General features: G+C 38.1%; 7 protein-coding genes across 7 annotated transcripts; 3 read left to right on the forward strand and 4 right to left on the reverse strand.

Moving 5' to 3' along the window:
* Positions 1-9185: 9185 nt before the first annotated feature.
* On the reverse strand, positions 9186-10004 carry BDR25DRAFT_307443 (uncharacterized protein). The gene is made up of 3 exons (XM_033690841.1): positions 9892-10004; positions 9736-9831; positions 9186-9607 (listed from the first exon to the last, which is right to left on the reverse strand). The coding sequence occupies exons 1-3, from the start codon at positions 9966-9968 to the stop codon at positions 9457-9459; spliced, it is 324 nt and encodes a 107-aa protein (XP_033540812.1). The 5' UTR covers positions 9969-10004; the 3' UTR covers positions 9186-9456.
* Positions 10005-10021: 17 nt separating this feature from the next.
* BDR25DRAFT_319567 (uncharacterized protein) lies at positions 10022-10342 on the reverse strand (the record flags this gene model as incomplete). The annotated part of the gene is made up of 1 exon (XM_033691836.1): positions 10022-10342. The coding sequence occupies one exon, from the start codon at positions 10340-10342 to the stop codon at positions 10022-10024; it is 321 nt and encodes a 106-aa protein (XP_033540813.1).
* A 1458-nt stretch (positions 10343-11800) lies between these two features.
* On the forward strand, positions 11801-12214 carry BDR25DRAFT_319568 (uncharacterized protein; the record flags this gene model as incomplete). The annotated part of the gene is made up of 1 exon (XM_033691837.1): positions 11801-12214. One exon carries the CDS (start codon positions 11801-11803, stop codon positions 12212-12214), a length of 414 nt encoding a protein of 137 aa, XP_033540814.1.
* Positions 12215-12358: 144 nt separating this feature from the next.
* On the reverse strand, positions 12359-14721 carry BDR25DRAFT_297253 (putative amino acid permease). The gene is made up of 7 exons (XM_033688990.1): positions 14373-14721; positions 14247-14317; positions 14082-14195; positions 13937-14019; positions 13483-13887; positions 13090-13415; positions 12359-13039 (listed from the first exon to the last, which is right to left on the reverse strand). Exons 1-7 carry the CDS (start codon positions 14523-14525, stop codon positions 12524-12526), a joined length of 1668 nt encoding a protein of 555 aa, XP_033540815.1. The 5' UTR covers positions 14526-14721; the 3' UTR covers positions 12359-12523.
* A 13802-nt stretch (positions 14722-28523) lies between these two features.
* Positions 28524-34605, reverse strand: BDR25DRAFT_243935 (beta subunit of fatty acid synthase; the record flags this gene model as incomplete). The annotated part of the gene is made up of 2 exons (XM_033685833.1): positions 28524-29533; positions 29589-34605. 2 exons carry the CDS (start codon positions 34603-34605, stop codon positions 28524-28526), a joined length of 6027 nt encoding a protein of 2008 aa, XP_033540816.1.
* A 1195-nt stretch (positions 34606-35800) lies between these two features.
* BDR25DRAFT_272325 (amp dependent CoA ligase) lies at positions 35801-38201 on the forward strand. Its single transcript, XM_033687306.1, has 5 exons — positions 35801-36212; positions 36272-36652; positions 36712-36984; positions 37038-37200; positions 37254-38201. Exons 1-5 carry the CDS (start codon positions 35934-35936, stop codon positions 37874-37876), a joined length of 1719 nt encoding a protein of 572 aa, XP_033540817.1. The 5' UTR covers positions 35801-35933; the 3' UTR covers positions 37877-38201.
* Positions 38202-39806: 1605 nt separating this feature from the next.
* BDR25DRAFT_272329 (P-loop containing nucleoside triphosphate hydrolase protein) lies at positions 39807-44465 on the forward strand. Its single transcript, XM_033687307.1, has 4 exons — positions 39807-40343; positions 40520-40631; positions 40681-43764; positions 43815-44465. Exons 1-4 carry the CDS (start codon positions 40089-40091, stop codon positions 44204-44206), a joined length of 3843 nt encoding a protein of 1280 aa, XP_033540818.1. The 5' UTR covers positions 39807-40088; the 3' UTR covers positions 44207-44465.
* The last annotated feature ends 17413 nt before the right edge of the window (positions 44466-61878 follow it).

The raw sequence follows: 61878 nt of genomic DNA on the forward strand, positions 1-61878 counted from the left end.
AATCAATCATCCTATACATCATATCCAAACCCATCATTCATCTCAGGAAGCCTTGAAACAGTGCTTCAATCTAACAACATTATTTTAGGCTACTATATTCCTAAAATCTATGTCTGCACAAGATACCTAGAATGCACTATGTAAATGCTAGATTAACACTTATTAAAAACCCTTAAACTATATTATACATAACTTTAGTATAAACTTTACTTTAAAAGATTTTTAAGCTTCTATAAAGATTATAGAAGCTATATGCAGGTAAATGCCTATAAAAGTATATTAGGTAGTTAGAAAAGTTAAGCGCGCGCATATACCTCTCTAACAAGTGTTTAACATCTTACAGACTAAGCTAGGTAACTGTACAGATAATAAGGCCACCTTATAGATAGTAGTTAAGGCTCTAAACAACACAGCTAGCCTGCACAGTCTAGTACCTACACTGCTAGTCTTTAGAGCATACTTAAGAATTAACTTAGACTTTTTACTATTACTAGACATTATTACATAAGCAAGTGCTATATAAAAGGTAATAAAAATACTTTAAAAAGACTATGTAAAAGTAAACATTAATTATATAATTAATACTTATAATAGCCTTATAATGTATAAAGTTCTTAACCTCCCTCTTAGCTTAAAGATTATAGCATAAAGAGAGAAGAAAGGCTAGACTAGCCTATACAAAATTAAAAGCATTAAAGAAAGAGATATTATTATTAAAAGAAAAAATAGCCTACTAAAGCTCTAATATACGCAGGTTAAACTATACTATAATAAAAAAAAAGAAAGACAACTTACTTACAACAGATAACCTAGATAAACTAATCTCTATATAAAAAGATTTTTTAAAAAAAAGAAAAAAAATAGCCTTATAAGAATTTTATAAAGGCAGAACTAGAGCCTACTATAGACTAAGCCTCTTAGGATAGTAATGCTGCACTAGTGTAAAAGAAAGATATAGATACTAAAAAAAAGTAAAAGGCAAAGAAAACTTGCATAAAGTCTAGACTAGGTATTTCTAACCTAGAAAAAGAAGAATAATTAGGCTTTATTTATTAAGCTTTATATAAACAGTGTAATTACTACACCTAAAAAACTATTTAAAAAATTAGACTATATAAAGATAGACATCTTAATTACTAACAGCACTTTTAAGGTTATAGCATATAACTTAATAAGGCATAAAAGTTAGATTTTTAACCTCTACTTTATATAAAAAGTAAAAGGTAAAATAACTTAACTATATAAAAAATTCTACTTAGTGTTTACTAGCTACTTAGATAAATAAAGAAAATTCTTACTTAGTTACTAACTATCTAAAGGATAAGCTAAAGACTACTCTCAGCTATAAGAGTAAGCTTAAAAGCTATGTATAAAATGCATTTTAAACTATGTAATATTACATAAGCATACATCTAATTAATAAATAAGCTTATGTGCACGCTGTACACAAAGCTACTAAAGAAAATGCGCTAGAGCTTTCTACTAAATATAATACTCTAGGTTGTACAACTCTTATATAAAGCTGCTAAATTAAGACTATATTAGTTTAAAACATACTATAACTACTATAATAAAAAGCTGCGCATGCATATCTCTTTATATAACTCTTACTTTTTAATTACTAATAAAGAAAAGCACACTTTTAGTATTACTAGCTTATAAATAAACAACACTTTAAGCATTATAATAAAGGATTTTACATAAAAAAAAAACTATAAAAAGTAAAGTTTTATATAAAGAGTAAGACTATCTTAGTAGAGAAGCAGCTTATTAAGTTTAATAGTAAAAGAATTAAACTTACACACAACATAGTAGTTTTTACTTTAAAAAAATAAGTAAGCTACTTTTATATAATTAACTTAAAAAATAAGAATACTGTATAATAATATATTAAGTAATATGTAAAAAAAGTATATATTACATTTATATATTAACTAAAAGCAGCATTTAACCTATTTATTACTGCATAAACTATAGACTTTTTATATAATAATATTAACACACTTAACAAATAAATCTAATAGCAGATAGATAATAGTAAGCGCAGTCTTACTTTCCTACTATTATAGCTTAATAGTGTAAAGCTGTTTATCTTTATAAATAAATTATTTACTAATAATAAAAACCTTAGCTTATAGCTAAGATTTTTAATTATATTAGGTAATAAAGACTATATAAAGTAAAGTACCTACTTTAAAATACTAGGTAACATTATACACTAGAATTTTACTAAGTGTAAAAAAGTAACTAGAAGTGTTTTTACTAGTAAACTATATAAAATAGTTAAAAAGTTTAATAATGTAATTACTTTTAGTATAACTTTATAGTAAATTATATAAATACTTAAACTACTACTAATCTTAGTAGTAATCTATATAAATTTAAGGTTTCTATATAATTACCTTATTAAGCTAGGCACTACTAGTAAAAAGTAACTTATAATTAACATTATATTACTTTATAAATTATACAAGAAAAGAGAAATTACTAAAATAAAATAAATTAATAGTAAAAACAACTTAGTAAATGTATGTATAAAAAAACACTAAATTAGGCTTTTTAATTATTAGTCCTAACTAACTGCCTCTTTGTCTAGATAGAAGCATCTATAGACTAGCTAGATCCTGTGCGCAAAGATACTCTAGACTAACTAGACTAATAACACTTTTATATAAAGCTTATCTTTTTTATTTTTTTTATTATACACACTTATTTTTCTTATTATAAGATTAGAAAAGAAGGATATATAAAAAAGACAGTTTATTTGTCTAGTATATAAGAAAAGAAAAAGCTACTACCCCTTACATATAGTAGTTACAATGCAGACCACAGCTTTGCTATACGCATAAGGCGTAGGCATTAGCTTAGAAGTTAGCTAGCATATAACACTTAATAAAAAAAAAGGCACTAGTAGTGCTACTATAATAATAAGTACATAGAGTTGCTAAAACTTAACTACAACTTTAGACTAGAACTGCATAGAAGTACTTCTTATAACACACAACCTTTACTACTTACAGCTGTAGATTAGTGCTAGTAGGTAAGATAACATTAATATTATAAAATAGTAAAGCTGCTATATACTACTTCTTAGCTTATTTATAATTAGCATTTTATATAAAAAGAAAGTAGAAAAGCTAAAAAATCTATATGTTTATACTAAAATACTAAATAAACTACTAATTAGCAGTAAAACTAGTTAAAAGGGTAACGCAAATGCGCCCTAGGCTACTAGACTACATAAGAACGTTAAAGACGCCCGCACTAACAGCGCTAGTAGTAGAGAAGGAAGGCTAGAGAGACATCTCTCTGTATCTGTGTGTGTGTGTGTGTGTGTGTGTGTGCAGGCAGGAGTATCTATTACTGTTAGCACTGTACAAAAAAGAAAAGAGCTAGGGAATTATACAGTAAAGCTTAGAAAGTAAAGGATAAAGAAGAGAAAGTAAAGAAAAAAAAAGACCTTATTATATACACCTCTTTACACACTTGCCTACGCAAAGATTCTACACTATTCTAGCATAAAACTCTACATAAAATAGCGTATACACTACTAAATTACTTATAAAGTAAGTGTATAAAGGCTAGATAATAATAGCTTAAAACACTTTACACTATTTATAAAGCTAATTATATAGCATAACTAGCTTATTTTAATGTACAGCATTACTAAGGCAAGCTCTAATAAATAAAGTAGAGTAAAGGCAGAATGTAATTAGATAGACCTATATAGATAGAAGAAAAGTAACATGTATAAAAGGTAACTTTTTAGACAAAAAGAAAAGTTGCTAGTGTCTGTATATAGTAGTAGTGTTACAGTCTAGATATAAGCAATTATGCATAAGCAGAACTATGTATCTATATTATATAATGCTTATATGTAAACCTCTGTGTGTAAACATCTAAATATCCTTTTTTTTCTTTATATAAAGAAAAGACAAGAGTAATAGAACTAGAAATATATTGCCTTTACTTTACCTACCTTGTACGCTGTGCACACTGTACACTACTCTTACTCTTGCTACTTAAGTGCTTATACTATAAGCAGCTAGCTGTTAGAGCCTATTCAACACATACTTTATATAATAGAATATAATTACTAAAATTATGCTATCTATATTTTTAAATCTTAGTTCTCTTAATTGTAGCAGCTAAGTACTAACATTTATAAACACGCTTAACTATAGCTTGTTTAGCGCTTTTAGTAGATAAAGAAGCTTGTATAGTTTATGTCTTATTAGGTTTCTTTTTACACATATATTATATTACTTAAAAACATTTTTAACTCTTTATATAAGCTTTAATATTATAAATAGTTGTCTAATACTCTTAGCTATAGCCTTAGCCTATTAGAAACTATACTTTATTAAGTAGTAGAGGAATATAATAAGCTTATTCTACTATTTAACTAATAGTCTATAGTTGCTAATTCTATGTTTACGTAACACTAGTAAGTATTAATAGTATTATACTATTTATAAGTTTTATTTATCTATTTATTTTCTATTATTCTAAGGTATACTATAACATAGACTATAGGCAAGTTGCTTACACACTTAAGTTAGTTACTTTTACTAAGACTATACTAAACTACTTTTTTTACACTAATGCATTTCTAACAACACTACTTAAATATATTAAAAAAACATTAAATACAGCTTACACTTTAAGGTTTTAAATAAAATATAACACTTTTTAAGTAACATACTACAGCTATATAATGTACTCTACAGGCGAGTTGCTTACACACCTAAGTTACTTACTTTTACTAAGACTTTACTAAACTACTTTTCTTACACTAATACATTTCTAACAACACTACTTAGACATGCTAAAAAAACATTAGATATAGCTTATAGTTTAGACCTTTAAATAAAACATAACACTTTTAAAGCAACATGCTATAGCTATGTATAGTGTTTTTTAAAAAATAATAAATAACTAACACACTAAAGAACTTTTATAAGCTAATTCTATAGCTAACTTATAAAAGCTAAGTAATAATAAAAAGTAAGTAATTATTAAGCACATACATAAACTATATATGTAAAGATTTTTCTTTTAGCTAGTAGCTATAGCTAATATAGCTAATCCTTTACACGCTAAGCATAATTTAGGCTATATTAGCATAAACTAGCCTAGTATGTTTATAAAGTGTTATTTAAAGCTTAAAGTAAAGTTTAAGTATAATAATAACTATAAAAAAGCTTTTTATAAAAATCTTAAAGTAGTTTAAAGCTAGTTTAGCCTAATAAAAAGTATTAAAGCAAAGTATAGTATCTAGAATAATAACATGTATAACTTTAATAAAATAAGCTTTATAATAAGTAAGATATCTATTTACTAACTATACTTATTTCTAAAACTTTACTTTAAGCTTTAGATAACATTTTATAAATATACTAAGCTAGTTTATGCTAATATAGCCTAGATTATACTTAGCGCGTAAAGAATTAGCTATATTAGCTATAGCTACTAGCTAAAAGAAAAATCTTTACATATATAGCTATAGTATATTACTTTAAAAGTGTTATGTTTTATTTAAAAGCTTAAAGTATAAGCTATATCTAATGTTTTTTTAGCATATTTAAGTAGTCTTATAAGAAATGCATTAGTATAAGAAAAGTAGTTTAGTAAAGTTTTAGCAAAAGTAAGCAACTTAGATGTGTAAGCAACTTGTCTGTAGAGTACATTATAAAGTCTGTTAAAAAATAATAAATAACTAATACACTAGATGTAACAGTGCTGCTTGTCAAGCTCCGCTGCTAGTCACATGATCTCGCTAAGGGTTAAGCGAGCGCGCTAGCGCCTTGGCGCTGCGCAAGCTTCTCTCTCGCGAAAACCCTTCGCCTCCTTCACTCCCCATCCTAGTTTAGCTGAAATAGAGCCGACCTACTCTACCTTGCTTCCCCAGCTCCATGCGGTAGTAGAGACAGTGCTTGTCATCACACTAGATAACCCTTACAAGGTAATTTTATAGCTAGCTTGTAAAGGCTAAATAATAATAAAGAGTAAGTAATTATTAAGCATATACTTAAGCTCGATGTGTAAGAATTTTCCTTTTAGCTAGTAGCTATAGCTTATATAGCTAATTCTTAGCGCGCTAAGTATAATCTAGGCTATATTAGCATAAACTAGCCTAGTATGTTTAGTAAGTGTTTTTTAAAGCCTAAAGTAAAGTTTTAAGATTAAGTATAGTTAGTAGATATTTAGTAATAAGGTAGGTGCCCTGCCTGCTAAGTTAATACTATACAACTTTCTCTACCATTGTCAGATATGCGCACCTACTGTCAAGACAGGAGGAACGCTTGACGAAAGCTGCTACATAGTACGAGCAATAAGCTCGAACAGTATGTTGCTGCAAATTGCTGCATGTTGCAGCATGTTGCAGCATTTTGCAGCAAATTGCAGCATTTTGCAGCATTTTGCAGCATGTTGCAGCAAATTGCATCAAATTGCAGCATTTTGCAGCATGTTGCAGCATTTTGCAGCATTTTGCAAGCTGGTCGCGCATAGGGCAAGTGCGCGAGGGACTCGGATCGGCAAAACAAAAAGCCGAGCAACACAAGTAGAGCAGAAAAAGATCAATAAATCAATACAATGAATCATCATCCCATACATCATATCCAAACCCATCATTCATCTTAGGAAGCTCAGAAACAGTGCTTAAATCTAACAACCATACTAAAAGGTGCATACAAGAATACTTAAGCTAAGTATTCTTGCATAGTATAATATATATATAGATAATTCTAGGGCTAGCACTAGCACTAGCAGTTGTCTCTAGCCTAGCCTAAACCTCTATAAGCAAGAGAAGGCCACGTGGTTAACTGTGCCTATCTTATTACACTATCCCCTCTCTTAATAGTCTTAGTCTCTAAGACATAAAGCTAAGAATATATATCTACTCTACTTTTATTATAGCCTTTGCTATAATTTAAGCTAGAGCAATTACTAGAACTTAAACTCTTAACCTTTAAAAAGCTTAAGTATTCTGTAATAAGGTAGATGCCCTGTCTACTAAGCTAATACTATACACCGTTCTCTACTATACTAAAAGGTACGCACAGAATACTTCAGCTAAGTATTCTTACATAGTAAGTATATGTAGATAATGCTAGGGCTAGCACTAGCACTAGCGGTTGTCTCTAGTCTAGCCGAAACCTCTATAAGCGAGAGAAGGCCATGTAGTTAACTATGCCTACCTTGCTACATATTTAGCCTATTATAAAGATTATTTTATTAAAGTTATATGTGTTATTATTCTAGATGCTATACTTAGCTTTAATATTCTTTATAAGGTTAAACTAGCTTTAAATTACTTTAGAATTTTTATAAAAAGCTTTTTTATAGTTATATTTACACTTAAAGTTTCCTTTAAGCCTTAGATAACACTTAATAAATATACTTAGCTAGTGTATGCTAATAGAGCCTAGATTATACTTAGCGTGTAAAGAATTAGTTATATTAGCTATAGCTACTAGCTAAGAGGAAAATCCTTACAGATTTAGCTTAAGTATATACTTAATAATTACTTACTTTCTATTATTATCTAGCTTTTACAAGTTAGCGATAGAATTAGATTATAAAAGTTATTTAGTATTTTAGTTATTTATTATCTTTTAAAGAATCTGTAGAGAATAAAATAGCTTAGCATAGCTGTTTAGAATATTAGATAAAGTAACTCTGCTATCTAAGAGAGTTAAAGGCTCTCTTTATATTTACTAAGCTTTAGAACATACTATCTCTAGATCCTAAGCCGCGTCCTAGGCTCTAAGCCTTAGCTAAGGCTCTTAGTATAGGCAACAGAATCTTATACATAGCTGCAGCATGTTACTTAAAAAGTGTTATGTATTATTTAAAAGCTAAAAGTATAAGCTATATCTAATATTTCTTTAACATGTTTAAGTAGTGTAGTTAGAAATTTATTAGTGTAAAAAAAGTAGTTTAGTATAGTCTTAGTAAAAGTAAGTAACTTAGGTGTGTAAGCAACTTGCATATAGTAGATGTTATTAATCTTTATCTAAGATTCTTTTTTAAAGATGTGTGTATTCTAGCGTACTATTGCTTATTGTCTAAAGCATTAGGTCTATAACGTGCTTTTTTCTATCTATGAAGTCTAGTCTCTTGCTTAATGTAACAGCACAGGCAAGACAACAGGCCTAAATGCGGTGTGAATCCACTTAGAGGCATATAGGAGTGCGTGGGGACTTAGAAACCTGGGAATTCTATTCACACCTATAGGCCTTGTACAAAGGATATTAGAAAACTACTAAGCTAGCTACAGGGGAGAGGTGCGACTAAATACTTAGGGGAATAGAGGTACAGCAGGGGCCAGGTCAGGGTTGGGGCTAATACAAGGAACCTTTAGATATGGGTTCTAAGCAACCTAAGATGGGACGATTCATGCGAATCCTTACACTTAATACGTTAGCAGCTCTATTAAGAATTTCTTTCTAGTAATAGATTTTAAAATTAAACTAGGCTAACTCTTCTACTTATCTAACTAGTTATAGGTTTAGTTACTTAGCTATAGTAAACTTTATTAGATTTTAGTAGTTTAAGCAAATAGTTATAAAGTATTTTAATGTTAATAGCTGTATCTAAAGCTATCTAAATGCCTTAACACTAGCTAGCATTTCTTTGTTATGTATATTATACTAAGGTTTGCCCTCTATAAGCTTTCTGCTTAAGAAGTACACAAGGTTCTGCTTACCTATGTCTTCTTGTTTCTAGTGTTACCCGCCTGTCTAGACACTCTTAGCAACTACTATTGTTCTTTATGTGGGAACAAGTTCTTTACAGTATAGATCTTAGCGCTGTGGGACTAAATTGTTTGTATAGAATGTTTTTATTTATTTTTACGCTTAGGGTATAAGGCTGAATGCCTATGAAAGGCGAATGCGCTTAGGCGAATAGTCGAACTATTTTGAAGCTGACAACCTCCTACTTCAACCCTCCCCTCACTACCAATCAATCGTACTTTCCCGTCTGAACATTGTAGAGAGCTCTGTTGGTCTATCGAAGGAGATTTCTTAGTGACAGTATTAATGTCACACGCTGACGAGCGCGCGATACTATGGAATTGCCTAAATCCTCATGTCATCTATTAGGTTTAAAAAAAAAAGAGGTGTCTTTCTTGCAGCAACTTTTTATCATCTAGCAATATAATGAGAGATGCATCGTGAAAGGAAACATGTTAGAAAATTCCACTGGATGCAAGAGTTTCTTCAGAGCAACGGGCGTGGAAATTTCGATGAGAATTGAGGATCAGAAGCTTTCAATATTCCTCATATTCCAGAAGCATTGAAGCAGGGGGATCAAAGAATCGAACTTGCTGGAGTGTTTCTGATAATCACCATTGGGTGAGCAGAAGATGTAGCGGGCAGGTAGCGCATGGGTTTTGCTGCGTGGATCTATAAACAACCCTTCCGTTCCGGACCCTGAGAGTAGCCGTGCTTAAGTTTTAGGTTCTCTCGTCAGGAAGCGAAGGGTGGGTTTCCCTCTTCCACTAAATTCTTCGCCAACATCGAAATCCATTTCCTCGATCTCTATGGAAGCCACCCTTCTCATAGCATCGTCGTCCTGATAGAGTGACTCCAACAACTGACTACAAAATAAGCTTATTAGTTCTCGATTAGATGCCACACTGTACCTATTGGGGTTTCTCTTGATGCTTTGCCATGAATATGTCGAAGATATATAATCAAAAGACGGGGAAATAATTGACAGTCTCACCTTGAGTCCTTTTCCATCAGCGGCTTCAGTTCCCCCACGCGACAAGAGCTGTGCCGGCACCCAAACGCTGGTAATCTGGATGCGCTGCTAGCAACTCTAGCATTGCATCGGGATGTGAGAAATCCTGTTCGGATTTTACCAACGGTACTCACTTACCGTAGACTCCTTTCCCAGAGGACTCCCTGATAGTGTGAGTCCGTGCGATCACGAATTTTGCTCCAGACGCGAGTCATGAATTCGCGAATCGTCTTTGTCTGGCTAGAGGTCCTCGACATTCTCCGCCTTCTCAAGCTCTGCAGGTGGAGGCTCTTTCGTCAAGGTCCAGAGAGCGAAGCCCGCGATGAGTTCCTGACTGCCCTGGCCAGGCTTGGTGACTGCTCTGGCCAGGCTTGGTGACTGCTTTCAAGAATGTGGATTGTGGAGAGGATGGCTTCCAAGACGTTAAACGCTTCGAAAGCGACGCCTGTCCCGAAGGTGTATCGTGGTCCGGGAAGTAAATATCCACAAAAGGTGCATCATGGCCAAAGTTTTTCGACAGGAGCTCGGCACACACGGGGATCACCTCGTCAGAAACCAAGGCAATGCCAATTTTGTCTGTAGAGCTCATTGTTACACGCGAGTGTGGGCAACACTAAGGCGCAGTCAACGTGAAGGAAGTAGCATAAACAAAAGAAAGTGAGGGGGTTGGAAGAGAGTCGACGTACTAAGGACTAAGATTCCGCCCCATAAAGAAAGAGCTAGGTCTCTCTTCTACTAAAAGGTATTTACTGCACGTTCGTTCATGCGTGCAGGCGGATTTATCGCAGGGTTAGAGCTGGAGGATGGCGGAGAGCATGGAGCAGTCAATTAGGTAATGAGAGACGATCTAGGTCTATTGAGGTGAGGTGTCGGGTCTCTGGAGCTCGAGAGAGCTCAGAGGTAAATATATAGTAGCTAAAAGAGCGCTAGTCCTAAACAGGAGAGGGGTGAGAGGTGAAGGACCCACATTCACCCTACGCTAGGTCACGTGAACTAGTTTCACGTGCGACAGGATTGACTGTGTGAAAGCGGGGTAGGCAGGTGACAAACTGCCAAAGGTTGTCCTGCACTACCTGGCGCATCTATCTTTATCTGCTGTGCCTCTCGTGACATGGTGATTGACACATGTACCTCCCTAACTCTCTTCTAGTTTCGTCACCCGATCCAAATCCCTGTTAACATCGCTTCAAGGTCCCCCAGATATTCCGACGGCCTCCGACACCGGATGCCTCTCCAATATTTTTCGCGAACAAGTTTGTTTCTAACCCTCATCCTCGCCGTTATTTCCCGCAGCGCTAATGTCGCACCTAAGGATATACGGGTTCGCACGGGTGCGCAATCACGGCGTCGCCCAGCCACTATCAAGGAACTATTTGAATATGTACGCATGAATTTTATTTTGAGATTACATCTTTATACTGCGCTTTTTTCTTCATTATTGTGCTTCACAAAATTCCGATCGGACTAAAATGGTTGCGGCATCGTCGGTTTTTCGATTTTTCGATTTTTCGATCTTCCGCTTCCCGGAAAACTTAACGTCCGCCATCGGGAGATGAAGTCTCAGTAAGGGGTTATTCTCTATAGGCATATGAAAAGACAGCTGTTTAAGATATGATATTCACACTGCCCTAAACGTAAACTCCAGTGCGACTACGGCCAGAGAATCAACATTGCCATTCAGTCCAACACCTTATCAGCAAGTGAGCAATTTGATTTTGCCCCGCTACAAGGCACTCAGGTTCCAACATCTCAGCTGGGCAAAAACTTTCTTCAAGATTCCAACACAGTGACGAGAAAGGGTTATAGGGAAATCGGAGAGACTTGTCGCGTGATGGTCGATGTTATTGAAGAAGGGTAAATATCCCTACAGGATCCATCAGTGGCTATACCTAGGGGGGTGAAGGGGTAGAGTTGGATTTGAAATTTTATCTGGAGATGGAGAAAATTGTCCTCGGAAGGTACTGTGGATACGCGAGCAAGTGAAAGTCGACCCTCCGAGACCAACGAGATCACGACGCGAAGAATCTGGCCGCCCTCTGATTTAGGGATGGTGAGCGCCTTGCTACAGGATAGAATTGGTCCGAGCGGCCTGGAGCTGGAGGTCCGCGAATCTCGAGAAAGTGAGTTCACACCTTTGTTTATCGAGAAAGAAGGAGATGCCGTGCTGCTGGCTTCGGACACGATGGAACGTTGGACAAGCGGGCACTTGCGAGCAGCTGTGCGTCTGGAGGACTTACCACCTGTCATTTCTTTATCAAATGCAGCATCTGTATCTGGAAAGGCCCGTGTTCCTGAGCGAAGATTAGCAACCATGTTCTATCACGCTCCCCCAACTATGACCTTTGGTCTTCTACTGCACTTCGTACAGACTGAGAATCAAGCCAGCTACGAAGATGTGGCTGCCGGGGAGTATCTGAAGCGGCAGAATAAGAGGCTTTACTCAGCAAATGAAGTACCATGAGGAGCAGATGAATCATATCTAGCTTTTACCCTCGAAGCATCGTATGGAGATCCAGGTGGTGGAGCACATGTCCCACCTAAGTGTCGCAGGTGGCAAAAGGTTAACCGCCTACCAAGCACAGAAGAAGAATATATATAGGCGGATAAAATGCATGCGCGACAATAAGCTACCTAGGCTAGAAGATCGAATTTGTCACCGAAGAATAAACAAAGCCAATGTAAATGCTCGCAGCCGCCATGAACACAGGCGTAAGCTACATGACGATGAATCTATTTGTAATCCCACACTTTTCTGCAACCCTAGACTAGCTTAAGCTACCTTATCAGTGTCATGAACCTCACGGTTATGTGCCGGCTCGATTTCGCAGTTCAGAAGCGCCGATCGTACATTTCCGTTCTCCATCACCTCCCTAATAGGTCCTGCGTAGTGCCTTTTTCCTCTCAGAAGCCAAAGGAGACCGCAGATGATCAGTGCTACCCCAAACACGACTCCTGCGTAATTCATATTTACGGCAGTCACGGGGAAATAAGGTGGGAGGACGTTGAATGCAATCGTCAAGAACGAAAAGGCGATGGTGAAAATGTTAATCGGGATGCCCCACTTGCCCAACTCCCATGGACCGAAAGGGATGTTCTTTCCTGGGTGGATACGGCGGGCGAGAATGAAGATAGTCGGAAGCACATAGGTCGAGTATTGTCCGAGCAAGGCAAGAGAAACCATTGCATTAAACGCCGTCGTCGATCCCAAGTTGATCAGACCAAGGAGTGCAATTAAAACTGCGCTCCACAGGATGGCGCGAACCGGGATGCCAAATCGAGCGTCAACCTTAGATATCTATTAGGTCCAAGCCCAAAAGTCTATTCTATAGAACTTACATGAGAGAAGTAATGAGGGAATGGCATCCCATCGTCACGAGCGAATGCCCAAATAAGCCTAGAGCCTGAGGCTAACAGACCTAGGGCAGAGAAGAAAATGGATATAATCAAAGCAGATACCATGGCATTGGTGGCCGCGTAAGATTTGGTGGCATTGAAGAAAATCTCGATAATTGGGAATCCTGTTGGCGTCTCCAAGGCGGCGGTGACATCTCCGATGCTGAAGAGGATGGCAATGCTCATCCCGAAGCAGAGAACTCCGCTAACAATGATACTCCAGATCATAGTTTGGGGGACCACAATTGCTGCGTTATCCACTTCTTCGGCTAAATCGTTGTGTTAGATTTCAGTTCGTTGAATAATAAGAATGTTTTGCTACGAAGGCTTACTTACCCATGTGAGAGGCTCCGTCAACGCCAGAGAAGGCGTAGGTCGATGTCAAGAGACCAATGCACCAAGAAACACCATCGCTTTTCCAACCGCCATTGTTCGCGAATGATTTGAATACGAACTCACTGGAGCTTCGCGGGGCCAAATGCACCAGAGGTACCAGGATACAGAAGAAGAAACTTACGTGCAGTATCAGGGCTAGGGTCTCAATGTGAGGGAGAAATCGAATGCCAAATATGTTGATGAACACGATAACAAGAGTGACGGCCCAGTACATCAGCGTACCATGCCATTGCTCAGGCGTGTACGTATCGGGGTAGTTCAATATAATTAGCCCCTGGATCATCGTTGCTGCTAGGAAGGCCACACTAGCAGTCACTGCAATTCGCATAAATGCTGTAATCCAGCCTAAAGGTTGTCAGGATACTGCAAAAGAAAATGCGAAGAATGAACAAACCGGCAAACCAGCTAAAGGAAATCGCGTATTTGTGAGGAGCCAACAATGCAACCCAGTGATATTGCCCCCCTGAAGTCGGGGAACTACAAGCATTTTAGTTTGTATTGGCATTTTGAGAAAGAGTAGACGAATTGAAGACGCTAACATTGATGCCATCTCAGCAAGTGAGGCCGCAGTTGCCAGAGAGCCGAAGAAAGAGAAAATCAAACCATATACCAGGGTAGAAGGGCCGCCATTGACCAAACCGCCTTGAAAGGTGCTGCATAATTTGTCAGAAAACGTAATTTTACGCCGCTGATATCATACTCACACCGCGAAAGCTTCCCATGAGACAAGCACCGTCGTGGAGAAACTCAACATAGACGTGAAGCCGAAATTTTTCTAGCCAATTGTGAATGCAATGCCGCAGAAAATTGAGGTTCTCAATCGCTCTTACACTAATCTGGTGCCTTTTTCCGAGAATCGCAACTGTTCGCGCATCCAAGTCAAATGCTTTATTCTTGAGGTGTCCATCTTCTCCTGTGTTTGATATGACTCTCTGCTTCAACTCATCTGAGGTAAGTCTCGTTACTCCCGCGCTTGCGCTCATGCTGTTGCTACGGCGAACACAAACTGGGTTGTCGGGTTTCGGGCTCGCACAAGGGTAGACGAAGTCGATTGAGCTAAATCGAATCGATGTCTCGGGGTCAGGTCACATATACACCTAACCTTGCTCGTTGTTCTCTATTGGGGATAGTTGTTGAGAACAGGCGTAAGAAGGGTGTGGCAACAGTGATTGTGACCACAAGGCAACAAGGAGCTACTAATCCTAATTTCTCATCTCATCTTTTGGGTTTTGAAGACTGCTACGCCGGGTATTCCTCGTCTCGTCCGGCTCGTTCAAAACCCTGCTGCCGAAGAAGTCGCCCCCCGCTCCTTAATGTTACAGAGAGCACTTTGCATGCGCATTGGACGGCGATCCCAAGGCTTGATCGAGGCTTGTTAGGCAGGAGGTAATTTGTAGCTTTAGCGTGAGGCGAGGTGAGGTACGAACGGTGGAACGATTGGCTTGATCGCGAGAGTCTTTCTGTAGCGAATACTACTTCGCCTTAGCTCTGCATGTGCAATTCGCATAGATCAGGCGGTCTTAGCTCCTAAAAAGTAGGCCTGTCCTTTTCCTAAGGCATTCGGCGAATGCGACCCAACGAAGTGATATCAGTACCCAAAGAAACGGCAAATGGGCTGATTATCTGCAACCCCGGCAGCTCCGCACCATGTCAAAGTTTTATCACCCTTACGCCCTGTTCTGAAAGTAATGCTGACCGCATCGAGTTCTCCAGTTACCACAGCACCCATATCATCGGACCCACTCTTAAGTTTGCTTAATCGCATGGAATAAAGTCAACTAGTCTCATGGTGGTTCGAGGCCAACTCTCGTGCTTGGCAAGGACCCGGCCAACGTTGGCTCTGAGTGTTGGGATGCTGCTCTCTACCAAACTCCAAGATCGCATCCACACGAACGGCGACAATAACCTCGACGGATAATAAATCGATTCTCTTACAATTTACACCGAAATTAAATCTGTGCGCGATGATGAACCGTTGGTGTTTAGTAATTGCTACATATTTGCCACATGGTGTAATGAGGCAGATAACGTGACGGTCAGACTGCCTGGGCATGGAAGCAGTTGGCCGTTGGCTCCTATGCAAGCCAAAGCAAGTTTCCAATTTTTCAGGCGGCCCTTCTAGTGCTTTACGATCGCCAACCCGAGAGGGATCATACAGGACGGCAGTGTGTTCAACCCGTTAGTAGGCCTAATAGTAGAGCACAGCAGTAGACTGATTTTGGTTACGTACGTGGGTACAATAGGTGCTAAGAAGTCATCATCCTCTCGCTTAACTTACTATATCAGGTCAACCCACACACCTCAAAATTTTCTGCACCACTTGTTCTCCTCCTTCTCCACACTACTACTATGCCTTCCTAACCTAAAACTGCTTGCTGTGAATACAATAAGCCTACTCTTACTAGCATCTAGGCGCTCTCTTATATTAGTTTTAGCCTCTTAAAAATATAGAAGACTTTTTCTATTCTAATCTTATTAATTAAGTTAATACTTAAGTAGTTATAAAAATGTAAGAATAAGCCCTAAAAAAAAGCCTATTACATAAAAAAACCCCTAAAGCTTAATAAGTGCGTAGAGTAATAATTAGTACAACACCTAAAGCAGTTTTTCTTTAAAAAGTATAAAGTACTTGCTACTTCTAGAAAAATAATAACTGTAATCTGTGTTAATATAGTAAAGTAATACTTATAAAAAAACAAGTACTATAAATTTAAACTATGCGCTAAGCTCTACTTTAAGCCTTTCTATAAGCTTAATTATTATTGCTAAGGTGCTTATATAAAAACTTAAAATAATAATAACTTTAAATATGTTTACTTCTTTAATAAATTAACTTTTAAAGTAGGACTTATCTTTACTACTTAATACTATAAGTAGAAGAAAAAGGTATTATATGCATATAAATTTTAATACTTAAAGCCTACTTTTAAGAGTAGGAAAAGCTCTATTAGAGTATAGGCAGCTATATCCTAGGATTTTAAGTTAGAGCTAGTTATACTGCCTTAAGGCAAGTAAATAGACTTAAGAAAATATTATAGTAAGGTCTTAGCTACTTACACATAGCTATTTTATACTAAAGTTTTTAAAAAACATAGTATTACATTATAGTAAAAGAATAAGGCTTTATACTATAAGTTAAAAATAACTATAAGTTTCTAAAAAAAGCTTTACATAGATTATATAGTGTAGCTAGCATAAAGTTCTAATTTAAATTCTATTAAAAACCTTTAGCGCATTATAAAGATTTAAATTTTAAAAAAAAAGACACTAAATAAGTAATATTAAAAAAATAGAGTCTATTCTAAAGGAGAAGTAGGATAAGTTAAAGCTAGAAGATTAGCAGAAGTGTATATTATCTATGCCCTAGCGCGTCGCTGACGTTAGGGCTGCCCAGGGAGGCTCCACCTACTAGTAAATAATTGCTACTCTAAAAGATTCTCTATTATTAATTCTATTATATAAATTAAAAGCTTTAATTTTTAATTGCAATCTATCTCTAAAATCCTTAACGTACTTCATGGGCAAGTTGCTCACACACCTGAGTCGCTTACTTTTGCCAAGACCCCACCCCAACAAACTCTATTATAGCCCATAACAACCCGCTCTGGCACTATATAGTACAGTACAGCCTAGAATATTATTTAGATACTACTTCTACTTCTTACTTATATGTTTGCGTGTTATGCCTAGTCTAATTGCACTATCTGTAGCGCCTTTAGAATAGCTTACCTACTTTAGCTTGCACCTGCTTCTTTGCCTTCTTTCTGTCACTGCGTGCTTTAAACTCCTTTAAAGCTGTTAAGCGCAGGCTTTCTTAAATTATTAAGGTCTCTTCTGCCTTAATTTGCTTTTTTTTATGTAATTTATGTTATATAGCAGCTTTATTAGCTACTTAAAGCTTAGTAATTTCCTATTACACTAACACTAGCTTATGCGTAATTATTACTGCTCTTTTTAAAACCTTTTTAAACACCTTAACTATAGAAGTTAGTAAACTATTTATATGCTTCTAAATTTTTATTTTTATAAGCATTAATTATAACTTAAGTTCTAGAGTATTACTTAAGGTTTACAACTACTAGAGCTTGTTATATATAAGTAGTAGTAGTAATAAAGTGTGTAACTTTACATTAAGGCCTATTATAACTTATTATAGGTTAAAAGGAACTAATCTAGCGCCTTAAAACCCTTCTTAGATATTACTAAAAGTAATTATAGCATAATAAGCTGCTTAAAAGCATAGTAGAAACTTTATTTTTATAATATAAGTAATTTAGTTGCGCATAAGGTTTTTAGCTTAGCGCTTATATGCTTTTTTTAAAAAAGTAAAACAACTTACATTAAGTAGCTATAAAAAGTGTAATAAGTAAAAAAGTATATAAATAGTAATAATTTTATTATCTTTATAGTATTACTAAAAATAAAGTAAGTTATAGCTTTTATAGCTATTAATAACTAGTAGACAGTAGCTGCTAACAGTATACTTCTTTATATGCACATTAAAGTGCTTTAACTAGTCTAGACTAAGCTAATTAGTAGTCTAGCTGCGCTTAGAAATTATAATAACCTAATTTTAGAGTAAATTTTTCTTTTTATACTAGTTTAAAAGGTAGTTGCTACCTTAAAAGATAATAAAAGGTAAAATAGCCTACCTTTTAGCATTAATACCTTAGATAGCTGTTGTCTACTTCTAGTTACCTAGCTAGACTGCTTTTAGCTATCCTTATCTCTCTAAACTTATAATAACTGCTCTAGTAGATATCTAGCTTATTATAAACTTTATTTTATTAAAGTTGTACATGTTATTATCTTAGATACTATACTTAGCTTTAATATTCTTTATAAGGTTAAACTAGCTTTAAATTACTACAGAATTTTTATAGAAAGCTTTTTTATAGTTATACTTACACTTAAACTTTACTTTAAGCTTTAGGTAACACTTAATAAACATATTAAGCTAGTTTATGCTAATATAGCTTATATTATACGTAGCATGTAAAGAATTAGCTATATTAGCTATAGCTACTAGCTAAAGAGGAAATCCTTACGCATTTAGCTTAAGTATGTGCTAAATAATTACCTGCTTTTTATTATTATTTAGCTTTTATAAGTTAGCTATATAATTAGCTTAGAAAAGTTATCTAGTGTGTTAGTTACTTATTATTTTTTAAAAGACTCTGTAGATAGCTGCAGCGTGTTGCTTAAAAAGTATTATGTTTTATTTAAAAGCTTAAAGCATAAGCTGCATTTAACATTCCTTTAACATGTTTAAGTGCTGTTATTAGGAATACATTAGTGTAGAAAAAGTAGTGTAGTAGAGTCTTAGCAAAAGTAAGTAACTTAGGTGTGTAAGCAACTTGCCTATGAAGTACGTTATAGAAAACTGCGTGGGCAGATCGTATTCGCTTGCGCACGGTGCGGAGGATGATCACTTCCTGGCACCTACTGTACAGGGACCCAAGGTAGGCTAGCCCGTCTAAGAGCTTCTGTCTACAAGGCTATATTAAGTAGCAGGAATGCAATAGTCTAAAAGATAGGAGCAGAAGATAACAATTAGTTAAAACTATAAGATTAGATAACTATAAAAACACAAACTATAAAATCTATAGTTCTTATATATTCTTCTATACTTAGCTAAGTTCTAAGCTAAAACTGTTTAGTTACAACTTTAACGTGCATAACTGTATCTAGCTTACTAGTAATTATATAGATAACGTACCTAACGGGTTGGCCGGCCACACGGGTTGGCCGGCCACTTTTGCTAAGCCCCTACTAAACTCTACCTATCTACATAATGCCTTAACAATAACACTAGATTAAATCTTCTAAAGAACATTAGATACAGCTTACTCTTTAGGCTCTTAAATAAGACTTAAAACTCTCCTTGCAACGTGCTGCAGCTATCTATAATGTCTCTTACACAATACTAAGCAATTAACGCGCTAGACAGCCTTTACAAGCAGAATGCTAGCCTAAATTAAGAAATCTAACTAAGCTTAAAAAAAAAGTAGTTATTAAGTACATACTTAAGCTTATTACACACAGATTTCCCTCTAGGCTTGCAGCTGTAGCTAATATAGCTAATTCCTTGCCTATAGAGCGTAATCTAGGCTAGGTTAGCTTAAACTAGACTAGTATGTAGGTTAAGCACTGCCCTAAGTTTATAATAAAGTTTAATTATAAGTATAATTATAAAAGAGCGCTTTATAAGAATCTAGAGGTTATCTAGGGCTAGTTTTGCCTAGTAGCTAACATAAAAGCTAAGTACAGTATTTAGAATAAAGACAGGTATAACTTTAACAAGTTAGGCTTTATAATAGGCTAGATATTAACTAGAGCAGTTATTATAGCTTTAGAGAGACAAGGACAGCTAAAAGTAATATAGTAAGGCAATAAAAAGTAGATAATAGTTATCTAGAGCATTAACACAACAAGGTAGGCTATAAGATTATAAAGCTTTAAGCAGTAAATAAGGCTACTACATAACATAAATTACATAAAAAAAAGTAAATTTAGGTAGAAAAAACTTTAATAGTTAAAAATAAGGCTTATCTAACTGCTTTAAAGGAGTTTAGAGCGCGTAGTAATAGAAAGAAGCTAAAGACGCAAGTGCGCGCTAAAGAAGGTAAGCTAAGTTAAAGGTAATGCAGGTAGTGTAATTAGACTAGGCATAACTTACATACATATAAGTAAGTAGTAAAAGTAGACTCTAAATAATATCTTATGTTGTATTACTCTATACAGGGCTAAAGTAGGCTGTTTTACAAGAGAATGGGGTAGTTTTAGTAGGGGCTTGGCAAAAGTAGCCGGCCAACCTGTGTGGCCGGCTAACCTGTTAGGTACGTTAGCTTTATTACAATTTAAGCTTAAGTGTGTGACGGTGCGTAACGCTACATCCTAGAGGCGAGTTCTCTCTTCAGGCCTAGGGCCTCGCCTAGGCCTTCGCAGGGGTATATGCTTCTTCGAAGCAGCACCTCTGCTCCTCAATTCAATCTATTTAGGTTCCACCGCCTCATGCTTGTAGCTGGAGCATGCTAATTGTAACAAAGTGTTTACTTAATAATATTATTAACTTAGTTTTACTAATAAGTTTTTTACTATACTTTCTAGTAGTTTGTTAACTATATTTTATATCCGCGCTTTTAATAGAAGTATGCTATATAAGATTTAGTTAAAAAGTTATTTTATAATTATTTTCTTTATTAGCTAATTTTTATTTTCTAAGCAAGTAGTCTATATAAACAAATAGTCTACTCTAATAACATTTTATTATCTTATACTTTACTTAAAAATGCATCTACTAATAAACATTTAATATACTAATAAAAAATGTTAAATACTTTTATCTTTTTAAGTATTTAAGTTGCTATTGCTATTTACAAAGTCTTTAAAACTACACTTACTTAAAAATAGAATAACGTACTTTACAGGCAAGTTGCTTACACACCTAAGTTGCTTACTTTTGCTAAGACTCTACTAAACTACTCTTTCTACACTAATGCATTTCTAACAACACTACTTAGACATGCTAAAAGAATGTTAGATATAGCTTACACTCTAAGCTTTTAAATAAGACATAAAACTTTTAAAAAATATGCTGCAGCTATGTATAAGGTCTTTTAAAAGATAATAAATAACTATAGCGCTAAATAACTTTTATAAGCTAATTCTATAGCTACCTTACAAAGGCTAGGTAATAATAAAAAGAAAGTAATTATTAAGACTATACTTAAGCTATATATATAAAGATTTTTCTTTTAAATAGCATTTATAGCTAATATAGCTAATTCTTTACGCGCTAAGTGTAATCTAGGCTATATTAGCATAAACTAGCCTAGTATGTTTATAAAGTGTTATTTAAAGCTTAAAGTAAAGTTTTAAGTGTAAGTATAGTTAATAAATATTTAGCTTATAATAAAGCTTATTTTACTAAAGTTATACATGTTATTATCTTAGATGCTATACTTAGCTTTAATATTCTTTATAAGGCTAAACTTACTTTAAATTACTTTAGAACTTTTATAAAAAGCTTTTTTATAGTTATACTACACTTAAATAGTACTTTAAACTCTAGATAATGCTTCCTAAACATACTAAGCTAGTTTATGCTAATATAGCCTAGATTATACTTAGTGTGTAAAGAATTAGCTATAACGTACCTAACGGGTTGGCCGGCCACACGGGTTGGCCGGCCACTTTTGCCAAGCCCCCACCAAACTCTACCTATCTACATAATGCCTTAAGAACAACACTAGATTAAATCTTCTAAAGAATGTTAAATACAGCTTACTCTTTAGGCTTTTAAATAAGACTTAAAACTCTTCTTATAACGCGCTACAGCTATCTATAATGTCTCTTACACAACACTAAGCAATTAACGCGCTAGACAGCCTTTACAAGCAGAATGCTAGCCTAAATTAAGGAATCTAACTAAGCTTAAAAAAAAGGTAGTTATTAAGTACATACTTAAGCTTATTACGCGCAGATTTCCCTCTAGGCTTGCAGCTGTAGCTAATATAGCTAATTCCTTACCTGTAGAGCGCAATTTAGGCTAGGTTAGCTTAAACTAGACTAGTATGTGGGTTAAGCACTACTCTAAGTTTATAATAAAGTTTAATTATAAGTATAATTATAAAAGAGTGCTTTATAAGGATCTAGAGGTTATCTAGGGCTAGTTTTGCCTAGTAGCTAACATAAAAGCTAAGTACAGTATCTAAGATAAAGACAGGTATAACTTTAATAAGTTAGGCTTTATAATAAGCTAGATATTAACTAGAGCAGTTATTACAGCTTTAGAGAGATAAGAACAGCTAAAGGTAATATAGTAAAGTAATAAAAAGTAGATAATAGTTATCTAGGGCATTAACATAATAGAGTAGGCTATAAGATTATAGAGCTTTAAGCAGTAAATAAAGCTGCTATGTAACATAGATTACATAAAAGAAAGCAGATTTAGGCAGAAGAGACCTTAATAGTTAAGGATAGGGCTTGTCTAACTGCTCTAAAGGAGTTTAAAGCGCGTAGTAATAGAAAGAAGCTAAAGACACAAGTGCGCGCTAAAGAAGGTAAGCTAAGTTAAAAGTAATGTAAGTAGTGTAATTAGACTAGGCATAACTTACATATGTGTAAGCAAGTAGCAGAAGTAGACTCTAAATAATATCTTATGTTGTATTACTTTATATAGGGCTAAAGTGGGCTGTTTTGCGAGAGAATAGGGTGGTTTTAGTAGGGGCTTAGCAAAAGTGGCCGGCTAACCTGTGTGGCCAGCCAACCTGTTAGGTACGTTATTAGCTATAAATACTATCTAAAAGAAAAATCCTTACGCATATAGCTTAAGTATAGTCTTAATAATTACTTTTTTCTTATTATTACCTAGCCTTTGTAAGTTAGCTATAGAATTAGCTTATAAAGGTTATCTAGTGCTATAGTTATTTACTATTTTTTAAAAGACCTTATATATAGCTATAGCACATTTCTTTAAGAGTTTTATGTCTTATTTAAAAGCTTAAAGTATAAGCTATATCTAATGTTCTTTTAGTGCATCTAAGTAGTATTATTAGAAATGCATTAGTGTAAAAAAAGTAGTTTAGTAGGGTCTTAGTAAAAGTAGGCAACTTAGGTGTGTAGGTAACTTGCCTGTGAAGTACGTTAGTAGATTTTCTTTAACACAATTGTATATCTAACTTGTAACAATTAGCTAATATATGTAAGGACGGAGCTCTGTACCACTACGCCAATACAACCAAAAAGGTGCGAATAATCAACCAACGTTAATTATTGCGTACAGAATAGTATATATACCCGTCGCACGTAAGCACCATCTCGGCCTTACACGTAAGCGCCATCCTGGCCTTACATTATCCCCCTTCTTAGCAGACGCATGTCCCAGGCGTCACATGACCTACCCGCAGCTCAGAGGCGCCTATGCGCATGTCTCGGTTACCGGCCAGAGGCTGACCACCTGCGGCCCAGAGGCGCGGGATAAACACGACGCAACGCTCAGTGGCCACGCCAGCTAAGCCATACACACTAGACCTCCCAGCAGCAACAACGTGGCGCCAGAAGAGGCCGCCTCACGTTTTAGTCTAAAAACTGGCTTAAAGCTGACTAAGGTGGGGGTTGAACGCGCGACTGTCCTTGTTGTTAGTTGATTATTATGTAAGGACAGAGCTCTGTACCACTACGCTAATACAACTAAAAAGGTGCGAATAATCAACCAACGTTAATTATTGCGTACAGAATAGTATATATACCCGTCGCACGTAAGCACCATCTCGGCCTTACACGTAAGCGCCATCCTGGCCTTACAATATAAAGATATTAGTTAACGTACCTAACAGGTTGGCCGGCTACACAGGTTAGCCGGCTACTTTTGCTAAGCCCCTACTAAAACCACCCTATTCTAGCGCAAAACAGCCTAATTTAGCCCTATATAAAGTAATACAACACAAGATATTATTTAAAGTCTACTTCTACTACTTTCTTACACATATGCAAGTTATGCCTAGTCTAATTACACTGCCTGTATTGCCTTTAACTTAGCTTACTTTCTTTAGCGCGCACCTATGTCTTTAGCTTCTTCTTATTACTACACGCTTTAAACTTCTTTAAAGCAGTTAAACAAGCTTTACCCTTAACTATTAAGCTTTTTTTTACTTAAATTTACTTTCTTTTATGCAATCTATGTTACGTAGCAGCCTTATTTACTACTTAAAGCTTTATAATATCCTTTTACACTAACACTAGCTTATGCGTAATAATTACTGCCCTCTTTAAAACTTTTTTAAAGGCCTTTACTATAGACATTAGTAAGCTATTTACATGCCTTTAAATTTTTACTTTTATAAGCATTAATTATAACCTAAATTTAAAGGTATTACTTAAGGTTTACAACTGCTAGAGCTTATTATTAATAAGTAGTAGTAGTAATAAAGTATGCAACTAAATGTTAAAAGCTATTTTAACCTATTCTAGGTTAAATAGAACTAAACTAGCGCCTTAAAACTCTTCTTAGATATTACTAAAAGTAATTACTGTATTATAGGCGCGTATAAAGTATAGTAGGAACTTAAGTTTTATAATATAAGTAATTTAGTTACGCATAAGATCTTTAGCTTAGCGCTTATACACCTTTTTTAAAGAAGTAAAACAACCTACATTAAAAGGCTATAAAAGGTGCAATAAGTGTAGAAGCATATAAATAGTAATAATTTTATTTTTTTATAGTACTACTAGAAATTAAGTAAGTTATAACGTACTTCACAGGCGAGTTGCTTACACACCTAAGTTGCTTACTTTTGCTAAGACCCTACTAAACCACTCTTTCTACACTAATGCATTCCCTACAACACTACTTAGACGCGCTAAAAGAATGTTAGATACAGCTTACACTCTAAGCTTTTAAACAAGACAGAAAACTCTTAAAAAAATGTGCTATAGCTATGTGCAAAGTTTTATAAAAAATAATAAATAACTATAGTACTAGATAACGTTTATAAGCTAATTCTATAGCTAAATTATAAAGGCTAGGTAATAAAAAAAAGCAGGTAATTATTAAGACTATACTTAAGCTATATGCGTAAGGAATTTCCCCTTAGATAGCATTTATAGCTAATATAGCTAATTCTTTACGCGCTAAGCGTAATCTAGGCTATGTTTATATAAACTAGCCTAGTATGTTTGTAAAGTGTTATTTAGAGCTTAAAGTAACATTTAAGCGTAAGTATAACTATAAAAGAGCTCTTTATAAGAGTTCTAGGGTAATTTAGAGTAGGTTTAGCCTTGTAGAGAATATTAAAGCTAAGTATAGCATCTAGAATAATAACACGTACAACTTTAGCAAAATAAGGTTTATAATTAGCTAAATATCTCTTAACTATACTTGCGCTTAAAACTTTACTTTAAGCTCTAAATAACGCTTTACAAACATACTAGGCTAGTTTATATAAATATAGCCTAGATTACGCTTAGCGCGCAAAGAATTAGCTATATTAGCTATAAATGCTATCTAAGAGGAAATTCCTTACGCATATAGCTTAAGTATAGTCTTAATAATTACTTGCTTTTTTTTATTACCTAGCCTTTATAATTTAGCTGTAGAATTAGCTTGTAAAAGTTATCTAGTGCTATAGTTATTTATTGTCTTTTATAGGACTTTATACATAGCTATAGCATATTTCTTTAAGAGTTTTATGTCTTGTTTAAAAGCTTAGAGCGTAAGCTGTATCTAACATTCTTTTAGCGCGTCTAAGTAGTGTTGTGGGGAATGCATTAGTGTAGGAAAGGTGGTTTAGTAGGGTCTTAGCAAAAGTAAGCAACTTAGGTGTGTAAGCAACTCGCCTGTGAAGTACGTTAGCTTTTATAGCTATTAATAATAAAAAGCTAATAAGCGCCTATAACTTTTCTTTTTATATGCTTATTAAAGTGCTTTAACTAGTAAAAACACTTAGAAACTAGCTAAGAATTTGCAGAACGCGCAGCTATTAGTATAAGGGTACCTTTAGGCTTGTCTAAAAGAAACTAGCTAGGTAATAAGGCACCTATATTAAAAGGAACAGCTACGTTATTACTAGATAGCAGCAGCCTTTAGAGACAAGTCTTAGCTAATAAAGGCTGTAGAGGAGAACAACCCTTTACTTTAGCCTTAAGGGCTTCTATCTTGTCTAGGGAGAAAAGGTCCCCCTTTAAGTACTTTACATGTTAAGCCTCTAGCAGATCTAGTAATTTTTAAATATAATCTTGTTTAGAACGCTTTTTATTCTTTGCCTCTAAGGTCTTCTAGCTCTAACATAGCATCTTTTCCTGTAAACAGAGTTGCTTCTAATTCTAAACTAGTTATTTGTCTAATAACGCACAGTCCCTAGCCTAAGAGGCTTTAGTAGACTAAAGAAGTTCCTCTCTCTCTCTCTCTAAGCGCTCCTACACAGCATTAGACATAAAGGTGTTGCACCTGTTGTTTTTTTTTACACACTTAATGCACTTATCTAAGGACAACATTAACACATAGAACAACCTTAAGAATTAGTAAGCGCTGCAGGGCCTTATTTTTATCTAGCAAAAAGGATTAAAATAAAGGGTAACATAAAGATAATAAGATAAACAGGACTAACAAGCTATTTAGTCTAAAAAAAATAGATGTTAGAGATGCCTTTTAGTAAGTAGGCGCTTACTTTATAAATAAACCCTTACTAACACAGTTGTGTAAGCAGAGCGGCAAGGACGCTGCTAGAGAGGAGGGGCAGCGTGTTACAGTCTACAGTTAGACCAGCGTAACTCCACCAGCAGTGCTCCACAATCTAGCTAGGTTAGGACAGGGCTTGCTTACAGACTACTTAGAGGGCACAGAAGCAGCACCACTGCCTGCAGTAATAGAAGAATGTGTTGTCTAATAAAAAGGTAAGACATAAGTCCTAAAGAAGCCTTAGCAAGCTTAGTAAGTTTAAGCAAGTTAGCAGTACAGCTAACACAGCTAAACTTAGAGAACTTATCTAAACTTGCCTTAGCACCTTCTATATATGTATATAGTTCCCTTATTAAACAACCTTTAGAAGGTGTGTTTAATGTTTAGTTTATTCTTTATATAAACTAAGTAGCATTTAGCTTTCTAAAAAGCTATAATACTATTTATATATCTTACACTATATATACCTCTAATTCTGTCTAACAGGACTGTTTAACCTAGCCTCTCTACTGCTGCATACAGGGCAAACCACAATCTAGTCACTCTATTCCCCTCCAGTAGCCCATTAGCCTGTACGTAGGACTGTACACCCTACCGGATTGGCCCCTACCATCCGCCCTACTTCCCCCTTAGGAACATCACAAGACCCGAGTGCTTCTGCGAAGCAAGGATTGTAACATAAAGGCGCTGCGGACAGTGCAATTAGACTAGGCATAACGCGCAAACGTGTAAGCAAGACGTAGAAGTAGTATCTAAATAATATTCTAGGCTGTACTGTACTATATAGTGCTAGAGCGGGTTGTTATGGCCATAATAGAGTTTGTTGTGGTGTGGTCTTAGCAAAAGTAAGCAACTCAGGTGTGAGCAACTGCTAATCCCTGACACACCAATGCGGCTGATGCCAATTCCCGACACACTGATGCGGCTGATGCCAATCCCTGACACACCAATGTGGCTGATGCCAATCCCCGACACACCGATGTGGCTAGAGAGGTGGAACAGACGCAACTAACTATAATTTAAACATGTTTTACACAACGCATGCTAGAGCAAACTGCGTGCAAATTAACATAAAGGTGCACTTACATTAGGTATACATTTTTTTTTAAAAAAAGAATATAAGAAACACATAAGGTGACAGAAAAATAGCGTTACCGGGGTTTATCTGAAGAAATTCTGACTAGCGCGTCTAAAAGAGGAGATTCTGCTCAACTTTTCGTTCTGCAAACCCGAATATAATAAGCAGAGCAAGCTCTGCTAATAATAGTAGAAGTAGTAAGGGCTATAACAACAGCTAAGAGGCAATAGTAAAGGCTGTAGGTGCAAAAGTAAAAGCTGTAGGAGCTGTTGTGGCTTAGAGAAAGAAGATTTCTATATCAGGAATGCGAGAAGATCCACCCTAACCCATTCTTAAGCTTGTCGCACTGTCGTGTACTTGTTGAATTCGCAGATCTTTCCTCTTCAAAATAGAAGTCGTCCTCGCTTGCAAATTTGGCCTAACCTTTCCGGATGCTGGATTTCCGGGATTCCACAATTCTCCTCTTCTTGGCATTACCGATCTTCAAGGACATGTGCCGCACAGCTTACCTGGCTATCTCTTTTCCTTAGGCAGGGCTCACAAATTAAGGATAGTCTGAAGTCCTTCTACCTAACAACTATCGCCAGATTTGCAGAACACCTAAGCCAAGCATGCGCAAAAAGCAATATGTACAGGATACGTTACAAACACTGCCTTACATATGGGTCTATCACAACCACCAATAGACCACGCGATCTAATCCTTTATCCACGCCTTCCCTCTTTACCCTTTAATCTCCACCCACCCATCAAGCACACTTTTCAACCTGTCGCTCCCCGTAACACTATATGCGTACTCAAACGCCTCCTTGCTAATATCAAATGGTCTCGCCGTAACATTGGGCACATATCTGCCAATCAATTTGCCGGGATCTATGCAATCCACACGAATGATTTGCTGCAGCACTTCCCTAAAAGCAGCGAGGTTCGAGCGCAGGAAAGAGGAGTGGAAAGGCACGTCGATGCCGACGAGTGGAATAGTAGCTTTGCCGCGGTCAAGAGTGATGGATTTTGGGTCCACTGTGATTAGGCTGTCGACGTATTTAGTGATGAGAGATTCGAGCGAGGGGGGTGGCGTGGTGGATGTGGCGAGGTCGTTGCAGACTAGTGTGAGTGTTTGCAAATTGCGCAAAGTGCCGGCACAGACGTATTGCTTGTCTTGCACGTTGTAATTGACTATCTCAAGCAGCGCTCCCGAATCTTTAGCAATAGTCATGACAGTTGCCTCGAGCTTCTTGACATCGAAACTCTTAGTCACGCGCGAGGGGTCCACTGCCATCATACCAAATTCGCTGCGTCCTTCATCATCACGTTCGACAGCGACTTGCATACTTAGGCCGCGGTAGAATACGATGGAGAGAAATTGCTCTAGAGGCATCATGTTCGCAATTGCGCAGAGAGCGGCATATTCGCCGAGCGAGTGGCCTGCATATTTGGACTTATCCGAGACGAGCCCGCGCGATACCATGTCTTCGAAGGATGCTTTCTCCATGACGGTGAGGGCAGGTTGCGCGAACTCAGTGGAAAGGAGAAGACCCTTGGGGTGGCGGTAGGTGTATCTGGGGGTGGTGGAGTTGATGTCGAAGAAGCGCTTGGTTTCCTTTGCGCCTGTCTTGGAGACCGACTCGTAGGTCATGCGCATGTAGTTCTGACGAATAGCGGCACCACGCTTACCGCCAAAGTGAACAGTCAGTGTCTTGGGGTTCTTGCGGACGATATCGGAGATTCGGAAGCCTGTGATTGATCAGCATGAGGTTTTTCACGATGAAAGACGGCTTCAAACGCTTACCATATGTCTCATCAAAGTGCTTATCTGCCCGGTTCCAAACTGCACGAGCAGCAGACGAAGTCTCGTACAGATCCATTCCCATACCCACCTCCTGGCTACCCTGACCTGTGAAGATGTAGGCTGTCTCAACCGGCTCAATCTCGCACTCGCCAACAAACACCCTCTCTTGGCTTGCCACATTGCATGCTTCAATCTTGAAGATCTTATTACCCTCTAGCATAGCGATATGATCAAAGTGCACCTCAACCCTGTCGCCGGGTTTGATCATCCCAGTGAAAGTAGCCGAGAAGTTGCGCATAGATGCGATATCATTCTCAGCGCAGCGCATCTCGATGATCGAGCGGATGATGGCCGAAGTGTGCATACCATGTGTGATCGGGCCAGGAAGACCAGCGTACTTCGCGAAGGCAGGCGAAACGTGGATGGGGTTGAAGTCCTGGCTGATCCTCGAGTATTCGGAGTTATTAGCCGGTGCAGTAAAGACGAAACCCTCCCTAGTGTTGTCAAGACATACAGGACGCTCAAACGGTAGGCGTTTACTAACTACCTTTCCATAGCGCTCAAGGTAGCCCATGACGGGGTTGCTAGTGACATTACGTGTCGCAGTGGAAAGCGAATCGTAGTGAACGGTAGCGATCTCCCGTGCAACCTTAGAGCTCGCGGAGGCGGCGAAGATCTTGCCGTTGGTGCGAAGGTGAGAGTACACACTCTTCGACTTAAGTGAGAAGAAGGTCTCTAGCTCAAAGGTGAGCGTCTGCTTGGCGAGTTCCTCAGCCTCGACATGCTCATTCCACGTGATATATTCCTTCGATAGCAGCAGGTTGGCCAAGCTAGGAGAAGCAAAGTCGACCTCCCAAAGGTCTTCCTTCTTCGTGGAGAAGCACTCGGGGAAGTCAGTATAAGTGCCGCGGTAGAAGAACTCGGAGACAATATCCATGACCGGCACATGGTTCCTGCTGATTGTTGCGCAGACCTCGACAGTCTTCCCCGTCTCGGAGATGCTAGTGGAAGTAGTGCGCGCAAAACTCTCAGTCTCCTCTCCTACCTTGAGTGGAACAGCCGCAGGATACATACGAAATTTGTTTGACAGATGGACAAGGTTAAGCAGATCGGCTTGCACAAGCAGGAGAGCCTTCACCATAGCCTTCCAGCCAACCACGATGGCGAAATCCATCGGCACATAGCCCTCTTTGTCGGTATGACGGATACCTCCACCAATGGTGGCCGTGAATTTCTCAACCATATCCTGCGTAATCAGAAGTTTGCCACCACTGGTTTTGTACGCCTGGCAGCCTCCAGGAAGCACGGGCGTCTTGTATGTTTTGCCAAGCCAGACCTTCTTGTAGAAGTCGACGATCCTGTCAGTACGCCCTTCGGTGTCTTCATGCAGCAGGGAGTGGGGAGTTTCAGGGTGGTACGAGAAGCGGAACTCAAGAGCCAGCGGCTCGGTACAGGCGTTTTCAAAGCAGTACATGCGAACGATGATCTTATTGCCATGTTCGGTCGAGATTGAGAGATCAGTTTGAGTGGTGCCGTTACTGCTCATTGTGATAGAGACACAGTCATGGCGCTGCTTTTCGGTGATGATGACAGACAGGTCGTGTGCTGGCGCAAATGCTTGTCGGAGGGGGTTGGGGATCATGCTATGTCCGCTTTTGACGTACTTGCTATTAAAGAGGGCATAACGCCATGAGAGCTTCTCGCCGGCGAGCAGATCGAACCATTCATCCGGCGAAGGAAGCTCCTTGATATCGGTAGGGATCTTGAACGTGGTAGCATTGGGCCCGGTGAAGATGGAGAGACCCTGCTGACGGACAGACTTCCGAGAAGCATGGTGACCGAAAAATTCAACTCTGGGGATTGCATTAGCATTACCAGAATAGGTCTGCTGGAGGATCCTGTCTAGGTGGCCCGCGTTGATCTTGTCCAAGATGACCTTGACGGGCTCGTTGATGTTCCGTGGCGTCGCGTAAGTGACAGCAACAGGCCCCTGCAGGATACAAGTCCTTTGCACATCCTCGTCGACAACCGCATCGACGAACTCAGATTGCCAAAGTGAGTCCTTCTTGAACCAGGTCTCAAAATTACCGTCAATAACTGGTATGAAGGGAACGGGTTTCTGGCCCGCGCGACAGCATATGGCGAGAAAGTAATCCTGGTCCTCTTGGTTGATGAGCTGCGTCTGACTCTCCTGGTAGGCATGGGCAAGGTTGCGCAGCACCTCAAATGGCTCATTGTAGTCAGCGTAGCTGGTAAATATAGGCTGTGTGAGCTCCCAGTTAGACAAGGGGAGACGCTCTTCGATACGACGGATGAAGTCACCAAAGATGCGAACATATGAGGGATCAATCCACTGGGAGCGTTTACTGAGATAGAAGAGGTTGACCATCCGGCGGGCGACATCCTGGTAAGTCATATCCACAAGGTCAACGGCCTTACCCGTTGAGAAGCAGTGGCCGAACCAGACCTTCTGGAAGTCTTTATTAAGGCGCCCAATGATGTAGCTCTTCTGCTTCTGAAGCTCAGGCAGCTGCAAGCTCTTGGGAAGCGAAAATATCTTCTTATCCATCTCAGCCCACAACTGAACACCACGGGTAGCGATCTTGTGGATGGGCTGGCCCATCTCGGACTTGACAGTCACGATGTCTTTACATTGCTGCCACATCGCATCCTCGACACCTTGGCAGGCGGCGATAGCTTCCTTGGCCGCGAGCGAGGTGTGAGCCTCTTTAGCGACCATCATGCGCGAACCGAAGAGAACACCGTCGAAGGGCATAGGAGGCTGGTTGAACCTCGACGCCCATGACCCAGTGAGGTAAGGGTATGTGTCGTCAGCTCCGCCGAACCCTGATCCTGCGATGAGGATGATGTTGGGGCAGCGCCTGATTGCAGCATAAGTGTGAAGAATAGGAGCATGGAAGTCCTCGCTAGAGTGATGACCACCTCCTCGTCCACCAGTCCACTGTAGCATGATCGGGAACTCAGCGTGCTCCTTAGCGACTCTAATAACTTCTTGAATGGCGCTCACATTGCCAGGCTTAAAAGAAATGTGCTTAATACCGAGTTCATTGATATAGTTAGCCGCAATCTCAATTGATGGTACTCCAGCCCCGAGAGTGATGCCATCAATTAAAGTTCCTTGTGAGATAAGCTTTTTGATCAACGGGATCTGCCATCCAATTTGTCGTGGCGCGGAATAGATGACGTTGATTGTAAGACCCTTCCCAGCCGGTATTAGTTGCTCAATCGTGCGAATAGCCTTTACAAAATCGTCTTCCTGATGGTAGCCGCCAGCAGCCAGCTCGACGTGGTAGCCAGCGTTGATGATCGCGGCGACGAAGTCTGGATGGATCGTAGTCGGTGTCATACCCGCGACCATGAGCGGCGGTGTACCGAGCAACTGACTCATCTTGGTGTTAACGATGGTTCTTCCGGACGCGTCAGTCAATAGTGAAGGTTGAAAGTCGCGCAGCCAGTCTGCAGGCTTCTGGCGAGAGTCAGAAGACGGCGGATTGAAGAGATCAGGCTTATATCCAACATGCGGCAGGCTTCCTTCAAGAGGCCCGGCAAGGATGACTCGTGTGCCCGTACCCTCCTTCGAGCGGTGGAGCAGAGTGCCAACGCCGCTTGTCTCACCGGGGCCAAAATCAATGATGCAAGACATGGTGGGGAAGTTTGTAGCGCCAGGCCAGTCGACCATCTCGGTGGTGATCGCTGAGATGAGGATGGGGAAGAGGGCTTCTTCCTCAAGCTCACGCAGATCACGACCAGTATTAGAGTCGTAGACGCTGATAAGGAGGTCTGAAGGCTTGACGGCGATGTTGTAGCGAACGATATCAGCTACGATTATGTTGCGGGTGTTGGCAAGGTAGAAGGTATGGAATGGTGCAGTAACCGGAAGGAACCTCGTAGTCAGAACCTTGCCACTCATAGTCTTAACTTTCTGTTGCACCTTTTTGACGCCCTCTAGCCATGATGTGAAGCTCTTCAATGACTCGGGTGGCCCTCCGCAGACTATGTTCGTAGGACTGTTGACGAGCGCGATAGCGACACGCTTGTTCTCGGGTACATGCTGGTTAAAAGCCTTGGCCTGCTTTTCCAGCTCAATGCGGGACATGTGCATGACGTTCATCATAGGAGTGGGCTCTTCTGTTGGCTCGGCATCATCCTGAACCATCTTCTGCCAAGCAGTCTTCAGAGGGAACTGTTGCTGGGAGCGACATCCTGTGAAGAAAAGAGTGACAAGGCATGATCGGAACGTACCCTTGAAGTCATCCCATGTCCTGCAAGTAGCGATGCCTGCCGCGACAACGATGCCTTGGCTATGGCCTGTCGAGCCTTCAAGGTTCTCAACGACCTCTCCGGGAGTGAGGTTCCAGATCTTGCAAGCAACGTAGAAGCTTGCGAGCTGGCCGAGGGCGATAAGTGGGAAGCTGACAGGGGCGCTGAGGAGATACTCCAAGTTTGGCGTCGTCTGGGGCTCCTTCAGCCACTTGAAAAAGTCAAGACCAAGGGGATATTGGTCAACGACCGTCTCGTCATTCAGAAGTTGCCCGAGGATCATGCTTCCAAATTCCAGTAGATTGTCTAGCAAACACCCATACGTCGCATATAGGCCTCGGAGTTCCGTGAAATACTCATGGGTGTTACCCTGTCCGCCGAAGACAGTGTATGTGGGTACCCGCTCGCTCAAGTGGGACGCTGCGAAGAGATGCGGCGTCCTTTTGCTAAGTGGCCGCTGCATCATGTGCATAGCCTCATAGTAGCATTTAATTATGTCCTGCTTGCAGCTTAAATCGGCGTCCTGTTGCTCAGCAGCTTGTCGATGGATGTCTCTGTCCCGTAGATGGTCGTTTGCTAGCTTGTCTACGATTTTAGAGAAAAGCTCCGAGGACATGCTGGTTTCCCTGTCCTCCCTGCCAGCGATGTGTCGCAAAAATTGCACAAGCATTTGAAGGTCCGAATACGGTTCTTGAATCTTCTTATCTGTGTAAGATGCTAGAAAGTCATTTCGCATGCGGCAGGTGAACAGCTGTAAGTGGCTCATTACGGGTAGCGCAAAACTCTTGCTTCCATATGTGCATTCGACGAAGTACTCCTCCTCTTCCTCCACATTCGGTCGGGGTGAAGCGAAGTTGAAATCCATATTGATGCAGCTGTTAGCAGTGTAAACGAGAGTAGAGGTGGCTCAATTGATGGAGTAAGGGAGGGTATCAAACGAACGGTCTATCTTGACGAAGGAACAAGAAGTAAGCAGAAGGCATGCGCAATTGCAGATGAACGATATGATGTAATGAAAACTAGCACATCGCCCGCTCGTTGGTCCCAATGCAATCACACGTGGGCGAGTTTGGCTCTGATTCATTATCGACAAATTTGTGCTCTTTTCTTACGACTCTTACACCGTATTGTATTATCTCAGCGCACTCTGTAGCTTTCGTTGAGGTCACTGCACGCAGACCCACTGACAAAACTCAGGCCTAACTTGCCGTACCGCGTGGCTGAGTCCCGAACGGCCCCCGCTCACCGGCTTCGGTACCTTGTTTGACTGGATGCATCTACCGAATTCTCCAGTCAGCCCATGCAGGAACACCGCAGGATTAAGGGATCCGCCAATGGCACTAGTGACTCCACTCGGTTCTCAAGTTCAGCCGAGGCCGAACGCTACCGACAACCATCTGACATGCAGGAACGTCATCGGCAACGAAAGCGACTAGGTAAAACTACTCGATACGACCCTCCAATAACATGACATTCGATCGAATGCAGTATCCACTGCCCGGTTCATCCTTCCATTCGATCGTACTTAGTTCCTGGTCTAGCTCTCTTTGGATCTGTAAATAGCATGAAAGTTGCCAGTACGTTGAAGCCTGAGATTCGTTTATTCCAGAGATTCTGTCTAGTGTCTACCCATTTCAAAGAAGCCCGAAACGCGATGTAGCACAGTCGCAGTTGACTAAGTGTCTCTACGATAGCTGCTGCAACACTACCTTCTTCAGACTAGCAGGAATCTTTAGAACCTTCGCTTCCGAATAAAGCGCGCCTGCTTTGTCTACACTATGTTGGAAGCGTACAATACTACAGCCACGTTGATCGGCATCGGCGTAAGGCTATTTCGAATGCTAAGCGTCTAGTGCTTACCATGGGCTGTGTGCTAGCTGCGGAACGGTTAAATGGAACTTCTTGTCTGCTCACGTACTCCTTGGCGTTGTCATCGCTAGCTTTAAGAGCCAGTCTGCCTATCGTTGATAGATTGTGAGCTTCTATCTATCATCATCATTACTACTTTCAAGGCCACAATCTATGCAAACACCAACCCTATAGCCAACACCATAGCCACCTACAATGGTCTTTACTGCCCCCGCATGGGTACCACACCTGCCCTTCGATCCTCCGGATTCGGTTCCTCTTCATCAGTTCCAGTTTGATGAAGCATATGGCCGCTGTCCATTTCAATTGTCTAAAAGCCCCTTTACCTGTGCACTCTCCGGCGCGACCAACCCTGTCTTGGATGTAAAACAGCGCGTCGAACACCTTGCTCAGGGTTTGGCAAAAGATATGGGATGGAAGCCTAACATAGGAAGCGAGTGGAACAAGGTCGTGAACATTTTTAGCTTGAATCATGTAAGTCTGACCTGGGGAGCGGAGTTGAGGATAATTAGCCTGACACGTTCCTCTCTCAGATTGACTACATGACTTTGACCTGGGCGATCCAACGCCTCAACGGCATCTGCACCCCGGCCAGTGCTTCATCTACAGTTGAAGATTTGGAGTTCCAACTTCGTGATTCGCAAGCCAAAGCTATCTTCACATGCGAGCCCCTCCTCCCAATCGCGCTGCAGGCTGCGGCAGCTGTAGGTATTCCAGAGAACCACGTGTACTTGATAGATCGTTCAGATCAGACTCGCACTTCTACAAACCTGTCCTGCAGCCGAAAATCGGTACAGGATCTAGTTACTGAAGGAGGAAAAGAACCCTGCTTGGATGCAATGCTGTGGGAGCCAGGACAAGGTGCTCGACAACTGGCTTTCCTTTGCTACTCAAGCGGAACATCTGGTCGCCCGGTATGCTGTCCACCCAAACGACGATATCTGAAGCCTAAATGCTAACGGAAGCGTATCAGAAAGGAGTCCAGATTACTCATCAGAACATGATAGCGAACGTTCTACAATCTTTCGCTTTGGATAGTGGCCGACGAAAACTGAAAGAGAAAAATGGACCTTCGAGAACATACACTGAATACTCTTTAGGGGTTCTACCCATGAGCCATGCGTATACACTTACCGTCTTACAGCTCGCTACGTACCGGGGAGACGGTATTCTAGTACTGCCAAATCCTGATTTGATAGCTTGTTTCAAGGTTATCTCTAAATACAGGATTTCCACACTGTGGCTTGTTAGTATTACTCTTTCTAGCCGTCCGAGGCCATCACTGACGCCATCTTCAAGGTGCCGGCCCTGATTGAAATGATTCTCAAGATCCGCAACATCGCCATCGGATATGATCTCACCAGCGTGGACAATATCGTGAGTGGGGCTGCACCGCTTCCAGAAAAGACAGCAGATGCTCTACAAAGACTATTGCCACAATGTCGTATTCGACAAGGTTACGGTAAATTGCGCATGTCGATCCTGCTTCCACTCTTGCTGATGTTTCATCAATAGGCCTCACCGAAGCAAGCACCGTTGTCTGCTGGACTCCCGATCATGATATTTGGTTCAAGTCCGTGGGATCCCTTTTGCCAGGCTGTGAAGCAAAAATCATTCTCGCAGATGGCTCAGAGGTTTCAGAACATGGTGTACCTGGAGAGTTGTTTGTAAGATCACCTTCTATTAGCATGGGCTATCACAATGATCCTCAGAATACCAATGACACATTTGTGGACGGTTGGTTGCGTACTGGCGATCAAGCGATGGTCTGCAAATCACCGTTGGGCAACGAACACGTCGTCATCACCGACCGAATCAAGGACCTCATTAAGGTTAGAGGGCACCAAGTCTCTCCCTTAGAGCTCGAGACTTTCTTGCTTACTCATCCTGCTGTCTCCGATTGCTGTGTAGTACCAGTTCCGGATGCACGCTCAGGGGAGGTGCCGAAAGCATTTGTCGTCAAACACGAGCAGTATCGCAACAGCAATTGTGACGAGCAAGTATTAAGGCACGAGATTCAGGAATACGTAAAAGAGAGCAAAGCTGATTACAAACGTCTGGCAGGCGGTGTTGAATTTATAGAGGTCGTCCCAAGAGGCCCAGGTGGGAAACTACTCAGGAGAATGCTGCGTGCATAATCAAACAGACCTTGCACGGCTCACCAAAGGCGCTGAGATGATGGCGCACTTGATGGTGTTAATGCGTAGCCAAGTTGCTGAGCTTCAAGCAGCAAAATCAAGCAGCCGCAAAGCGCAAATCACATAATAGAAAGCGGCTACAGAATGAAGGGGCTTTGGAGGTCGAGGACGGTATATGTCTGACTACTCTGAAGGAGTTCAATGCTCGTGATTGTAAGGGTGGGGTTCCACACCACTCCGCGGTCACAACCAAAACGGTACGAATAATCTACCAACGGTTGATTCGCGTGCAGAATAGAGTATATATACCTTAAATTATCCCCCTAACGTATGTTCCAGGCGTCCCCTAGCCTAATCCGGAGCTCGGAGGCACGGAGGCACAGAGGCACACAGGGGACACATGCCCATGTCTCAACTGACCACCTGCGGCTCAAAGTATACTAGACCTCCCAACCGTTACAACATGGAGCTAGAAGAAGCCGTCCTACTTTTCAGTTAAAAGCTGGCTAAGCTGTCTGAGGTGTGGGTCGATCGCGCAACTGTTCCTCGCCGTAGGTTGATTATTGGAGCTACTATCAGCCTCCACGCCCTCAGATACTTGCACCAGATGATCAGCCAGGACTGTAGAAAAGCTCTGACACTTCCCTACCTTGTTCCCGTAAAGACAGCCTGCAGTGTGCCTAGGTCGTTAGGATCCGCCTCAAACTTGTGCACCGGTTGGTTAGCAAGCAGGCCTAGTACATCGCCTACACAGATGGTGAGGCTGTATCCAAGTGAAGGAAGCCGAAGGAAGCCGAGGCTAATAAGCGTAATGATAGAGTAGCAGTTGCCAAGGGGTTAGCGTGACCACGTTGGTAGGTCGCAGAAGCGATTGCAAGCCATATACATACCCTTGTCTCCACTGTCGGAGTGATAGGCTGTTCCCTCGCCAGACGAGAAGGCCACCACAGGGTCGATATCGCCCATGCGAAAAGAGGATGTGTTCTGCTGGCCCTCGCCATCGCGTAGAATCACTTGGCAGAGATGCAGAGGCTCTGCATCTTATGAGGGGGTGTGTACAGTTTCGCCGGCAGATGTGTTGCGAATTGTGTTGCGTGATCATGCAGGTATGCGAGAAGCTGGTGAGGTGTATTCTATTCGTCCAGGTGCTGTTCTGCAGAGTATTTATTAATATATATTGTGGGAAAGGCAGTAGGAGCCATTGTTGCTCAGGGAAGGAAGGTTTCCTCATCGGGAAAGCGACAAGGTGCCCAGGGCTGATCATCTTGGCTTGATGTCTTCCTTACGGTAGCATTGTTGGTTCGGTAGGAGATGGAGCAAGTAGGTGCGAACCTAGAGAGAGAGGTTCAGGAGGAGCATAACTGACATTTCAGAGAGCATCGATGTGGCACGGTTACCCGCAAAGGTATTGTATGTTACATTAATACTGTATTACTAAGCGTATACTAAGCGTGTCTACAAGCCACTCGCTTGACATCCGTAGGCTAGCTATTTCGGAATCTTGGCGATTGAATCTTGGCTATTGTATCCTAGTACGACAGGGATTCTCTCAAAGCTAAGAGTGTAAAAAGCGTGAGGCCGATTTTAAAGGGGGCTGTATCGACTCGTTGATATGGCAGTATCATCACGCTGTAGGTAAGCATAGCGTTGTACCAGCAGACCCCGCAGCTGTCTAAACGAGAAAAAGTCAAATGGGACTAAGCGACCATACGCGCGCCGGGGAATTGTAGGATTGTAGGATTGCAGGATTGCAGGATTGCAGGATTGTAGGATTGCAGGATTTCGGGATTTCAGGATGGCAGGATTGTCGGATTTCAGGAATGCCGGATTGTAGGATTAGGGATCATCCCCCGCTTTAGCGGAGCAACTTCAGATTTATTGGCATGACCTAGTGCTGATCTTAAGGTCCACTAACACTCTTTGTAGAATTGCGACATCTGACGGAGCTACCAGCGGGCCAATAGGCGTTACGAAGTCACGTGACCCTCCATGGATCAAAAACCAACTGTTTGTGGTCTCTTATTGGAGGATCCTTGAAGGGTAGAACCTTGTTCTCTCCAGGTAACGCACCGTTCTTGGAATTTTCAAACCTCCAAAGAATCGCAGGATCGCATCTCTCACGTTGCGAAAACCTCCACCGAATTTCATCGATAACTCCGCAGGTGGACGACGACAAGCTTTACCTATACTTGAGCGCTGCTATCGATCAATCATGTCCCAAAGCACGAATTCCTCGTCAGGGGTGGCGATTGACGAGGAACATGGGCCACCATCAGAGGAAGTCAGGATACCTATGGCTGGTCCTAATGAAGAAGAGAAGGAGATTATCAACAGGCAACTTGTAGCACCAACACTGACCATTGGATATTTCGCGCTGTTTCGATATGCAAACATGAACGAATTGATCATCATGGTAATCGCGCTAGTCGCGTCCATCGCTGCTGGAGCGACCATGCCCCTTATGACGGTGCGTCTACTCAAAGTCATTCCTCTGTCGAAAAGGAATATCCTTGACGCATTTCCTTCCGTATGAATGGGCTGTATATATTCACAAAGGCCTTTAAGAGAGACCACACTCCCGTGAATGCCTATTCATTCATTTAGTTCATTTAATCCTCAACCATGTAACTAACGTCTGGGTAGCTTGTGTATGGCAATTTTACAGCTAGCTTCACTTCGTTTTCCGTCCATTCAGTGGCTGCAAAGCATTTCCAGGACCAAATCAACCAGTACACACTTTATTTCGTTTACCTTGGTATGCCTCCTTCTGGCTCCTCCTAAAGTTCAAACTGATATAGTTCTAGGTTTTGCGTCATTCATCATGTCGTGGATCAGTTTTGTCGGCTTTTCCTACTCGGGAGAGCGTATAACGCAACAGATCCGCGAGTTGTATTTACGTGCAATCTTCAGGCAAAATATCGCTTTTTTTGACTTCCTCGGCCCAGGCGAGGTCACCACGCGTATTAGCTCCGATATGAACATAGTGCAAGATGGCATTGGACACAAGATCGGGTTATTTATCACAGGAGTCTCCACCTTTGTGTGTGCCATTATTATTGGCTTCATACGGTCTTGGAAGCTCTCGTTGATCATGCTCTCTGGGACTGTAGCCCTGCTCATGATAATGGGTCTCAACGGGACTATGATGAAGAAGACTCAGACCCTTTCGATGGACGAATATGCTACAGCTGCTTCACTTGCCGAAGAGATTCTCGCTTCGGCTCGCAATGTTGCCGCCTACGGAACCCAGAATCGGTTCCAACAGAAATACAAGATCTTCCTGGACAGGGCATCCAATCACGACTTCAAAGCCAAGCTTTGGCTGTCACTAATGATCGCTGATGTGATGGCAATTCTGAACCTTCAATATGCGCTGGCTTTCTGGCAAGGGAACAGATTTCTGCATAACGGAGAATTGGGGGTTTCCAGCATTGTTACCGTTGTGATGGTGATTATGACCGCCGGATTCTCTATCGGTAGTACCCTACCACATATCCAGGCTTTCGGCGCAGCAACTGCAGCCGCGAACAAGGTATTTAACACCATTGAGCGCAAATCTCCGATTGACCCGGAGTCAGACGACGGAGATATACCGGAGAGCTTCGTGGGTAACATCGAGTTTAAAAACGTGAGGCACATATACCCATCTCGGCCAGACACTACGGTTTTGACAGACTTTAACTTGAAGGTACCCTCAGGCAAGATGATTGCGCTCGTTGGGGCCTCGGGGAGTGGAAAGTCGACAATCATAGGTCTCTTAGAACGGTTCTATCTGCCTGTGAAGGGTCAGATTCTCTTAGACGACAAGGATATTACGACGCTCAACCTGAGATGGCTCAGACAACATATGGCTGTCGTCAGCCAAGAGCCTGTTTTATTCAGCACAACGATTTATGACAGCATCGCACACGGTCTGGTCAATACCGAGTATGCCGATGCATCAAAGGAAAGGAGGACGGAGCTCATTGAGAGAGCGGCACGCATCGCCAACGCCCACGACTTCATCAGCAACCTACCAGAGAAGTACCAAACCAAGGTTGGAGAACGTGGCAACCTTCTCTCGGGTGGGCAGAAGCAACGTATTGCAATTGCACGTGCTGTCGTTTCAGACCCTAAAATTCTTCTACTCGATGAAGCTACAGCAGCCCTCGATACAAAGTTAGAAAGAACTGTTCAAGAAGCGCTCGATCGTGCAGCAGAGGGTCGGACCACCATCGTCATTGCTCACCGACTCTCAACCATAAAGCAAGCCGACAATATCGTTGTCATGTCGAAGGGACGGATTGTCGAGCAAGGCACGCATGATGAGCTATGTAGACTTGATTGCGTGTATGCCAGCCTCGTTCAGGCTCAGGAACTTATTTCAAAGATCAACACAGGTAACCGTATGTCGGTTCAGATCGATCCCGAGAAAGAGGATGTTATCGAGGAAAGCGAAAAGCCTGCTCTGGCTCGAGCGGTGACGTCCATACCATCAATGGTTGCGAAGACACCTGAGAAAGAGGAGGGAACAGATCACAGCACCTGGGCGCTTGTTAAGTTCACTTGGAAGATTAATACAGGCGAGCACATGACAATGGCGATCGGATTGATCTTCAGCTTCCTCGCTGGCTGTGACCCGGCTATTCAAGCCATCTTCTTAGGAAACTCGATCAACTCCCTTCTTTCACCAGGCACATCACTAAGCAGCCTAGGAGTAGGCTTTTGGTGCTGGATGTTCTTCATGCTTGGTCTCGTCAATTGGTTATTCCACTTCGCTCATGGCTTAACGCTCTCTAGAAGCTCAGCCCGTCTGATTGGGAACGTGCGCCAGAGCGCGTTTGCCGCCATGCTCCGTCAAGATATGGAGTTCTACGATAGTGATATGGTCACATCTGGCGCCCTCGCGAACTTCCTGTCATTGGAATCGAACCGCCTGGCCGGATTGAGTGGTTCCACACTTGGCACTATCGTCAGCGCTGTGGCCTCCGTATTTGTTGCGATCATTGTCGGATGCGCATTTGGTTGGAAGCTAGCCCTTGTCTGCACTTCCACAATTCCACTTGTTCTTGCGTGCGGTTACTTCCGAATCAAAGCAATTATTAGTATGGAGAAACGTACAAATGGGAGCTCAGATGCGGCATCCTTTGCGTGCGAAACTGCGTCGTCGATCCGCACTGTCGCTACTCTATCGCTCGAAAAGCATCTCCTCCACGAATACCATGGCAAGCTCGGCGACCAGGCCAGAGACAACCTCAGGTTTATGAACGTCTCTGGTGGTCTGTTTGCCTTATCGGAAGGCTTAATTTTACTCATCCTTGCATTCGTATTCTGGTATGGCGGTGGCTTGATGCTCGCCCAGGAATACACGGTCTTGCAATTCTTTACTATCTACCTCGCCATCATAGGCGCCGCTCAAAGTGCGGGCACGATCTTCACTTTCGCTCCTGATATGGGCGAGGCACGTAAAGCTGCTGCCCTCTTGAAGTCTTTCGTCAATCGCGTTCCGAAGATCGATCACTGGTCTACCAATGGCAAAAATGTTAACACTTTGAGCGGTAAAATCCAACTACAAGACGTGCGGTTCACATATCCCGGAAGACCACATCATTCCGTTCTGCACGGTATCAGTATCTGCGCCGAACCAGGACAGTTTGTTGCACTTGTTGGTGCGAGTGGAAGTGGCAAAAGCACGGTGTTGCAGCTTCTTGAGCGCTTTTACGACCCAACCAGGGGTGCCGTATTTGTCGACGAAGTGGATCTAAAGGACTATAACTTGCAAGACTATCGAGCTCAGCTGGCGATTGTAAGTCAAGAGACGACGCTATACACTGGAACGATCCGTGAGAATGTGCTCGCCGATAAGGAGGACGTGTCTGACGATGCAGTCATACAGGCGTGCAAGGATGGTAAGTGCATTGAATAGTGCTATGTGAGACTCACACTGACGAAGCCACAGCAAATATCTACGAATTTGTCATGTCACTCCCCGATGGCTTCAACACCCTCGTCGGCGCAAAAGGCGCCCTCCTATCCGGCGGCCAGCGCCAACGAATAGCCATCGCGCGGGCCCTCCTGCGTAATCCCAAAGTCCTCCTTCTTGATGAAGCCACATCCGCGCTCGACTCAGCGTCCGAGCGGGTGGTTCAAGCTGCCTTAGACCTGGCCGCTCGGGGCCGCACAACGATTGCGATTGCGCATCGTTTGAGTACCATTCAACACGCTGATGTTATTTATGTGTTTGACCAAGGGAATATTGTAGAGAAGGGAAAGCATGAGGAACTGGTGAAGAAGAAAGGGGTTTATTGGGAATTGGCGAAATTGCAGGCGATGGGTGCGCCGCAATTCTAATATGGTTTTCCTTTTAGATTTTCTTGTATAGAACTCATAGACTTGATGTGGATCACTTCTAGAGGATCAAGACTCCGTCTTCATCTGCTCACAAACAGTCTTCTTCAACATCTTCATGTAAACTAGCATACTGTAGGGCACACTACTTAGCGCGCACAGGGCCTCTGTAGATTAGTATTAGCGCACTTTGTAGCTGAGTCCTTACCCACTCACTTAGCATAACACCTAACGCTTAGCATGTCCCCTACGTTAATATATTAATCGCATATAACTAATACAAGATGCTAGAACTTGTAAGAGTGCAGCTTATTAACACTAATGCCGATATTAGTACTTAGCTAAAAATGCTAAGTTTCTTAGTCTATTAAAACTACAGGCTGTCCTCTACACAACTAATACTCCTCTACATAATCACCCCCACTGCCGTCTCTCTACAAATAAAACCCTCTTATGAATCTGCTACGTAAGGTCAGAACGTCTCTTTAGCTTAGGTGTACACTTAACAAAGTTGTTTGCCTAGCTCTTACTAATACGCTTTTTATTACAAATACGCTTTTTATTACAAATACGCTTTTTATTACATTTATATAGTAGTTCGTTAGCTATATTTTATACTAAAACCTTTAACAGCAGCAGGCTATATAAAGTAAAGTTAAAAATGCTTTTAATAATTTGTTCTTTCTAACTTATTAAAGTGTTTTAAGTTTAGCTTATAGTTTTATCAAGTATATCTTTAATTATATTAATATTATTAGTAAGACTTGCTTTGCTTATATTTTTAGTATCTAAGAACGCTAGTTTTTCTTTTAGTTTAATAAAGTTGTAGAATCTTCTTGTTAGGTAATTTAAGCTTAGTTATTCTAGAATTTAAAAAATCTTTTGTAATATAACATATATAATATCTTAAAAAGTAGTATTATAAGTAACTTTCTAAAAGGTATAGTATATAGTGTTTAGTATACTATAGCTTCTAATTATATACAACTTAAATAAAAGCTTTAGTTGTAAAGCTGTAGTTTATATAGCTTGTTATCTTTATACAACTTTTTAAGATGTTTAGAAGCTCTAGTACCGTAGATAATTAAAATAAAAAGTAATAAACTTGATAAAGAGATTTATTCTACACTTTTACACACTTTATATAGTATTTAATTAAGCTATAGAATACTTTTATATCTTTTATAACGTATTCTACCACCGAGACAGCTGAACAACTAAGCCGGCTAGCATGAAACACATAACGTGTTCCACCACTCATCTGCTAACACTAGTCATCCGCTGGCCCTAAAAGCTACTAAAAATAATAAAAATTACATTTTAAAATCTTAACAACACTTTAAACAAAGAACTAACAACGTTTAATATTATCCTTTTTACCTCCCTAGTGTATGCTATATAAGTATAAAAGAAACCTATATTATAACACTTAAGATGACGTACTTTATAGGCAAGTTGCTTACACACCTAAGTTACTTACTTTTACTAAGACTTTACTAAACTACTTTTCTTACACTAATGCACTCCTAACAACATTACTTAGATGTACTAAAAGAATATTAGATATAGCTTATACTTTAGGCTTTTAAATAAAATGTAACACTTTTAAAGTAACATACTATAGCTATGTATAAGGTTTTTTATAAAATAATAAATAACTAATACACTAAATAACTTTTATAAGCTAATTTTATAGCTAACCTATAAAAGCTAAGTAATAATAAAAATTAAGTAATTATTAAGCACATACTTAAGCTATATATGTAAAAAGATTTCCTCTTAGCTAGTAGCTATAGCTAATATAGCTAATTTTTTGCACACTAAGTAAAATCTAAGCTATATTAGCATAAACTAGCTTAGTATGTTTATAAAGTGCTAACTAGAGCTTAAAGTAAAGTTTTAAGTATAAGTATATTTAGTAAATATCTAGCCTATTATAAAGCTTATTTTATTAAAGTTATATATATTATTATTTTAAATGCTATACTTAGCTTTAATATTCTTTATAAAGCTAAACTAGCTTTAAATTTCTTTAAAACTCTTATAAAAAGCTTTTTTATAGTTATAGTTATACTTAAACTTTACTTTAAGTTTTAAATAACACTTTATAAACATACTAAGCTAGTTTATGCTAACATAGCCTAAATTATGCTTAGTGTGTAAAGAATTAGCTATATTAGCTATAGCTACTAGCTAAAAGAAAAATTCTTAAGTATATAGCTTAAGTATATGCTTAATAATTACTTACTTTTTATTATTACTTAGCTTTTATAAGTTAGCTATAAAATTAGCTTATAAAGGTTATCTAGTATATTAGTTATTTATTATTTTTTAAAAACTCTATACATAGCTACAGCATGTTACTTTAAAAGTGTTACATTTTATTTAAAAGCCTAAATTATAAGCTATATTTAATGTTCTTCTAGTATGTCTAAGTAGTGTTGTTAGGAATACATTAGTGTAAAAAGAGTAGTTTAGTAAAGTCTTAGTAAAAGTAAGTAACTTAGGTGTGTAAGCAACTTGCCTATAAAGTACGTTATTAGATTTTAGCTTAATTCTAGCCTCTAAATCTTTACATATTAATAATAGCTTAAGTATAAACTCTAAAGCTCTAATAAAGTACTTTACAGGCGAGTTGCTTACACACCTAAGTTGCTTACTTTTGCTAAGACCACACCCTAACACACTCTATTATAGCCTATAACAACCCGCTCTAGCACTATATAGTATAGTATAGCTTAGAATATTATTTAGATACTACTTCTACTTCTTACTTACACATTTGTGTGTTATGCATAGTCTAATTACACTATCTAGAGCACTTTTAGAATAGCTTACCTACTTTAGCTTACACGTATTTTTTTTACCTTCTTTTTATTACTGTGCGCCCTAAACTTTTTTAAAGCTGTTAAGTGTAAGCTCTTTTAAATTATTAAAGTTTTTTTCACTTTAATCTACCTTTTTTATATATATATTTTATATTATGTAGTAGCTTTATTAGCTACTTAAAGCTTAGTAATTTTTTATTACTGTCCGAACAGAAGTATTTAGATACGCTGTTAGGCGTCACGTGACATAGTCTTGTGTTACAGTCGCACGCACAAACAGATAAATATTCCTTTCCTCTGCACAGACTTAGAAAAAAGAACAATCAACACTAGTTACCTGCAACCCCCCGCGCGATGTCTACACCGTGCAACTCTCTTTGCCTCGCACGTACTTACTAATTGCAAATGCTAGCTAGCATAGAGCTTATTTAACACTAATTAGTAGTTTAAATGCTGTAAGACAGGAAGCTGTTCTTGTACCTTTCTGTTTAAAGAATTATGTATAAAAGAAATTCTTTTTTTTACTAATTCACAGGCAAGTAGCTATAAATCTTTATTTAGTTACCTAATAAAAGCAGAAAACCTGTCTGTCCAATACTGTTTAAAAGTATTATATAAATAGTAGTGCTTATTTAATGCTAGAAGGTCTGTTTTATCTTTTACACAAGGCTGTTTAGAGGCAGTGTACAACAAAAAGTAAGACAGCGCGCAACAACGCATAACTAACTACTATAAAGCAATAAGCAACACTAGCTTTATCTTTAACTAGCTAACATAACATATTAGCATATAAATAATACATACCTCTAGTAGGCATTTTAGTAAAGACTCTAACAAAGTAGATAAATATTAAAGATTAAGTAGATAAAATTAAACTATTAAATAACATACTTAAAAAAAAAGCTTAATTTATATATAGCTAACTTAATTATAGAACTCTACATATTAAGCGTAATAAATGTATAAACTTTTAAAAACTTTTAAAATAACTTATAAAGTAAAAGCTTGTACACTTTAAAAATTTTAGTTAACTATTTTTATAAAAACTAATTACTACCTTATAAAATAAGAGCATTAGTTTTAAAAAGAATAAAATAAAGGCTATTATGCTATATAAACTTATAAAAGAAAAACACGCTTTTACTATGTTATTAAACTACTATACTAAACTATTACTACTAGCGCTAGTTCTAACGCTATAGAAGATGTCTTTATATAAATTACCTATAGACTTAATACCTTCTCTATAATTAGTATAACTACCTTATAATAGCTTACTATATAAGAGCATAACTAGGCAGCTATATATTCCTGTAGCCACAGCTCTGCACAAGATTCCCTAAAGCTTATACTTACTATATATAATTTACTTACTGTATAATCTATACTAACTTCTACCTACATAAGATATTACAGTAGAGAACCTTACATTTAAAAAGGTTGTATAATTTTAGAAGGCATAAGAAAGAAGAACAACTATATAAAGCAACTATATAATATTTTAGCTAATAAGGCTATAGTATTTATTAAGCTCTACTAACACTTTATTATTTATAAGGCTTTATATATAAGCATTTTCTTTATTATCTTTAAAAAGCTGCGTACACATGTTCTACCTTTATAATATTAGTTTTAGGAAGATGTAAAAGGTTCTATATAAATAGCTTAGCAATTACTTAAATACTAATATAAATTATAACTTGTTAAATAGGCTCTAACAGCTAGCTGCTTATAGTATAAGCACTTAAGTAGTAAGAGTAAGAGTAGTGTATAGTGTGCACAGCGTACAAGGTAGGTAAAGTAAAGGTAACATGTTTCTAGTTCTATTACTCTTATCTTTCCTCTATACAGAGGAAAAGGGTGATATTTAGATGTTTACGCACAGAGGTTTGCACACAAGCATTATATAACATAGATATGTAGTCCTACTTGTGCGCAATTGCTTGTATCTAGATTATAACACTGCTACTATGTATAGACACTAGCAACTTTTCTTTTTATCTAAAAAGTTACTTTCTATATGTGTTACTTTTTTTCTGTTTATGTAGGTCTATCTAATTACATTCTACTTTTACTTTACTTTATTTATTAGAACTTGCCTTAGTAATGCTGTATATTAAGATAGGCTAGTTATACTATATAAATAGCTTTATAAATAGTATAAAGTGTTTTAGGCTATTATTATCTAGCCTTTATGCACTTACTTTATAAGTAATTTAGTAGTGTATAAACTGTTTTATGTAGAGTTTTATACTAAAATAGTGTAGAATCTTTGTGTAGGCAGGTGTGTAAAAAAGTGTATATAATAAGGTCTTTTTTTTTTTTACTTTTTTTTTTTTATTCTTTACTTTCTAAGCCTTATTATATAATTCTCTAGCTCTTTTCTTTTTTTATATAGTGCTAATAGTAACAGATACTCCTGCCTGCACACACACACACACACACACACACATAGAGAGAGATGTCTTTCTAGCCTTCCTTCTCTATCTCTAGCGCTATTAGTGTGGGCGTCTTTAACGTCCTTGTGTAGTCTAGCAGCCTAGGGCGCATTTATGTTACTTTTTTAACTAGTTCTGCTGCTAATTAGTAGTTTATTTAGTATTTTAGTATAAATATATAAATTTTTTAGCTCTTCTACTTTTTTTTTATATAAAATGCTAATTATAGACAGGCTAAGAAGCAGCATATAGCAGCTTTACTATTTTATAATATTAATATTATCTTGCCTACTAGCACTAATCTGCAGCTATAGGCAGTAAAGGTTGTGCGTTATAAGAGGTACTTTTATGTAGTTTTAGTTTAAAGTTATAGTTAAGTTCTAGCAACTTTATATACTTATTATTATAGTAGCACTACTAGTGCCTTTTTTTTTATTAAGTGTTATATGTTAGCTAACTTCTAGGCTAATGCCTACGCCTTATGTGTATAGCTGTCAGATATGCGCACCTACTGTCAAGACAGGAGGAACATTTGACGAAAGCTGCTACATAGTACGAGCAATAAGCTCGAACAGTATGTTGCTGCAAATTGCTGCATTTTGCAGCATTTTGCAGCATGTTGCAGCAAATTGCAGCATTTTACAGCATGTTGCAGCAAATTGCAGCAAATTGCAGCATGTTACAGCATTTTGCAGCAAATTGCAGCATGTTGCAAGCTGGTCGCGCATAGGGCTAGTGCGCGAGGGACTCGGATCGGCAGAACAAAAAGCTGAGCAACACGAGTAGAGCAGAAAAAGGATTAATAAATAAACACAATTAATATAATTAATTAATTATCCTATACATTATATTAAAACCCATTATTTATCTCAGGAAGCCTAGAAACAGTGCTTTAATCTAACAATTAAGAGTCTCAGTGCCTCCATTGATACAAAATGGCCACCCAGCCTCCTCGAGACGCGACAGTCGTCCTTCGAGACCACACCGACTACAGAGCCTGGATGATGCAGCTGCAATTGAGATGTGTAGCGCACAGCATCTGGCCGCAAGTGGATCCTAAGTTGACTATCTAAATAATCTCTAAACCAAGAGCTCTAGAGATGCCGCTAATAGCTAAGTTTTCACCAGCCTCTAACGTTAAAACGCCTACGCACCTAAACAAGCTATTAACAAGCAGTGTTAGAGCCTTTAAAGAAGCTATTAAATACTATAAGATTAAGGCTAACAAGTACAAGAGTAATAGACATAATTATAAAAGAGAGTAATTAAGCTTCTAATAGATTATTGTCTTTATCTAGTTAATAGTTAGCCTGCATCTGCAGCGTACATGCTGTTCCCTAGATTAACTACTTAGATAGTAGATTACAAACTTTAAAGCTATAGTAGGTGTTAACAACTAATTTAAACAAAAACACGTGCGCAACTAATATAATGCATCCCTAGAGCTGCTAAGAAACGTAAGCATATAGGACCTATAGCTAGCAGAGTATAACTACGCTGCTACAGAAGCAGAGACACAAAATGTTCTAAAAACAACGCAGTTTAATGCTGTAGCAAAGGACTTTCTAACTACTATAAATAAAGTTGCCCCTTATTAGTTTACAACCTTTTAGAAAAGCAGACAGTTCACACTAAACATAAATTAAAAAAAATAATAAAGCGCTTTTAAAAACATATAATGTTAAATTATCTAATATATATAAGAAAGCATAAAGCTGCTTTTATAACAGATAACTTGTTATACTTTACTAAAAGTAAAAAAACTACCTAGGGCATAAATAGAGACGCCTGTAGTGCAGAAGTTGCAACATTAAGAAAATAAAGTAAACCTTAACATTAATGTTATTAAAAAGATAATAAAAAGTTATCTTTAAGCTAAAAACCTGCTAAAATAGAAAGCACTAAATGTCCTACATGCAGACACATTTATGCACTAAAGGACTACTTCTATGTCTATCTAGACAGAGCACTAGACTAGTAGATACTAAATAAAAAAGTTAAAGAGCTTATAGCATTAAAGTGTAAGTATAACTTAGAATTTTAAGGCCTACTAAAAGGGCAGCGTAGACATAATTTAAAAATACTAATTCTAAAGAGTTTACATACACCTACGCTAAAGATATAAAAAAACTAACTTAAAAGCTAGAAAGTATTAAGAGTTAAGGTAGCTACATTACTAGCTATAGTTAATTTAAACTAAAATAGATATCTACTAAAAGAATTATTTATTCTTAACTTAAGCTTAACATGCTACATTATAAATAATTTTAATTAGATCTATAACTATTATTTACTAACACTAAGAGACTTTATCTAGTCTAGAAACTCTTATATATAGATTTAAAGCTACAGATTAATTACACTAAGCTTAAAAAGTAAGCATAAAACACATAGTTAAGCATATAGTCTTGTACTATATAACGCTGCACTGTGCCTAGACCTGCTGTGCAACCTAGTCTTGTTCTGCCTACTGCAACAGAAAGGAATCTAGTAGGACACATAAGCAGAGCTAACTGCTTTAAAGGCTTTAGATAAAATAATAATTAGAGATTTTATAAAGATCTATAGCTAATAGGTGTTAGAGTACTATCTACTATAAAAGGGCTTATATTATACACACATAATTAACATAAGAACTAAACATAGTCTATAAAAGGCATTAGCAGAGCTATAGCATAAGCGTTTAGGACACCTTAAACTAGCTACACTTTAACACCTTATACAGTAAGCTAAAGGGGTGTAAATTAAAAAAATTATAATAGTTTAATATAACTTATGTAGCAAAGCTAAGATATAATAATAAATTAGCTGCACACTATAAATTAGCAATAGTAGACCTAGTAAAAGACTGTTAATTAATTTCTATGCATATAAAGCATAAAGCATTATAAAAAAGTAAAGTTAAATACTAATTACTAATAAGTATTCTAGCCTCTAGTAAGACCTCTACTTTAAAAATAATAAGCTTACTAAATTAATTATTAAAGCTTTTATAATCTTTATCCTTTTTCTAAAAAACTATTATAATATTACTATAAAAGTTATTAAAGCTAATAACAAGATTATAATAGTAAAACTAGAGGTAAAACGCTAGCTAGCATTATATAGAATAACTATTAAGCCTTTAGCACTAGATACACAAGCCTAGAACAGAGAAGCTAAACGCTTAGAGGGTGTAAATAAAAAAAAGTTATAGGCTATATAACTAGATGCTAACTTACTATAGGACGTATAGCTATACATTACTAGAGCAGGCGTATACCTATACAATTAGACGCTAAACTATGCTAACAACTAAAAGACACTATATAAGATCTTTATTACATAAGCAGCTCTAAATAATAAAGTTATTACATTAATTTAAAAGCTAAGCTTTACACATTTAAAAGCCTATAGCTATAAAGCATTTATAATAACTAATAACACACATTAGAATAAATCTAAGCTATAGAGGCTAGACTTAAAGGCGTAGATTAGATATCTAGTTAGGTACTAATTATTAAACATTTACTGTGTATAGATACTACTGCTAGTAAAAGTAATCTGTACACATAATATTATTTTTAATAAATACTTAATCTTTAGCAGTAAGCCTAAAGACCTAATAAATAACTTTATGTACAACATAGTAAAGAAAATTACTATATATATTAAAATAATTAAGCTTCTAACACCTAGTTATTAGCTAAAGACAAAGTTATTTTATAAAGATAACACTATAGATAATAAATTAAATTTTAATAAAGTAGACCTACTAGGCTACTATTAAGAAAGGAAGATTAGAGATAACTATTTATCTCTTTTAAATACTCTGCTACCTGCAGCATTACTTATGCAGTTAATAGCTAGAGCAGCACTAAAGCTAAGCTAAATAAGGTTATTAAAGACTATACTATAAGCTGTAGCCTTTATAGCTAGCATAAAATTTAGAAGTGTAGAAAAGCATAGTAGTAAGACGCTAGATAAAGTAGCATTAATAAAAATGCTATTTAAAAGAAAGACACTTTATAGAAGCTAGCTACTACCTCTACTATTAACTTAAAAGCAACTAGAGGAGCACTTTCTACATAAGATGTTTAAGGTAGTAGAAAGAACGCACTTAAACAGTTATTAGATAATAAAATCTTAGATAGAGGTCTAGATAAAGCTAATTAAGGCAGCTAGACAGCAGATTCTAGATTGTATGTAGGTGTACACCTACAAGCTTAATAAGCACTATAAATTATAAAGATGCAAGGCGTAACTAGTAGTTTATAGCAATTAATAAAGAAACATTACTATATAAGATACCTACACTGCCACCCTAGCAGGACGCTTATTTTAAATGCTAATAGTAATATTTGCACACTTTAACCTAAAGCTTAAATAATACAATGTAACTAACATGTTTATACATGCAGCAATTAACTGCAATATCTACATGCAGATGCTAAGAGGCTATTAGAAACTAGGTATAATACTAAAGCTTTAAAAAGCACTATATAGCCTATAAATTTCTTTTTTACTCTAGTAACACTATTTTATAATAACTCTTAAAGGCCTTAGGTTTTTAGCTGTTCTACATAAACTCTACTGCATAACTAAAGCTAGAATATTTGTCTTCTTTTATGTAGACAACTTTATTATTGTGTATAAAAAAGGCTCTAAAGCAGATGCACAGCGTGTAGTAGACTAGTTACAAGAAAAGTATACTCTAACAAAAGGCAAAGACCTATAATAGTTTCTAAGAGTTAAGATTATTAGAAATTAATAGTAATAAATAATTTAGCTGTTATAAGCATTATATATTAATAAGATAGCTAGGCTAGCTAATAGAAAAGACCTGCAGCACGCTACACCTATAAGTAGGATTAAACTTATGCTGCAATCTAGTTTTGCAACCCTATTAGTGTAACGGCGCAGGCAAGACAATGGGTCCGAATGCGGTATGAATCCACTCAGAGGCATATGGGAGTGCGTGGGGACTCAGAGACCTGGGAATACCAATGACACCTATAGGCCTTGTACGTAGGATATTAGAAAACTACTGAGCTAGCTACGGGGCGAGGTGCGACTAAATACATGAGGGAATAGGGGTAACAGCAGGGGGCAGGGCAGAGTCGGGGCCAGGTTGAGTCAGGGTCGAGCCAGGGTCGGAGCCGATACGGGGACCCTTCGGATGGGTACCGGGCGACCCGAGATGGAACGAGAATCGTTACACTACCCCCCCCTCTGTAGACTGATAGTCCCTATCAGTAGTAGTTATAGTACAAAGTATTGTTGTCATGTCCTCTGCCTCCTTAAACCAAAACTAGTCTAATTTAGCTAGGTGTCCTTGCTAAGTATTCCTTTGCACTGCTAGCAGTGTCCTTAGAGTTGTAATACTCTTATGTATAACTATAAATTTACTCCTTACTTCTATACCTTGTTGTCTGCTAAGTAATCTATGCCTTTTACACTAGCTTTAAAAGCCTTAATCTACTTGCGTAAGGCCCTTAGAGGTCCTAGCTAATTTAGATGCTTATTATAGAAGGCTTTTAATTTATAGGAAGAACCTATAAAATTTAAAGCCTTGTACTAGACTAGATTAGGGTTGTGTCCTACCTATCTTACTTAGTACTTAAGCGTTTTCTAGTAAAGCTTGCTAGCAAGTATTTCCTCTACTTCCTACTCCTCTACCCTATTAATAGTAATGCTAGGGGGTCTTAGAGGTTCTTGTTCTAGGAGAGGATCCTAAGGATCTTTGTAAAGTATGTTTAGTGCAAAGATGTTATGTATCTTTAACCCTAAAAGTAGCTTTAAGCAGTACAAGTTTCTAAATTGTTTAAGTACCTTAAAGGGGCCTTCCTATTGTTTAGATAGTTTTTAGCTAGGTCTCTAGACAGCTAGGTTCTTAGTGTCTAGGTAGACTATGTTGCTAACCTCCTAGTTAACTGGCCAGCAGTAGCGGTTAACTACAGTTCGCATCCAATCCTAGGCCTTTTCTATATAGGTCTTAGCTAACTCCTAGGCTGCATGCATGTAGGTTGCTAATGCTAGGGCATCCTTCTAATTTAACTTGTCTATGGCTGTAATAGGTTCTGTAAAATGTTTCTAGTCCCAGCTTTAACATAGTTTAGAGCTGTATAAGACTTAATACAGAGACATTTTAATTATTGCATAGGGTAAGGTTATCTAAGCCTAATTAATTAGGGGTAGTAAGGAACTCTAGTTATCTTAGTAAAAGAATATAAAAGGCTTTAGTCTTTAATTAATATACTTATTTATAATCTCTATTTAGCTATCTGTTTCTTTATAATAGGTAGTAGAGAGCTTAACTTTTACACCTAGAATTTAACAAAATTTAGACTAGAAACTAGATATAAACTAAGGTTCTTAATTAGAAATAATAGTTTTAGGTGTGTAGCTAAAACAGTACACTTATTAAATAAATAAAGCAGCTATTTTTTAGGCGTTAATTATTTTATAGCAGGGGATAGAAATAGCTTGCTTAGATAGGTAATTAATTATAACTATAATCTAATTATATCTAGACTTGTCTTTAGAGAACTCCTTAAAGTTAATGCACAGGTGCTATATTAGTTAAGTAGGAATTAGTAGGGGGTAGATAAAGCCTAGGGTTTAAGTTTGTTTTAGATAAGCCTTGCAACAGGGGAGGCAATTCTGTACATATTATTTGTAAGTAGCTTCTATACCCTTTTAGTAGTACTTTTAGGCTAGTAACTAATAGGTCTTAGTAGCACTAGGATGTGCTAAAGATACTTAGTTGTAGACTTCTTAGATAAGTTAGGTACACAGCAATAAGTCTGCTAGCACACATAGGCAGTTAGCATAGAGGAGTAGTCTATTTCCTATCTAATAATAGTAGGGTAGAAGTTCTTGCTCTTATGTAAAAAAGGCTTAATTTTTTTAAACTAATGCATTAATTAATTCTAGAGAATTTAGAGACATAACCTAGTTTAGTTCTTTTATAACATTTAGCGTAGCTGCTTAAGTTGTTGTTTAAGCAATATAGTACTAGGCTAGTTTAGAGTTAATTTAGGGGTGCAGTTAGTACAGTCCTAGTAGGACCCTTAACCTATTATTAGTTTAAGCTGCTCTTAAATTTTCTACATCTTGTTTATAACAACTAAAAATGTCTGCCCTAGTGTTATTTTTACTAAAGGTGTACTTAATTTAGAAGTAATACTAAGCTAACTTTTTAGCCTAACAAACCTAACAAGCATTTAGCACCTTTATTATTATAAAGTACTCTAATAAATAATAATTAGTATATACTAAAGTGCTTATTACTACAGATGTAAGCTTAGCCCTCTATTATTTAAACGCAGTAATAATTGTAAATAGCTCCTTATTATGTATCTCTTAGTTTAGCTCTAAACTAGATAGGACCTTGCTATAAAACAATACTAGGCACTAATTTCTATCTGCTTGTTCCTAAAAGAGGACTTCTGCTACTACCCTATTAAAAGCGTTAGTTTTAATTTTAGTTTACAACATAAAGTTAAAATAGTAAAGTGTGGGTATACTTAGTAGCGCAGACTTTAGCTTTTTAAAAGCTACATTACACTCTAAAGTCTATATAAAAGAGGTAGTAGGGCTCTAAAGCGTAATAATTAGTTTAGCTACATAAAAAAATTCTAGAATAAATTACTAATAAAATTTAGTAAAGCCTAGAAAAGATTTCACACCTGTTATAGTAGTAGGCGCCTGCTAGTTGCGTAGCACTTCTACTTTCTCTAGGTTAACCTCTAGTCCTTTGTTTAAAAGTATATAGCTAAGATACTTTGTTTAAGTAACATAGAATTTACTTTTTCTAATCTCTACTTGTAATCCTGCTTACTGTAGCCTCTTTAAAACCTTTTTAACATAGAGAATATAAGTTGCCTTATCTTTAAAGTAGATAAGGATATTATTAAGATAAGTAATACAAAAATTATTTAGATAGTTAATTAATATATTATTTATATAGCGCTAGTAAGTTGCTAGACTATTACACAATCTAAAAAGCAAGACTTTACACTTATAGGTTCTGTATTATGTCTAAAAAGTAGTACACTTTTTAAAGCTTAGATCTATCTTAATCTTATTAAAAGCTACGCAGATATTAAACTTAGTAAAAATTACTACCTTAGTAGGTCTTAACAGGAGTTTGTCTATGTGTAGTATTAGATACACATTCTTGCAGGTAAGAGCGTTAAGTTTACAGTAATTAACATAGATACATAAGTTGCTATTTAGTTTCTGTACATAAAGGATAGAAGATGTAAAAGGGCTCTAACTCTGCTTAATAAAGCTATATTTTAGATTGTCTATAACATATTTCTTTGTTACCTCTAGCTCCTTAAGGTTCTGTTTGTACAACAGACTGTAACTGTTAGGAAGAGGCTCTGTAAGGACAATCTTGTGGTTATATAGACAATGTACTAGTAGCTAGTGAGCTGCTGTGTGGCTAAATACATCTTAGTACTAATAGTATTTAAAGGGCAATTAAAGGTTTACTAATGCTTTAGTTTTATATTTAGCGTCTAACTATAAAGCTTACTTGTCTTTAATTAACTACTTAATTTTATAAATAAAAGTTAAAAAGAACTTATTCTTCTTTTTTTTTATATTAAAATAAAAAGCATTTACTAAAATTAGAGTAATAGTAGCTAAATAGACCTCCTTTAGACCTGTTCTAGACTTCTTAATAGATAGGCAGAAGAATAATTTAAGTGTCTTTAGACTATAGATAATAGAAGATCTATATAATTTTAGTAGCCTTAGTAAACCCTTAATGTAGTAGATTATTAGGCTGCATAACTGCTAAAATTAGTTCTTTTTCTATAGTGCGTTGCGTTGTTTAATATCTAGCTCTACTTCTTTGTTGCGCGCAGGCTAGGTTAATTGCATAAGCAAGGGCGGCGAAGGTTTATAGGTAGGTAGATATTTACTAGGCTATATAATCTAATTTCTCTTTATATCTAAATAAAGTTTAAAACAACATAACTATTTAATGCTAATAATGCAATCCTAGGAGCTAAGGTCTATAATAATAAAAAGGCAGTTTTAGATGCTTCTTCTATTAATTTACATGTGCAGGTAAATATACTAGTAGACAGGGACTTAGATCTAATCTTAAAAGCCCTTAACTATAACTTTAAATAGTAAGCATTAGATAAGGACATAAAAGCATTAAAACAATAACTTAGTAGTTAGTAAGTTAATAAATAGAAAACTATAAGCGCTAGTATTAACTAAAGAATTTAAACAGACTTTAATACTTTTTAAATATAAAACAGTAGAGACTTAGAAGTGTTTTTCTTTAAATAAGTATAATAAATTAATGTTTAATAAATTATACTTGCTTAAGCCTAAGACAAAGAGTTTCTCTAGGCGTTACTATTTCCTATCTAAGAGGCATCTAGATTAAAATTATTTATGTCTATAAATTCTTTTTTAAAATTTTACTGCTCCACCTCTATTTCTTGTACCCTAAAAATAGGGCAGTTACTAGCAAAATGTTTTAGTTTTCTACAATTATAATAGTTGCTAGAAGTTGTCTGTCTTTCTAGGGCAGGTGTCTAGCTAGATTGTCTATAGGTAACTAAGGTGGACTAGGGTACTAACAGAGGTGCAGGTTAGGGTGCACTAGAATAGTATACTGCCTTAGATGTATTACTAGAAACCTTCTAAGACTAATCTGCACTAGGTCTAACAGTAGACTGTTAGGTAAGATTAACAGTTTGCTCTAAAATAGCAAGAGTATTCCTTCTTTCTATGTTATAGGCTGTTAGGTAGGCTACTATAGTCTTAAAGAAGCTTTTCTAAGTGTGCTTAAAACCTAAGTTTAGTACTTTTAGGCTAGGCAGTATTTTTTCTTATAAGTAGAAAAACTATTTTAACTTTAATATAGACCTTTTAACAGCAGCACTAATAAAGTAAGCTTTAAAGGCAGAAAATGCTTCTTTTTTTTCTATCTTTAAAGTCTAAAACACCTGTTGCACCTCTATCTCTTTATTGCTAGTAATAAAGTACATTTATAAAAGCTTAATTATTTCTTCTGTGTTCCTAAACTAAAAGTTGTTTAATTTAGCTAGGTATCTAGGCTCTAGGTATTCCTTCGCGATACCAGCAGTGTGTCCCTATACTAGCGCCATGCGTGTGCGCTCACTCTAATAGTAATCTGCATTAATGTTAAGTCTGTCTATAATAAAGGCTTACTATTATTTAAACATAAGTTTTTTGCTATCTGTAAGGTTCTTAATTTTAGGCGTGCGTTTAGTAAGGTAGCTTTAAGGGAGTTTAAAGGTGCCTAAAAGGTCTTTTACTATTAGTGTAGTAAGGGTAATTTAAGGCATTATTAGAGGTAATTTAGTAGTTAGTAGGGGATAATTAGGACTAACAGTTTTTAATCTAGTTAGCTGTTTAATTTATGCTCTTAATTAAGCAACTTAGTTTTTAAGGGCTATACTGCTAGAGTTTAACTCTAAATCTAGTAGGTTTTTAGCTTTAAGTCCTACAAAAGAGAGTTTAGCTGTTAAGGTTAGTAGTAGTTTAGTTCTAAAGGTAGGCATCTTGCCTTAGCTGCAGCTAGAACAGGTTGTAGTCTTTACAATAGAATCTAATAGTAGTTAAGGGTTAGGCATTAGTAGTTATCCCTAATCCTAATAGGTTATTAGTAGTCTTTAAGTTTCTACTTTAGCGCACTCTTTGCAACTTTTCTAAAGGCAATCCTAATTGTAGGGGATAAGAAGTTCTAAACCTAAAGGCTTTAGTTAACAGAAGGTCTCTAGAATCTTATCTATACTAACTAAATAATTTAATGTGACAGTGTGTAAAAATAGCAACCTAAACTAAATTAGACGCTTTTTAGAACTTAGACATAGTTAAATAAATAATTAATGTAATATTATTAATAAGGCTGTTACTAGCAAAAGCAAGTTTTCTAATATAATGTAACAGCGCAGGCAAGACAATAGGTCCAAATGCGGTATAAATCCACTCAGAGGCATATGGGAGTGCGTGGGGACTCAGAGACCTGGGAATACCAATGACACCTATAGGCCTTGTACGTAGGATATCAGAAAACTACCGAGCTAGCTACGGGGCGAGGTGCGACTAAATACATGAGGGAATAGGGGTAACAGCAGGGGGCAGGGCAGAGTCGGGGCCAGGTCGAGTCAGGGTCGAGCCAGGGTCGGAGCCGATACGGGGACCCTTCGGATGGGTACCGGGCGACCCGAGATGGAACGAGAATCGTTACAATTAGAAGTAAATTAATATTAGCAGAAGATTAGATCTCTGCTTTTTACAGCAGTTACTATAAAACTAGACATTGCCTTTGCTACATTACGCTTTACACAGTTTCTTACAAATCCTGCATCTAACTATTAGAATGCAGCTAATTAAGTTATCCTGTACCTACATGCAACACAGACGTACGCACTCTAATTAGGAGGAGAAGACTACTTTGTAGTAGCAAGTAATGCGTTATTTATAGATAATACACTAAATAAAAAAAGCTTTTAAGGCTATGTTATTTAACTATTTAGTAGATAGATTGCATAGCAAGCAAATAAACAAGATATAGTTACAATGTTAATAATAAAAGCAGAATTACTTGCACTGTTTTAAGTTGCTAAGGAAGCTATATTTACAAGAATGCTTTTTAACAAACTGTAAGTTAAGCTGCCTAATTTAACTATTATAATCTAGTGTAACAACAAGCAGACAATCTAACTAGTAAACAAAGAGATATCTTAACTTTAAACTAAGCTCTAACATGTCAACATCCATAACCACTAGCTCCGACAGGAAGTCTCTCAACAAACAATTAAGGTTGTCCATGTCCCCTCTAGCAAGATGCTTGCGGACAGACTTACCAAAGCGCTTCTAGCCAGCAAATGGCCAAGCTTTCTTTAGCAAATTCAGCTAGTTAACGTCAGGGAGAGGATAGTCAGTCAGGAAGCGGATATGGAAGAGATTAAAGCAAGAATGGAAGCCCTAGAAGCATACTAAGGTTGCGCAATCGGGAACCAGCTTAAAGCATGTCCAAGCTGAGGGGGTGTGTCAGATATGCGCACCTACTGTCAAGACAGGAGGAACGTTTGACGAAAGCTGCTACATAGTACGAGCAATAAGCTTGTCAGATATGCGCACCTACTGTCAAGACAGGAGGAACGTTTGACGAAAGCTGCTACATAGTACGAGCAATAAGCTCGAACAGTATGTTGCTGCAAATTGCAGCATTTTGCAGCATTTTGCAGCATTTTGCAGCATGTTGCAGCAGATTGCAGCATTTTGCAGCATGTTGCAGCAGATTGCAGCATTTTGCAGCATGTTGCAGCAAATTGCAGCATTTTACAGCATGTTGCAGCAAATTGCAGCAAATTGCAGCATGTTACAGCATTTTGCAGCAAATTGCAGCATGTTGCAAGCTGGTCGC

Source organism: Lindgomyces ingoldianus, assembly GCF_010093535.1.
Source record: "Lindgomyces ingoldianus strain ATCC 200398 unplaced genomic scaffold BDR25scaffold_51, whole genome shotgun sequence".
NCBI classification, from domain to species: domain Eukaryota; kingdom Fungi; phylum Ascomycota; class Dothideomycetes; order Pleosporales; family Lindgomycetaceae; genus Lindgomyces; species Lindgomyces ingoldianus.

What these genes read in the sequence shown, in the direction of transcription:
- BDR25DRAFT_297253 (XM_033688990.1), bottom strand. Translation starts at nt 14,525, where the DNA reads ATGAGCGCAAGCGCGGGAGTAACGAGACTTACCTCAGATGAGTTGAAG. An exon ending in CTTGCTGAGATGGCATCAAT is followed by an intron (nt 14,020 to 14,081) that starts GTTAGCGTCTTC and finishes AAATGCTTGTAG; the next exon opens with TTCCCCGACTTCAGGGGGGC. An exon ending in TTCCTTTAGCTGGTTTGCCG is followed by an intron (nt 13,888 to 13,936) that starts GTTTGTTCATTC and finishes GACAACCTTTAG; the next exon opens with GCTGGATTACAGCATTTATG.
- BDR25DRAFT_272325 (XM_033687306.1), top strand. Translation starts at nt 35,934, where the DNA reads ATGGTCTTTACTGCCCCCGCATGGGTACCACACCTGCCCTTCGATCCT. An exon ending in GCGGAACATCTGGTCGCCCG is followed by an intron (nt 36,653 to 36,711) that starts GTATGCTGTCCA and finishes GAAGCGTATCAG; the next exon opens with AAAGGAGTCCAGATTACTCA. An exon ending in GGATTTCCACACTGTGGCTT is followed by an intron (nt 36,985 to 37,037) that starts GTTAGTATTACT and finishes GCCATCTTCAAG; the next exon opens with GTGCCGGCCCTGATTGAAAT.
- BDR25DRAFT_307443 (XM_033690841.1), bottom strand. Translation starts at nt 9,968, where the DNA reads ATGACTCGCGTCTGGAGCAAAATTCGTGATCGCACGGACTCACACTAT. An exon ending in CTCTGGGAAAGGAGTCTACG is followed by an intron (nt 9,832 to 9,891) that starts GTAAGTGAGTAC and finishes ATGCAATGCTAG; the next exon opens with AGTTGCTAGCAGCGCATCCA. An exon ending in CTGATGGAAAAGGACTCAAG is followed by an intron (nt 9,608 to 9,735) that starts GTGAGACTGTCA and finishes CTTATTTTGTAG; the next exon opens with TCAGTTGTTGGAGTCACTCT.
- BDR25DRAFT_272329 (XM_033687307.1), top strand. Translation starts at nt 40,089, where the DNA reads ATGTCCCAAAGCACGAATTCCTCGTCAGGGGTGGCGATTGACGAGGAA. An exon ending in CGACCATGCCCCTTATGACG is followed by an intron (nt 40,344 to 40,519) that starts GTGCGTCTACTC and finishes ACGTCTGGGTAG; the next exon opens with CTTGTGTATGGCAATTTTAC. An exon ending in CATACAGGCGTGCAAGGATG is followed by an intron (nt 43,765 to 43,814) that starts GTAAGTGCATTG and finishes ACGAAGCCACAG; the next exon opens with CAAATATCTACGAATTTGTC.